The 62,120-nt window shown below is 43.1% G+C and overlaps 4 protein-coding genes across 5 annotated transcripts; 2 read left to right on the forward strand and 2 right to left on the reverse strand.

Annotated features, from left to right (window-relative positions):
- The first annotated feature begins 6,457 nt into the window (after window positions 1-6,457).
- Window positions 6,458-9,227, forward strand: b3galt4 (UDP-Gal:betaGlcNAc beta 1,3-galactosyltransferase, polypeptide 4). Of its 2 annotated transcripts, none has more exons than XM_036534119.1 (2): window positions 6,458-6,536; window positions 7,332-9,227. In XM_036534119.1, the coding sequence occupies exon 2, from the start codon at window positions 7,614-7,616 to the stop codon at window positions 8,712-8,714; it is 1,101 nt and encodes a 366-aa protein (XP_036390012.1). In that variant the 5' UTR covers window positions 6,458-6,536; window positions 7,332-7,613; the 3' UTR covers window positions 8,715-9,227. The 2 variants fall into 2 exon arrangements, with proteins under 2 accessions (XP_036390012.1, XP_036390013.1); XM_036534120.1 differs by having other exon boundaries at window positions 6,476-6,536; window positions 7,335-9,227.
- A 4,194-nt stretch (window positions 9,228-13,421) lies between these two features.
- wdr46 (WD repeat domain 46) lies at window positions 13,422-19,377 on the reverse strand. The gene is made up of 14 exons (XM_036534031.1): window positions 19,306-19,377; window positions 18,589-18,750; window positions 18,296-18,376; window positions 18,030-18,142; window positions 17,782-17,869; window positions 17,553-17,614; window positions 16,895-16,999; window positions 16,454-16,604; window positions 16,029-16,264; window positions 15,448-15,601; window positions 15,059-15,206; window positions 14,721-14,911; window positions 14,384-14,497; window positions 13,422-13,630 (listed from the first exon to the last, which is right to left on the reverse strand). Exons 1-14 carry the CDS (start codon window positions 19,360-19,362, stop codon window positions 13,517-13,519), a joined length of 1,776 nt encoding a protein of 591 aa, XP_036389924.1. The 5' UTR covers window positions 19,363-19,377; the 3' UTR covers window positions 13,422-13,516.
- A 1,592-nt stretch (window positions 19,378-20,969) lies between these two features.
- On the forward strand, window positions 20,970-30,431 carry LOC118780523 (cytosolic sulfotransferase 3-like). The gene is made up of 8 exons (XM_036533066.1): window positions 20,970-21,188; window positions 26,580-26,727; window positions 26,851-26,979; window positions 27,312-27,412; window positions 28,487-28,613; window positions 29,131-29,228; window positions 29,427-29,601; window positions 29,892-30,431. Exons 2-8 carry the CDS (start codon window positions 26,589-26,591, stop codon window positions 30,002-30,004), a joined length of 882 nt encoding a protein of 293 aa, XP_036388959.1. The 5' UTR covers window positions 20,970-21,188; window positions 26,580-26,588; the 3' UTR covers window positions 30,005-30,431.
- Window positions 30,432-32,655: 2,224 nt separating this feature from the next.
- LOC118781346 (proline-rich transmembrane protein 3) lies at window positions 32,656-51,074 on the reverse strand. Its single transcript, XM_036534340.1, has 4 exons — window positions 50,807-51,074; window positions 41,384-42,499; window positions 41,140-41,259; window positions 32,656-35,642 (listed from the first exon to the last, which is right to left on the reverse strand). Exons 2-4 carry the CDS (start codon window positions 42,402-42,404, stop codon window positions 33,589-33,591), a joined length of 3,195 nt encoding a protein of 1,064 aa, XP_036390233.1. The 5' UTR covers window positions 42,405-42,499; window positions 50,807-51,074; the 3' UTR covers window positions 32,656-33,588.
- Window positions 51,075-62,120: the final 11,046 nt, after the last annotated feature.

A 62,120-nucleotide genomic window follows, 5' to 3' on the forward strand; every position in this document is an offset into this window, starting at 1 on the left:
CAGCTAGCTGTGACTCAGGAACCAATGGCTTGTTTAAACACCAAATCACAACAATTAGACAAAAGCTGTTTGAAAATGCAATTGATGGAATACAAACCTCTTAGGTAACTTTCAGTTAGTGTTTTAGACACAGGAAACCCCCATTAAACATTACAAAACAGCGGAAAATTAAATAAACAAGAATTTTGTATGACAGGTAAATGCCTTTTTTTCAGATGAGAAGCCACCAAATGTAGGGTGACCATACGTCCTCTTTTTGGGACACATTTTTTAGGTTCCAAAAAGAGGACATGTCTGGGAAAAAGAGGACGTATGGTCACCCTACCAAATGCCATTCCAATGTTTTCTGACACTGCTGTGCCTTTAAGAGTACTTCAGATGCAAGGAGCAGTAACTAAATATTAATATTAATAAATAATACCAATAAAGTAAATACTAGTTTTCCACTGAACTTTCCATTGCAGTCCAGGAAAGGATATTTTTTGGTGCCTGTAGATGCAAATCAGCAGAGACACTGAAACCACTTAATGTGCTGCATATAACTCAGAAGTGCCTCAATGGCATAAATACATAATCCCTTATATTACACCTGAATTATAATGAATGTAGTCTATGTTATTTATTGAACTTATTTTTAACACCACTATAAATTGATTTGATTAGCTACAACTTACCTAGACCATGTCTAAGGTGTCTGTTGGCACAAACTGTCTCTGAGCTAGCTGGCCAGACACCACAGAGTCACAAAGAATATTAATATTATTTCTGACTGTTCTTAGTGCCAGATCCTCTGCCTTACCCTGTACCTGAAGCCATTCCAGACTCCACAAAGCTTACCTTGGTTGCGTTATGTATGTGAGAATTGCAGTATTGCCAGCATCTCTTGTTTTCTTGAGTCATTCTTGATCACAGGGGGTATCCCATTCATATAGTTTTTTATTTGAATGGCAACTGGAAGCATGTCTTAATCTCAGGTCATGCCTACTATAATGTATGGTAGTAGCGCTATTGTGCTTTGTTTTTTTGTTGTTTTTTTTTGCATCTATGGATTGTGGAGTTCTTCAAATAGAGGGAGTCACGAATCCCAGCATGTTTTAGGACATTTTAGCCAAAAACCTAGATCCCTCTGGCAGAATGCTCAAGCTTGGCTTAAAATAGACATTCCAGCAAGACAGTAGTCCAGCGTATTCAGCAAAATCTACAATGATATGGTTAACTGTGAATAAATGCCTCATGTTATCTGGAATAAAATTATTTATTAACAACATGACTCTGTAATGCTGTTAAGATTAAAGCATACAATTTTAAAACAGAAAAATATCCAATATGTACTTTTTTGTTATATCAATCATAGGTATAGGTAAGCATTGGAAGGCACTGTAGGGTATGCATAATATATGTAAGGCAATGAGTGATAAAATGAGATGTTTTTACTTGTTTGTGCATTTCAAAAAAATAAAGTCATGCAAAAGAACAAATAACTATCTTTGTCAGGATCATTCATTTTCCTTTTCTCTTAATGCCTGTGCAGCTGTTTTGGGCAAAAAGCCATTCAAAGTCCTCCACGTATGAATTACTTTTTAAAATGACATGCGCCTTGCAGCTGACATCTTGAATCTGAGATAATGCACAACACATCTCCAAGGCAACAAGAGATGCATCAGAATAGTGACAGCACTGTTTATTAAGTGCTGTGACATTGCTGGCCAATAAACCACACATAAAAACGCAGAAGGAGAATTCTTTACCCAAAACAACAGTTTATTTTAAAAATCAAGAAATACAGACCAGCATGGCCCCAAGCTACCAACAAAACCAAATGTTCCAGCTACACACACCTCTGTGTAATCACAGGCTAATTTGGTCTGAAAAGGTGAGGCCTATTAGCTCATGGCAGGCCTCTCACACACAATTGCAGTTACAAATATCTCGCTTGCAATGAAGGTGATGGTAAAAGTATATGTACTACTATTGCACATTGTGGAAAAGTGGACAATGGAGGCTCTTCATTTAAACAGTTACACATACATGAATACAAAAATAAAACATGTAGCTGACTATTAAACATTTTATCAAGGTCAACACAGTTTTTGTAGAGATAGGTAACAGCTATTTTTTACAGTCCAAAGCTACACGAGACTCAGGCAATATTTGCAAATGTATGTTACATATACACTACATCTTGATTTTGCTCCAAATCTCATGTCTCATTTGCAGAGTGTGCCAACAATACTGTCATTTGTTGTGTTCCTCCAAGTATCTAGACTGAGCACTGATGTTACAATGTTAGTAAATCAAGGTATCGTTCACAGTTATTGATTCTGTTTCTGGAAAACATTACTTAAGAAATCCAGCAGTTCTTTCAAACTCCAGCAAACCCAGAAGGCTGGTATGATGGTCAGTATCTGTATTGTGTGCAAAGACCACAGCTGACTTAATATAATCCCCAATTTGAGGTTAATAAGTGTTATTTTTTTCACGAGTCACCCCCTTTGTGCAACATAAGGCAAGGTTTTAATGGCAGAATTTCTTTTCTGTCTCATGTTCATGAATATCACTCTTTACGTCATCAGCTTCCTGTTTTCAATCTGAGCTGAAGATTTCTTAATTCCATGTGCATTAGACACTGTCAGACCCCAGCATAGCACTTGTATAATATAAAAATGAATGAATTTGTAAATCAACAGCATTTACATTTACATTTATTCATTTGGAAGACGCTTTTATCCAAAGCGGCTTACAAGTGAGGTACAATGCAACACAAGCGAAAAAGGATACAGAGTCAACAGTATTAGAAGTACTGCATGACAAAGTCCCAAAGCTTGGCCAGGCGAAGTACCAACTAGTAGGTAAAGCTAGCGAGTGCATTGAGACATTGCAACCAAACCATTATGTTTAAACTATTACAGCCAAACCATAACATTTTTTATAATATAGTTTAATAGGAGACAGGTGCTCAGCTGAGAGCGGAAGAGATGTGTCTTCAGATGTTTCTTGAAGACAGAGAGAGACTCAGCAGAACGGATGAGGTGTGGAAGTTCATTCCACCACCAGGGGACAATGGTGGAGAAAGTCCGGGATAGTGATTTAACGCCACGATGTGACAGGACCACCAGGCTCTGGTCAGTGGCAGAGTGTAGCAGTCGGGAGGGAACATAGGGTTGCAGCAGTGAGTTCAGGTACTTAGGTGCAGTTTTGTTGGTCACCCTGTACACAAGCATCAGGGCCTTGAACATGATGCGGGCAGCTACAGGGAGCCAGTGGAGTCATACTAAGAAGGGTGTAACATGAGCCCTTTTTGGTTGATTGAAAACCAGACGTGCAGCTGCATTCTGTATCAACTGTAGAGGTTTAATAGTGCATGCAGGTAGGCCGGCCAAAAAAGCATTGCAGTAGTCCAATCTTGAGATGACCAGTGCCTGGACAAGGAGCTGTGCAGCATGCTCGGATAGGTAGGGCCTGATTTTCCTGATATTGAAGAATCCTGATAACAGCATTCTTCATGTTACTGTGTGTGAGTATATGTGTGTTCATGTGTATATAAACACTTATGTTGAGATGGAAAAGAACATTAGACAAGTAAGTCAAGGGAACATTGTAATAAAAATCTAGCAAATATGGCCAGAAAATAGGTTTCAGGGGTTTTTCCATGCACTTCACTTCATGGAGGGTTCATTTTAAAGTAGCCACAGGGTTGTGTTTCACATGAGAATTCTACAACAAAAACATCAACTTTGAGCTAGTCTCAGGTAGCCCACTGCTGCTTAAACAATCTCAAAGTAAACTGGGCTCCTTGTTGCCAAGTTTGATTGATGCCTCAGTTTTCCACTGCAGGTTGGAAGTGTATGTTGCCATGGGTGTTATCAGAGTGAAGCTGTGCTATCTAGTGTTATCGAGTTGATCCCAAAAGTTTCTGGGTCTGGGAACTCCTGTTTTACCAGTGAGATATTTAAGGTACTTAACCCAGATTTGTGTTAAGCATGGTAAGTGCATAGAAGCAGTGTGAGTGGCATCAAATTGAGAACGTGTGCTGAACATGACCTGGCCATCATGAATGCCCTGTTCCAAAAGAAAAATAAATTTAAAATATCTTGGATGCCACTAGCTTCCAAGATTTGGTAGCTGATCGATTACATCACAATCAGACAGACTGACATTAAGGACATCTTACTTACACATACAATGAGAGGAAGGGAATACTGGCAAGATCATTGCACGTTTATGAGTAAACTCCAGATGCAAACATTCCCACTTACACAATAACAGAAACCCAAACAATAAAAAGCTGCATTGCGCCCTGATACAGAAAGATGATTCTTGCAATGACTTTAGTCACTCTGAGAAACTTACTGAAACAGAGTGTCTTAAGTATTGAGAACATCACTAATAAAAGGTGTGCCTCTTTAAGGTCAAAGCTACAGTGTATGAGGCAGCAGGCCATGCCATTGGCTACAGAGGTATGAAGCACCTAGTTAGGACTAGTTTGATAAAAACCTCTGACCAAATTTACTTATTATTATATGACATATATAAGGCTCACCACGCCACCTTCAATAACCCATCACCTGAAGCCCTAAAAAACAATGGGAAACATTACAAAAGGGGTTCAGTCCACTGTAGGAGTGCAAAAAAACAAATGGTGGATTACCACAGCACAAGAAATCCAGATGTATGCAGACAATAATAATATGCATAAGCATATTCTGTGACGCCATTTATAGGCTCAGGAACTGCTGTCTGACACCACTCAAATCTGCAGATGACAGAACTTTCCTGAATGACTAGAAGTTGGTGTAAAAAGATAGGCTGACCACTGTGAGGCCCTACTTAACCAGCCAAACCCAGCACTGGTTCAACAGCACTGGTTGACCCTCACAGTCTTCCCACTGCACCAAAGCTCAGCCTCCCACCAACCTCTTACAAGAATGCCCAAGTGATCAAAATCCTGAAAGTCCTCTCATCCTAAAATCATCACAGGCTGATCTCTGCATCAGAACACTGCAGCTCTTCATTTTGAAAAAAAGGGCATCCTTAATGAAAATCTTGTTTCCACACGTGTTATCAGGTTTTATCTTTTGTTTGGTTCCTAAAGGCTTCTTCTTCTTGGCGAGTCCACGTTTCGCAGTAGAAATCCCTTCAACATTGGCAGAGATGACTGTGAGTGCAGTTCTTTGAAAAGGTCTGTGCTTATGTCTGCTTGCATTTTTGGCCTACAATGTTCATGTAGCTGCTGCTATTGTACGTGGTGGTAAAAGGATTTGTAGATTATCCAGGGCCGCCTGAACAGATACTCAGACGCTCCTATCATGGACCCAAAGTTCCTAAAGTAATGGATAGTGATTGAGGTCCACATTTTGTTAGGAGCACCATTAAATACATGGGTTAAATCTTAAAGATCAACAACAGAGCAGTGGGTGGCAGTGTAGCATAGTGGTTAAGGAACAGGACTCGTGACTGAAAGGTTGCGGGGCTGGGGCATTGCTGTTGTACACTTGGGCAAGGTACAATTGCCCCAGTCAATATCTAGCTGTATAAATGGGTAATATTGTTTAAAAAAAAGTATAGCCTATGTAAGTTGCTCTGTAAGAGTAAGAGTGTCTGCTAAATGATGTAATGTATACAGTCAAATGCTTTTGTATTGTACCTCACTTGTAAGTCGCTTTGGATAAAAGCATCTGCCAAATGAATAAATGTAGACCACCAATGTCGTATTGCACACCATCCACAGTGCCTGCTGTTTATGAAGTTAAAACACAAGAGAAAGAGGGAAAATCTGTTAAAATGTGTATTGTCTTAATCAAGCTTTTGCTATGTAGTGCTGTGTAAGTGGGTGAAGATACCCTAAACTAAGTATCCAAATAAATGATCACAAGAAAATTTAGTTTAACACAAATCCACATTTTAGGAGAATGGTATGGCATCACAACACAATAGTATTGATGTAATGTTTGTTTTTGTAATCTGTTTATGGTCCTTCAGAGACCATTATTTCCCTTTGGGTTTGTTTATTATACCGAATCTTTGAGGAGGACTGCTGGAAAGTGTATGTTGTTGTTCATTGAAACGAATAGATGTTTATCAATTACGTAATTATGTAATTTTTTTGGTCATATTCCAATACATTCCATATACAGGATGCAGTGGCAGATGTTACATTTGTCTCAGGTTGGTAAATTGAAGTCTTACTTGTGGCACATTTACACTTGATGTAAATTATAATGAATGTATTCACATATGGGAGAATTAGAAACAATACACAACGTAACTACCAAACTACTTTTCTCGGCAAACAAACTTCCGGTCACGTTAAATCATTTTTCATAAAATCGCAAGTGAGCATGGAAAAACAATCCATCCAAAAACAAAATCTGGACATGGAGTCAGTATGGATGAATCCAGTGGAGGGCGCCAACGTTAAACTGGAATGAGATGCTGCGAGGAATTCGTGCTTTTTCTTGGGCTTATTGCGAAACGCGATTCTTCCACGACGATGCAGCAGCTGTGGATGCACAACAGCCAGATTTGCTGGAAACAGGGTAAGAGAAAAACAGATTCATGTTGCGAATGTAGGATATTTTGTACATGGTATTTTCATCCTAATGTTTCAAATTTCGTGTTATAACTATCTAGTTAATATCCAGAATATAATATATAATATACAATATATTATGCTTATATTACATGCACAGTACATTTTATGGCATGCACAGTCAGGTAAAAACAGGCTACAGTGGCCAGTGCGCTGCTGAGGGAGCGTGGCGCAGCGTTTTTGCTTAAGGCATATTAAATTGAAGGAATTTGCAGAAAAAAACCACAACAAAATAAATAAAATGTGGTCATGTAAAGCTCATATGGCCATAACGGATAAGAATCTGTTTGGTTTTAAAATAAATGCATATTGTGGACTGGCGATAGCGGTTCCCAGTCTTTTGCTGAAATGTAAAGCTTGAAGGGGACTTTGTGTCTAACAGATACTAGTAACTTAATAGTGACTGTTTGGCATCCAGTGCCAGAAACCGTTGTCTCCGCCAGTGAATATTTCTTGGCAGCGTCACCCTCCTTTGACTACACCAGGCTTAAGCTGTATGAAATGTGTAAAATAAATGGCAGTGCGGTCGAAACACGTACAAATCGTGCACATTCGACGCCGTGACAAGGCCAAAATTAATTTTTCATGGTTAAACGACAGTTACGTATGTTTTGCCGCAAGAGATCGGAACAGAAATCTGGCTTTGGTTTATTTACTGTTATTTCAATAGAATGGTATGCGGATCATTTCTATGTCGCAAGAGATGCATGCCGTATTTCAGCTGTGTTCTGCCCCATTCCAGCAGGCTCCCAGGGGGACATGTAATGAAGCACATGATGAGGAGAAACTGAGAGCTGGACACAGAAAGGGACTCCTGGGGTGGAGCCAGTCCTGCAGGCCACATAGACAAACGAGGCCTCCTGCTGCCCAGAGCAGGAGGAGAACAGGCAGGACACATGGAGCGCATTGGAGAGATATGATGGAGGATCAGATTACAAAAAGCTGGAGGGACTGAGAGTGGAAGACAGAGGGTGCAGAGGGGGAAGAGTGAAGATCTACAGGAGGATACTCAGTGCCAGTGAAGATGTTGGGGAGGGGCCTGTGGTTGTGGAAGGGCAGGTTTGGGAAACGCAGGTGCACTGCTGTGTCTGTGCTCTGTGCTGCAGTGCCGTGTGCATGTCTGCTGGCCCTGTTGTTTGTGGATGCCATAGAGTCCTGGACCATGTCTCTTGCCATGAATAAAGCTGGGGCAGAGCAGGGGGGCGGGGGAACTCACAGCAGCCCCCAAGGCAAACTTGAGGAGTACCCTCTGATGCCCAGTCCCCTTGTCTGCCAGCGTGCGAACCCCTACCTTCTCACCATAGTGACCACCGCTCCCGCCAACCTCAAGGCACGTGAGGCTATCCGGAACACCTGGGGTGGGGAGACTGAGGTCAGGGGTCGAAGGGTCATGACACTGTTCATGGTTGGCTTGACTGTTGATCCTGTACTGTCCAAACAGCTGGTGCAGGAGGCTCAAGATCATAGAGACTTGATCCAGGGCCGCTTCGTGGACACCTACGCGAACCTCACCCTGAAAACCCTGTCTATGCTGGGCTGGACCCGTCGCTTCTGCCTGCAGACACGCTTCATTGCCAAAGTGGACGATGATGTGCTGTTTAACCCTGGCATGCTCCTGCGTTACCTGAACAGGAGCCACAGCACAGTGGGTGACCTGTACCTAGGCCGAGTCCATCTTAAAGTGTTGCCCAACCGCAACCCGGCCAGCAAGCACTACCTCCCAGCTACCGCCTATGCCCCCGAGGTTTTCCCAGACTACTGCAGTGGAACGGCGTACGTCCTGTCCCTCTCTGCCGCCCTCAAGATCTCCCAGGCTGCACCCTCCCTGTCCGCACCTGTGCCCCTGCCCCCTGAGGACGTGTTTGTTGGGTTGACCGCTCGGGCCGCCGGTGTCCTTCCGTCCCACTGCCCTCTGTTCTCAGGGGGCCCAGGCATGCCATACAGCCGCTGCTGCTACCAGGCCATGGTATCCGTGCACCACATCTCCCCCAGAGAGATGATACGCATTTGGGGAGAGGTGCACAGCCCACCCCCTTGCTCATGGTTCAGTATGCGGGTGTCCCTGGGTCTTTGCAAGGTTCGGGCACTGCTGGGTACCATGCTTGGGGTGGACGAAGGGGTGTAGAGACCATTGTGGTGGTTATGAGATTCATTGTGCCTCTGTTGAGTATTAGAAGATGTACACTATCCTACCAAAAGTCAGGGTCAGGGACAGGGACAGGGTTAGTTATGAATGAAACATTTCTTTAGTCCAAGAATGACTTTGATGACTACTTCAGTACACCGTGGAAGACTGTCTACTAATTTCTGGTAGAAATCTGGTGATATTTTGCTATACTTCTCCTTTAAAATATTAGTAAGTGCCACTACTGAAAAGGGCCATCTTGACCTTGTCTTAATATTGCACTTCAGTTCATCCCAAAGGTGTTTAGGCAGGTGGAGGTCAGTATGTCTGTGCTGTCCACTACAATATTCCAGGGTTTTTTCTCAGGAAAATGAGAATGCAGTCAGATGTTGTGTCCCCTGACTTGTGGTAAGATAATATAGTTTACTGAACGAGAGAGGAGAATCCATGGCCATCCCAGCCACAGGACAATATGAGCTGAAAAATCACAAGCACAATACAAAAAATTTGAATCACTGCACTTTTTATTTTCATAATATGAAGTTTATAATCTATTGTTTTATGTTTGGTACTTTTGGGTTTGTTTCCTTTTTTACAATTATTTAAATTTTTAAATTGTACCTGTATACTGTTTATGTTTAGGATTACTTGTGGTGGTACTGACATTAATCATTTGCTTTTGGGGCTTGGAAACATTTGAGGTAGCTTGTGAACTCTAGTTGTTGTTGTTGCCTGTTGTTGTACTTTAATATGACGCCGTTGGTGTGCGAATGAGTACGTACTTCCGCTTACACAGAGGATGTCAGTTGAGTAGGCTGTCCTTCAGTGTGGCCCAGGACACATTCACATACACACTGCTAAAAGAATGTGGCCATACGTGGCCCAGACCACCTCCGAATGTGGTCCGGAGCGTTTGGATCTCAATGCATCTTGGGTCCATTCGCACCTGTACTGCGCTTGTCCACCTGAGCTTGTCCACTTGTGATCGGATCACCCAAGATGCATGTTAATGCCAGGTGTGAACAGGGCCATATATTTTGAGGTGGTTTTAGCTGACATGTGACTAGATACTTTCTGTCACAGTCAGAGTTTTTCCATGATGCAAGTATGTTACTAGTTTACAGAAGTGTAAATTCATTTTATTTTTACATTTACAGCAAAAACAAATTTCAACCTCTCAAGGCAAATTATAATTTGGGAAAAAAGTATGCAGTGAACAATGTGTTATTGCAATCAGCGACATCTCTGATACTGATACTACTGATTTCAGAAAACTAAGTGTGTATCTCCTCTTCAAATGTGAACACAGGATAAGGGGTGCCAGAGAGCAGACTGATGCTGTGATGGAGATTGACTTGTTCGTATGTCAGTACAGTTGAACTGATACAACCATTATGTTTACCAAGTGGAGTGTAAATGATCAAGGCCAGATCAATGATATTGCAGAGCTGAAATTTACCTATACTCCATTGGAGGCATACACAACATGCATTCTGGATTAAATCAAACTATTTACTACTCCATTCTAATTTACATTGGTGGGTATGTAGAAGGTATATGTGGAGCTTTTATAAATCCCAAGTTTCTGAAAATCATAGGGAAAATTCTCCAGAATGACATCGTATGGTCATGTATCATGCACTACAAGACACGATCTGCCAGAAATCACACCTGAATTGTTTGTGAGATTAACTGATAATATGCTTGCAGTTAAATAATGATTAGCGATCACACAGACCTATACTAATCGATGCTTCCTACTTGAGCTGCACTATTGTTTTATTATATTAATGTAGACAAAAACGGAATTTATTCACACTTCTGACAGCATGAAGGCATGTTTTGTAGGGGATTGAAATGGGGGTATAAGTTTGTTAGCACAGTTCCCTGACTTGAAGCAAAACAAACCCATTTTCAACTACTTTGTAGTATTGTGAACACATACACTGAACAGACAGAACTGCAGTGGAGCGGAAAGGATTTGTAGCCAGCACTTTGTGGCCATCCGAATTTGTATATAAGTCCTCAGTGATCAGTGATCCAAGTGTCCTGGAATATTGCTCCATAGACAAGCGGTGATTTCTTACTACATTTGCTTGTGCATGTAATTATTGTAATACAGCTCTAGCTCACAAAATGTTTTTGAGCAGTTTTCCAAGCTTTAAATCCAAGTCTAACACCTGAGGAAACTTATGAATTGAGTTGTCAGTTTTCAACCTTCACATCAGTCCTGTTGTTGACCAGACAGTGGCAGTACACAAAAGCACTGAGTGGATACTGTGGTATTAAAAGCCAGTTATCTTGAGGTGGGAGTCTTTATATGACCACAATTCATACCTCTCATTTCAAGCCACGTGGAAAATGTGTTTTTTATGCTTTAGGTCCCCCTGAGACCCTTCAGGGCTTTGGTACGACCAAGGTACACAGAGAGCAAGCTTGTACAAGCTGTATACTGCTCTAACACTACATGGGATGAGCTACTGCAGGAACATGTTTGCCAGGCCATGTTCTACAGCAAGCCACAGAGTTGTGAAGCCATCATTAAGCTGAAAGGGATGTAAATGATATAAAGCTGATGAATTGTATGGTAACAAAATAAAGTTTTCTATAAGCAAATAATAATGATTCGAGCAATTTATTATAAAACAGACTCTTTTGTTGGAATTTTGAATATATGGTCAAGTTCAGAAATGCATATACAGCTATGACATTCACATGTCATAGCTGTATATGCATTTCTGAAAGTTTTGTTGCTGGGTTGCGCTTTAAAGAGTGTGGTGAAGGGATTGCAGTCAATTCTCACCTCACACACCACTAAAAGTATATGAAGTGTTCTTCATTGGGATAACAGGTATGCCACAAGACAGGTTTGTGGGGCATACTCCATGCCTGTGGTGGACCACAAGTGCTATGTTTAAACTTAATGCTTTAATGCTCAATTCCAAATCGCTGCACAGATACAATTTTTTTTCCGACTGTTCGTGTTCAGTGGCCCATATCCAATATCAGCGTGAACAGACCTCCATTCTGAAATGTCTCACATGAACACAACAACAAAAGACGTCATGTCTTTCTAGTCATGCAGAATTATTACAATGAGGGTAACCTGTCCCATGCAGAGCAATGTAGAAATCTCTTGGGGTAGATTAAACGCGCTCCATTCTATTTTGAGCGTCCAGATACAGGTTGCATGGCTAAATGCCCGATTTATTTCCATATGATCATGTGGCCAAAATCAGAACTGAAAAGCAACTTCATTTTATTTCTGTTCACACTGTTCAAAAACATCCCAGCTGTGTCACATACAAAGAAGAAAATTGGAATTAAGCCACTTTTAGCTTCAGTCTGAACATTGCCAAAGTTTTTGGTGTGGCCCTTTTTGGTGTGTCTCACAGAAATAGCCATATCAACCCCAAGCACTGACTCCTTATAAACAATCATCTCTGAGCTATGTGACAGAATTAGTCAGATGTAACTTCAAATGGCCACACAATAAAGTCCCAAACATACACCATTTTGCACTGTGTTCCTCTACTGATGCTTCACTTTATATGTCCTAAATCCTCCAGTACTTCTAATAATACTTTTCATCTTCGGTCTGTCCTGTATGGACAGCCTATTTCATCACATTCAACCTGTAATTACAGGAGTAAATAGTAGTATGTTGCAAAGCATCGTGGGTAAGACTTTTTATAGGGGCTGCCACACTGCAGATGGGATAATAAAGCCAAATTATTCCATCAGAGGTTTTGGCCTATAACCACAGCAAAATGAAGCTTCTTTCTTAGAGGATGTGTAAATCGCTAACTCTTGCAACCAACTGCTTTTACAATCTATATTTCCAGCATACCTGGTGCCTCTCAAGACCCAGGGAAAACCTCACATGACTAAGCAAGTTCATCCTATCACAGGTAAGCATTGCCCAAGAAGTAGACATGAAGATATGCAGAATGTATGCAAATGCAGAATGTATGCAAATGTGCATCAACTCAGTTCTCTTGGTAAGCAGCATTTAGAATGTGTCTTCTATTGAGCTGAGTATTGGATCTCCCATGATCCTCCCATGAAACAATAGCCATTGTCAGGACTGCAAATCAATCCATGGCAAGTGGACATACCATTGTATATGGTCAGATGGCTTTTCCCCAGATTCCTTACAGATGGATGCACACACAGACACACGCACAAAATTATTAGGTTTGAAATTAGGCTGCAGGATAGAGATCTGCTATTGAGGAGTTTAATGAATACTGAGTGTTAAAGCAACACTGCTAACCATTCACTCAGATGGAAATACAACTAAAACATGATTAAATTTCATAGCATTTAGGTGTATCCTTCACATGAGTTTGTAACTATTCCAAAATGCCAAAAACGGGAAGACAGATCGTTAAATATTTCCTCAATGTCGATAAGCTTTATTTACATAAACACTATTTAGCTCCACATTAACAGTTATCTTCAGATAAAATCCCAATTAAGTCTGATATACACTATCCTGCCTGTCCTAAGTAATGGGACACCCCGTATAGTTGCAAGTAACGGGTGTGATCACACACAGACTGAAGAGAGTAGCTTTCTACCATAAATTAGCAGACAGCCTTCCATGATGCATTGAAGGCTCCTCCTCAGACAGGCCCTGTCCAACATATTTTCTGACAGGATATGAGGTCACTAATGCATGCTCACAGGCTGAATAAAGGACGGGTCAGGAGTCTGTGAATAAGCTCTTTATTAAAATGTACAAAAGGTCAGCCCCACTGGGGCCTTAGGCTGGGGGGTTGGGACAGAGGCTCACTGTCCTACTTCCTAAACCGATCCAGAGCTGACCTCTGACCGCGGTCGGTTTTACTCTCCTCTCTCTTCTTCTCCTTTTCCTTCTCCACTTTCTCCTCCACGGTCTGTCTGATCAGCTCCTGTGACAGCAGCATGCAGAAGGAGAGGAAGTAAACAGGAAAAGGTCCAGTTAATTGTACGCATTTATGTATACAAGTGGTTCAATTTTATTCAAACACATTCATGATGCAAACTGAGTATCTGAGAGTGTTTGTGTGTCAGTCTATAAAGAGGTGTCTGCGTAAATTGTAGTTTTGTATATTTATCCAATCCAGACAAGTCTAGAACCTAAGCTTTCTATCACAGCAGCTGGGGTAATTCAATGCAAACTATTTCAATTTGGATGTGCACTTATAGCATACAGCCACATGACTTGACATGCCAGAAGCTCCCCCTCCTGTAACAGCAGTATTTTGGACACTGGCCTGTTGGTTTATCTCAGTTTAAACTGTTGAATTTAACAGAAAATTTGTGGAATGTGTTTAAGTGGTGAATATCTAAAAAGGGAAATCTGAGATATGAAAAAAACTGATTTGTTGGTAGTAATAACACATGTATTTTTTAGCATTTGTAGGCTACAGTGTAAAATTAACAAAAAAAACCTCTGAATTACCACAGCAGAAAAACTGGGAATTATTCTCTGTGACATACTGGCTGTGCTACTTTAGCTTGTATCACTTTCATATGCTTTTGTATGTTTTCATACTTGTGCCACATTTTGAATATAATAGGTTAAATTGCACTGTTTGATACATTTTGGTGCAGAATTTAGCCTTTCCCTCCAGTAAATAAATTTAAATTGGGCAAAGTGTTCCCTTGCACAAAGAGCTTACCCTTTGATCCTGATGGGCCACTTGCTTCTTGCGCTTCTCAACTTTTCCTGATGAACTCCGACCTTTGGTCTTTAACCTTGGTGTAAACTTCTCCTTTGCAAGTGGATCAAATCCCTGTACAGAACAGTACATGTGAACTGATTGCTTTTTACTGCAATTTAAGGCTTATGAACAGTGCTTTTAACTGCACTGGTACTGCATTGCAAGTACACATTTGCGCTGAACAAAATAATGACCTTTTAGTTATGCCTCCAGGAACTTATAATATTTTGAAGACTCAATATATATCAAAGACAGTCATATATATATCTGGCAACAGAGACTCAGAGGTTCTCACCAGCGCCTGGACTTTGTCTTGGTGCCGCTGTTCCCAGCTGGCATGGTCCACCTCCCCTAGCTGGCCTGGGTCCAGTCCTATAAGCTCAGGCTGAATCTTCTCCAGCAAGGCCTTCACCTCCCATTCCTGCCGTTGTTTAACACTACGGTAAGGGTTTGCATCCAGTCCATCGAAATTAGGCTCCCCAGCACCTGAAACAGAGAATCAGAGTCAGCTATGTATGACTGAAATTTTGTGTTTATGTACGCTTTGTCAATAGTTCCTGTGCTATGCTTTGATAAGCACAGTGTTTAACTGGCTCTGTACATGTGCACATGCTCGTAGTCAGAAATGCTGACCTGGGACAATCATGCTGGTAAAGCCCTCAGCATGCCCCACACCCAGAACATCCTCAAATGGGCAGAACTGGGCTCCCCACACTGACCCCCTCACACGGTGGGCCATGTAAGGCTTTTTAACCGGAGTACCCCAAACATCCTGGTAGACCTGCAGAGAGACACGCAGCCACGTCAGAGAACTTAGACACAAACAGAGAAGTACACATACACCAACAGACGAACAGTCAGCACAATCAATAATAGGCTACACTTGTACGTAATGTGTGCACAACACACAAGTTTTAACACTGCAGACGTGTGACACTGTAAACCTGAGCGGCCAGACTACCAGGGAGTGTCCTGACCACCTGCAGGAGTGACCTGATTGTCAGTGGCAGTGGCAGACTTACCTGCACAATGTTGCCAGTGGAGGCACCCAGCAGACCCCTCTGACTCAGGGAGAGGCAAGATGCCCCCGCAGGAAGGAAGTAGGACTGTAGGGGTTGGAACGCTCGGATGTCAAACACTTTCAGCTTCCTGTCCAGCCCCGAGGTCACCATGTACCTATAAAGCAATACAACAACAAACTGATATGGCACTCCCTGTAACTGAATGAACAGCAGACCAAACTGAATTTCACAAAATGGCAAACCATCCAGCATGACAATAAGAGTAGAAGACAGCAAAAACCAATTGGTGGATGACTGCTCAATTGGTGGATGACTGCTCAGTATTTCCCCTGAAAACCAATTGGTGGATGACTGCTCAATTGGTGCATGACTGCTCAGTATTTCCCCTGAACAACTTTTTCTTGGTCCGGTTAGCTTATTTCAAATAGTACGATGGCAGACTTTACTGAAATATAGAAGACCCAATCTCCATATGTGGAAACGACTGTGACTTTTAAATGTGACACACACACGCAGTTTTTAAATGACCATCGCAACTACTGGGTTTCAATATATTTCTTTTTGTGGTGACAGTGACTTACGTTCCAGTCTTATCCACAGCAATGGACCGCACACCTCCTCGATGACACAGCATCTTCACCAGCGGCTCTCTCTGATTGGGCGACCAAAGTGTCACTGTGCCAGTGGGGTGCCCCAGGTGGATGACGGCATTCTGGGGGTTCTGAGCCATCACGTCCAGACGCCCAGCCTTGGTGCAGATGGCAGCCACTTCCTTCCCTACAGAAACATCCAGGTACTGCAGGAACCCTGTGGTACTCTGGGAAACACAGAGACTGACCCTAAAAACACTGCATCACAAACACACAGGAATCCTAACACACCCTGATTTTGCATGCAAACATACAAAGATATGAGCACACACAGAGACACACACGTTACAATGATGAACAACTTTCTCAGGGGAACCTTTTGCTTTTACATGAAAGCCATGGTTAAAATTACGCACCGCAGTAGCAAGCAGGAAATGGTAGGGGAGGAACTGCAGTCGCAGAACATCGTTGAATTTCCTAATACAGTGGAGCTCAATCCCGTTGGAATCATAGATGTAGAGCCACTTCTTCTGTGCTACTGCAAACATGGCTTCAGTGTGAAGCCACCTGAGGGAGAGATGAGGCAATGCACTTTAGCGGAAGGAGCCAAAGAGCAAAATCTCTCCTCTTTAAACCATGATGTAAACCATAAAGGTGCTACACTGAAACCCTTAAACAATAGTTAGCAACTAAAAGGAGCATGTAAAAGCAGGAAAACTACAATTAGTTCACAACGTGTGTATTTGTATGTTAAGTTTTAATGGAAGCCTCATATACGTGTGCGTGAGCAACCATTTAGAAACAAGCCCACAGTATATGCACATATTTCTGTGCATGTTCAGTGCCCCACAACTTACTTCACATCATTCACAGTTTCCATGACGTTCATCTCACACATCAGCTGTTTAGACTGCCAGTCCATACAGGCCACATGGCCCCTCCGGCCACCCAGCAGGAGATGCCTGGAACACACACACACACACACACACACACACAAACAGACAGTTGTAAGGTTTTCCAACTCACTGCTCTCGTTAACTGTCGCACCACGTATTCACTTATGCTTACCATGCAGATGCAGTCACCACACAATATATTCCGTTGTTAAACTGATTTTCAGACCACCCATGGAGTTAAGGCAAAGCTGTTAATGACTGGGTCATATCAAGGCACATCAAAAGCTGGTACTGTACTTTCTATTATTGTTTTGTACTCAGTACAGAGTAGGACAAACAGCTTCAATACCTCCAAGGGAGGAATAACTCAGGTCTGAACCTCTTCTCATTGAACAAATGCATGAAATTGAATGTAATAATCAAGCAGGTGTTTTTTCAGATGTTTCAAATCAAAGTAAATGACTAGCTAGTACCTTACTGCTGTAAGACTGTAGAATGTAAGAGAAACATTTTTTGCACAGGGAAACATTTAGTGGATCACAGTACATTCAGCCACTGATCCATTACTAGTAAGGCGTAGTGTGAGTCAGACTGATTCCACAATGCAAATGAAACTGACCGGCCAGTCCTAGTGTAGTCCAGTCGGTAGGGCCCAAACTGGGAGAGAACCAGGTTGAAATACTAAGGAGGGAGAAGAGATTTTGTCAGATGCACATTCAATGTATTAATGAAAGACTTAAATTATGGACATAAACTGACTGTCTAGCCATTTTGGCTGAGACAAGCATCTTTTAACACAGAATACAAATCCAAAGTTTTCTATATAGACACAGGAAAGAAAATCTGACCTTTGCTCCAGAAGTGATGTCTACAGCATCTGCAATGTCTTCCTGTGCAATAGTGCATGTGTCCTCACCCTCATCCCCTTCCAAAAAGCTGGAAAGAGACTCAGGTTGAGTAAGGAGGTAAAAATGAAATGTCAGGCAGGCATTAAAGCCCTTCGCAAGGACACACAGGACACATCAACTCTCGTTTCTGCTTTGTGAAGACAGGTAATAAATAGTTTAATAAGACAGACAGTAAAGGTTGTTATTACCCAGCATCCTCTGTTAGCAGCAGGTCATATCGTGCTGCCTGGTTCCGAGCCAGATCAGAGGCTTTCTCTGAGCGTGAAAGTGTTTCCTTTAGTCTACCACTGGTTTCTAAGGACTGCAAAGAGAGGGGAAATTTCACATAGCTTCACTGTAGATTATTCTGATATGCTTGCCCATGCAAGCTGTTATTACCACAGAATTATTCACAGGTTATGGACAGGTAATAAGACAATGCAACATGATATCGCTGAGCAGTGTTATCACTGACCAGCTTTGTCTTCACCCCCCGTTGGAATTTCTTCAGCTTCTCTTTTGGAATGGGGGCAGGGCCTGGGAAAGGGTCCTCTTTCTGTAAATACATAAATGAGGTTATTAGACATTTAGCTACAGACTATAAGAGTACAGATGTGGCTATTAACATGTGAGAGAAAAGATTAATTTTGTACCAAATAAAGTACTATACAGTTGATGAACAACAAACCTCTTGAAGTCTTATTACATGAAAGGAAATTATTTCCGCATAAGTACACCTCTGCTTATTTCATAGCTGCTGCCTCTTACCCCAGATATAACCTTCTTTTCTCCAGCTTCTTTCATTTTCCTCTTCTTTTCCAGACCTGGCATTCCTCCTTCAGGGTGCTTCTTTCTTTCTTCTTCTTTTTGTTCTTTGTCTCCATCCCCTTTTTCCTCTTTCTCAGCGCTGTCCCAGTATCGTTTTGTAGCCTGGAGTGGGACCATATAAACGCTGAAACTAGCCGTAAAAATAAAACGACTCCAGAGAACGTCTGTCACCAACTCTGAATGTTTTGAATGTTTGTTGGAGGTGAGGGCTTGTATTTCTGATCTCTTCGGTGTGTTTCATATATCATTTTAACTTCTTATCCTGAGTGATATCAGTCATTATCAATAAACCACAAATCCAAGCGTTTCCTGCTGACATGAATATTGGCAGCTAGGCATCTAACGTTAAACCACATCGGCTCGAGCACCCATTATTGCTTAAGTGACAAACATTAACTACTTCATAAATAATAATAACAAGTTACTCAACAGGGCTTGCCACATGCTGCACATTCCTTTCAATTAAACTACACCAACAAATGGAAAACGAGAACAGTACAAGAACCGAATGAGCCAGCCAGCGTTAGTAGTGGTGGGCAAAAGATGCATAACGACAAGCCAGTGGCTAATATGAGATAATATTCCCAGTCCTACACCAGGAACACATGTTATAAGGTAGTAAGTCATTGACTAAAGCTAGCAGAGTACAGTACTCACTGTTTTCTTTTTCCCCACGTGTGCACGTTTCACTCCGACATCCTCCGGCGCCGCCATTTTGTTTGTTTTCCACCCCCCTACTAACTCTTCCTCTTCAGATTTACATGCGGGGCAATACCCAATTTGCCTCACATACTGCCACCTACCGTGGTGGAGTACAGAGTAGGCGAAGGCTACTTCAAACACACGATCATAACTTATTTTCGTAAATATAGGCTGTTACTTCTTCGTTACTAGATGCAGTAGATTTGTCTTTTGAGTCTCTTTAACAAATAGTAATACAGACAAGTATTCAGTTTTTGAATCATTATTCAGTTGTTCAGTGGGGCTAAAAGAAACTAATGTAACATCTGATTAATTTATACAACTGCACCATGTTTGTTCAAGGCTTATTTCTTTGAATATAAACAAAAAATGAGCAGCTGCATGTTAGCACAATCAGACAATTTAATTTATTTATTTGAACATTGGGGCTGTTGATTTTTCATTTAAAGAAAATGTATCATATGTACATTTATTTTACAAATAATGTATAACAGATTATATGTAAGCAACAAATACCAATTCTCAAAAAAATCAAACAAATCAAAAACGAAATAAATTGAGTACTCAGTTGGAATGAAAATCAGCACACACAGTGGGACCTACAGAGTTCAGATTCTTCTCTGTTCAGATTCAAGGAGGCTTGTAGATCTCGTTAACAGTATTACAGAACGTTAACGTTACGTTAACTCATTACAGTATTACAGAAGGTAATACAGAATACAGTAGAGAAGGTAATACAGTACAGAAGGTATTATGTGTACTTCTTCAACTCTTTCTTAGCTGGACATATTTTTTACCACATAACTGTATAACACTTTCTTTCTTTTTCCCTTTCTCTCTCTCTGTCACACACACACACACACACACACGCATACACGCACACACACACGCACACACACATTTCTGTGTCATGCTTATTTTCTGTATGAATTCACCCCTTCATCTGTGTGTCTGTTTTTCTAAGTGTGGCTGTGTACAGTTATTCTTGCGGAACAAATGGACTTTGAAGAATTGCCAAGAATGTCTCCTCATAGTAGAGGGAATGGCAGAGTGGGATGAAACCAGAAGAAGGACATGGTGATCACAATGAGCAAATAACTTGATTGGTGCCGTTGATGCAGATATTCAGCGGATCTACTGTATGAAAATGGAACTCTGTTTTAAAAGTAAATGTGCATGGAAGGACTTCTCATAACTTATGAAGTTTTATGTTGCATAATTCTCCCTCATTATCCCGTGAATGTCAGCCCCCTGTCTTTGCTTTCAGAGGTATTAGGGATGTCACTGACCAACAGACTCTGACAGTCTTAATACAGCGCCAACACAGAACTCTGGGCAAATTCTAAGAAATTGACCAGCAAAATAAATGCTACATTGCATAGGCATTCTATGTGCAAACACACTATACCCCCAAAAGTATAAGCATATACACACAAATTAATAGAAGATTATAGAGAGGGAGATACAGGGGCGACCACAGGGGAAATGGGAGAGAGGTAACATTCTGTAAAGGGGAGGGGGCTCTAGAACAGTTCTGAGATTATGATGATAGGAGAGAGGAAGAGGGAGGGTGCATTGCACTTGTGTAACCTAATACCAGACACAGAGAGGAAGATGTGGGTTGCTAAGAAGAGACAAAAAGTTTGTCATGTGAAGAGAGGGGCTGGAAGGAGAGAAGACGTGTTGAAAAAGGAGAAAGACACCTACAGATTCACAAAAGAGAAACCTTTCACTGAAGGAGTGTCAGAGAGGTAGATAGATAGCGAGAGAGAGCGAGAGAGAGAGAGAGAGAGCGAGAGTGACTGAGAAACCTCCACAACATATTGACTGGAAGAGCGGTGAGTCAGCAATGTTTTGTACTTTGATTACTATAGCTGTGGGAATTGTTGTTTTTTATAACTTAATATATAATATATATATAACTTAACTATAATGTTAGGTCAGGTTTTAGAAATCTGTCAGGGGTATGGTATTAATAAATGAAAACTGTATGAAATAGGTGTGTGTTAAACAGGTGGCCAGCAACATTTTCCCTTTCTGACTTTGCTGGTGTCTGGGAAATGTTAGAGTGATCAGTCTGAGGAGTTGCCAAAGATTCTTGTAATGGGTGGATAACAATGGAATGAAACAACAAAGGTAGAAGTGCAAGCAGAGGTGATAATGGTGGACTTGCTTCTGTGTTTCTGAAAACATGGAAAGTAGTGCACAGTGGTGCTCTTTCTGATGTTTTAAGTTCACTGCCTGCATGGCTGATGGAACACAGGTCTCACTGCTCAGAGCTTGGGCAATCAAAAAAAAGGGGAAGGTGGAAATTAAACTGGGTTACATTAGTTCAGTAATGATTTTGCCCAGGGGTGTGGCGTTGTTTTATTTAAGATATGCCTTGGAAGCAAACACAGCCATGCGGAACTACACATTTAAAAGCACATCTGACAGACTATGTCTGTAAGCTTACCTTGCTTGCTGGTGGTGACAAGAGTGTCTAGTCTGCCATAAGACACGTAAAAGAAAAGAAAAATATGCCAATTTTCACACTCAGCATAAAGGTGAATATCTAGGTATATACATGTAATAGAAATGTTCATTAGGTTTTTCTGGCTCAGAACCTGTAGTGGGTACACTTCAGGACAGTGTTAACACCCCTGTTCACTATGGAATACTTAAACTGGATTTGTTCTGCAGCATACCTAAACTGCAGTATGCACATAAACTTTACTTTTTATAGAACTGCTCAGTACTCTGGATGTTAAACCAAGGTCATGAATAAATGTCATTCAAAATCTCATGGCAGTTATTGAAAAGAGTACAGGTACTCTCTACCAGTGTGCACATTTATATACATCTGGTGTTGGCAAATGTACTTGTGGGCATTCAGTTAGTTTTATGTTGGCTCTGTGTGGTCTGAGGATCCTGGAGTCTGGTTGGGCAGGGTACATACTCTGCTAAGAGGAACTGGCTCTAGGTCCTCACAGTACAATGTGCCATATTGCTGAACTGTCCATTGTTACTTGGTTTTAACTGTGTGGTCCTGCAACTGATAGGGTCCATGCCTCTGTAGCTTTCATGTCAACTACAACACGCATAGACATGCTTGTGTGTGTTGTGGCCATGAACATTGCGTGCACAGAATGCAGTCTTTCAAGAATTATGCAAGGAGTCATGACTTTTCCCTTAATTTACGACATTGGACTGCTGTCTCTCATTGTAAAGCATTGCCTTGCTCAATGGTGAATGTAATGTGTGAAAACTGTTGTCACTCTAAAATTCATTGCTCAATTGACTGTAGCTTTATTGCCTCTTTCTGGGTTGATGTGTTTGTGGCCCTACAGGTGAAGCTTTCATCTTGAAGAGAGCAAAAGGCAATAAGTCTCGCTCCTATTTCATCCCTCACAACCCACATGGTGGTAATGGGGGTGCTTCAATTAAATGCATCCATTTCTTCTGTTGATTCCCTTTGGAGTAATTGATTCATCAGTAATACAGTTGTGTAGTCCTCTTGTCTAAATGTTTCATCATGTAGTTCACATGTGTTAGTCTTGTGGTGTAATAACATCCCCACGGGGCAATTTACATCAGTTAGTCCCAAGCATATGTCTCTTCTTGCTGTGCTGCATTTTACACTACAATGTATATGGTTTGTGTGTTGAATGTGCCCTAACTCAGCAGTAGACTTCTTGTGGCCACTGACATGAGGCAGTCATGATGATGCACTCTTTTATTGCTGACACCTGCTTTATCAGTTGTGTGTTTCATTGTGGTAGGGCATAATGTTATTATGGGGGTTTTCCCAGGAATGTTCTCATTTGTAGAATTGGTAAACCTGTCAAGCAAGTTGGTTAACAAGAAATAATATACAGCAGAATGCTATCAAACTATTTAAGTTTAAGTTAAACTATTTTAAATTAGACTTTGCTGTTACATGCTCCACACAAAAATATTAAGTTATCAATTGAAAGAGAGACACTGGTTGAACAGCAGACCATGCCAAGAGTTGTATTATGGGGTGCAGAGGCAGTGATATTGAAAGAAATGGACCTAGAGCTTGAGATGAAACTTTTATAGTTACAAAAGTATAGAAGTAAAAATGTGAGAAAGCATAATCGGAAAAGGGAGTAGATGGTGGGAAATGTAAACTGGAATTTGAAAAACAAAAACTGGAACTTTAAGCAAAGATGTTCTTGAAGCTCATGAAACCATTAGTATGAGGAGTCAGAGGCACAAAAGGCTGACAGCATATTATTACCCGCTGACTTTTAGTCATGAACCCAATTATGAGCCCAATTAAAAAAAAAAATCTTTTTAAAGGTTAAGGATTTCAAGCGAACTCTGACAGAGAAAAATCTTTAACTGTGTCAGGAAGAAAAGAGATGTCAAAAAGAAAGGACGCAATATAACGGATTGATGGATCTTTCAGAAATTTTAAACAAATCCCAAATGCGTTGTGTTTCTGAATGTGGTGCCATTTATATGGTTGGTCACATCAAAGAGATGTTGCTCAGAAAGAACTAGACCATAGAGTTAGAATTATTCCTTAGGATTCATATCTTTTTGTCAATCCCTTGTGTTGAAAATGATATCCAGCAGCTAGTAAAAAGGGATACCTATGCATTGAAGTCTTAAATTGTGGTGTGTGTTTTGCCATTGTCTGAAAAGGACTTTACAGGCCTTGGGGTATTTCAGTTTATGGATTTGGCACAGGTTATTTGAATGTGTTTCTGCAGACCTGACCTGAGATTGTGTCAGGATGTGATACAATAGGGCTTTTTCTGAGCCTTTCCATGAAAGGTGTGTTCTTTCATGTAATTATTCCTTGTATTGTCACTTATGCTATTTCTGAGAGACTTGCAGAGAATGCATATACTGAATAGAAGTATTTGAAGGACTACAACAACTTTTAATTTGAACTCTTTTTTTTACTGAAAATCCTGAACTGTGTGGTCTTGTTACTTCCGTGAGTTATTCCTGGAAGAATGAGTGTGTTTGATTATATAAATGATCAACTTTAAAACTGGTGCTTGGCTGGTGGATGAGTAGGATAAAGGTTTCTTATCTCTTCAGAAATCACTGTCAGAAAAAGAGATTGGAAAGATGCCAGTTTGCCATTTTGAAGGACAGTGGGTTACTGAAAACTAGAAACCACTAGTGTTTATGTGCATTGGCAGGGGAATGTGTCATTTCAAATTGTGGTCCTTTGTTATATTGTTATAATATGGTATGAGTGTGAACTAATCATATGATTGCACTTTGAAACAATTTTTTCTAACCAGGCTTGAAACGTGATGTGCCACAGTATTTTATATCCCGTCATATTTGTCAGATTACCAGTGAACACAACCAGACGGTTTTGTTAGCCCCTTTGTAACGTATTCCTTTCATTGATAAGCCTTTCAATAGTGTTAATGTGGATTACATTAATCCTTTGCCTCAGAAAAAGACTGTAAATCAGTATTTGTAAACAGTCTGCAACGTGTGCTTCTACCCAGTGTCCAGAGGCCGTTCTACTGAGGAAGATATCTGCTCCTCTAGTGGTAAAAGGCTTGATTACACTCTATTCGGTAGCTATTCAGTAGCTGGATGTTGACAGCCTAAGTAAATTCACTTGGACCAGTGCTCGACTTTTATACCTGGAATTTTCATACAGAAGTCCATGAGGTAACTGGAATGATTCCACCAGGCTTTGGAGCCGATGCTGAGAGCTTTCTGTTGTGAATTTGTGCAGGATTAGCACGGTATATGCTTGTTGCTGTATGCAGTGGTAGAGGTTGTGAAGTTGTCTCCTCATCAGGTTGTGTTCTCGTCTATCATATTTCTGTGGTCCACTTGCTGTGGAGTCCAAAGGGAATGATGGAGACTACCTTACTACCACCCCAGACCAAAATGAAAGGAGAGATGGAAGGATGACAAGGAGGTTATAATGCAAAATCAGTTGCGCAGGCTTAAGCAGTAGCCAGTGCTGAAGTAGCAGGTGTTGAGAGTCCCATTGGTGAATTCTTGCATTGTGTTAGAGGTTATACTGAAAACGTTGGAGCTGCTGAACAATATAGAAACATAAGATCATCTGAAAGAAGCTGAGAAGTTTTCTCCTAATGTGATGCTCTGAATGTGTAATCTGTCATGTTATTTATGTTGCCGTTGTTTCACCTGGGAATCAGCATCCTTATCATTGGGTCCTGAGAAGCAGGAGCAACTCACTAAGCAGGTGTCATACATATGACATGGAAGAACTAGAGGAATGTTACAGTGGCCTCACTTTGCTTGTTGGTGCCTAAGCCTGAATGCAATAATCGGTTTTGCAATGATTACAGGAAAGTGGATACTGTGGCAAAAACTGTATTCACAGTAATGCTGTTTTCACGAAGTTGAAAATGAAGTTCATGCATGCATCTAGCACATGGTCTTTTAAATGTGTTCACCCCACTCATTAGGCACTTGCATGAATGTCATGGTGACAGGTGATTAGCCAGGAATCTAACAAGCTCATGAAGGAAATGTGTAAGGGAGATTGTTGGAGAGAGAATATCATAATGTAAAAGTTATGCTTCTGCTCAGCTGTTTGTTTATATAGAGTACCAGTGTTCCTTACAAGTTACCTTTTGAAGGCTGGTACTTGACCTGCTCCTGGATACACAACACAGATCCCTACATTTTTAATGGATGACTGAATAGACCAAGCTGGACCAGCTAAATTAATCTGATGTACTTAGGTTACTGACAAGTTATGCTTGCTGCTAGACCTAAAAAAAATATCAGCTTTATGATCTTTGAAGGCGTAAACTATTAGACTCATTTCCAGGAACATTTTTGCAATCAATAAATTGGATAGTCTGATATCTGGATCACAGGGATATAAGGCTGTATTCAGGGCTTCACAGGCTTACCACATAGAGGAAACCAGAGTTTTTATTGATAGGTTCTAGCAGAATTAACTGATTGCCAGCTTAGCCATGGTAAGTCTGGCAAAGCTACAGTGACTTGCCCAGCTTCAGATTCAGTGCAATATAGGTGTGGTTTTTGTAGTGTTTAATTTACTTCCCTGAAAAGAGAGGCCTTAGGATTTTTATTGTATTGTATGAAATAGAAGAAATGATAAAGGAAAGTAAGTTGATAACTTCTTTTTATTCAGACATTTAGTTTTTTATATTTTTATACCTATTTTAAGCAATTTTATTGTCAAACTACACTCCAATGCTAATAACATGACATTTTTACTTGATCTTCTGAATTTCCAGATCACTCAGATGGAACTGCCCCCACGCCCAGAGTTGTTTGATTTCCATGGCGTGTCCATGATTCATTACTTCACTGACAACTGGGACAATGTGCAGAACTTCCAGGCAAGACCTGATGACATTCTCATTGCAACATATCCCAAAGCAGGTCGGTTTCTGTCTGTCTGACTTACATGTCTCTGTATAAGAATGTCATCTGTCCACCTTTCTATCCACACTCTATTTTGACACTGTTGGGATTTGTGTTTATTGGTTCCCCTCTCTGTCTCAGGTACCACCTGGGTGTCTCACATGTTGGATCTAATGTACTTTGGGAAGTCGTCCCCCGAGCGTGCGGCCTCTGTGCCTATCTATGAGAGAGTCCCGTTTCTGGAGGTCTGCATCCAGGGAATGCCCACAGGTCAGAGGAACATTAAACTCAGCATCACAATGTATCAGCTGCACAAGTTGTAATATCCAAAACATATTGTTCCAAAAGCTTCTGTGGGCCATTTTTAAGCTACTGAAGATTTCAGCGCAAAGCAATGCTATGAAATTACATTCCTACCATAACTTTCTGTAGTTAACAGGACCTTACTCTGTCTCTTCACCAGATGTAAGGCTCAGTCAGGTTGCTCTTTAGCACAGGTCTGGGGTGCTGAATGAAAGAACCTACTTACATTTGCACTATATATATGCTAAGCAGAATCTGAATCTCTGTTTACATAGCTGTGCTCTCTCTCACACACACAGGCGTGGAATTGGCAGACAAGACGACCTTGTCTCCCCGCCTTATTAAAACCCACTTTCCAGTTCAATTTGTGCCCAAGTCCTTTTGGGAACAAAATTGCAGGGTATGTTTGGGTTCCTTTTTCTTCAGTTTTCTTCATTCTTTTACAGTCAGATAAAATGGAATTTGTTGTTTTTTTTATATATTGACATATTTTTTACCTGTTGCTAATACAAAGACTTTGGATCTGTTTCTCTTGATCTATTCATCATTAGCCTACCAGATGTGCAGTGGTGTCAGAGCCTGAAAGTCATACTGCTTAATAATGTTGTAGCTTAGCACTGGGTGGTAATAAGAAGGGCAAACACAGATAGCCACATCTTTGCTCTACCTGCTCACTGCAGATTGTCCCACTAGACTAGCGTGTGTGGCAATCTCGATTGTAAAAATATGCTATAACAAGTAAAACTTGATTGATTTGTCTCCAGGTTTTCTGGCAGTTTGTAACTCTTCCTCTCTTAGAAGATATACTATATGGACAAAAGTATTTGGCCGCACCTGTTTTTCAGGGTTTGGGCTAGGTCCCTTATCTCCAGTGAAGGGCAATCTTAATGCTTCAGCATACCAAGACATTTTGGACAATGTTATGCTTCCAACTTTGTGGCAACAGTTTGGGGGAGGCCCTTTTCTATTCCAACATGACTGTGCCCCAGTGCACAAAGCAAGGACTATAAAGACATGGTTTGATGAGTTCGGTGTGGAAGAACTTGACTGGCCCGCACAGAGCCCTGACCTCAACCCCATGGAGCACCTTTAGGATGAACTGGAACGGAGATTGCGAGCCAGGCCTTCTCGTCCAACATCAGTGCCTGACCTCATAAATGCTCTACAGAATGAATGGGCACAAATTCCCACAGAAACACTCCAAAATCTTGTGGAAAGCCTTCCAAGAAGAGTGGAAGCTGTTATAGCTGCAAAAGGGGGGCCAACTCCATATTAAAGTATATGTATTTGAATACAATGTCATTACAGTCTCTGTTGGTGTAATGGTCAGGTGTCCGAATACTTTTGTCCACATAGCGTTGTTATATGTTATACGGCCTATAGTCTTCTCTCTCAGCGGATAAAACATAATGCATGACTGTAACTTGCATTCTCTGCAGGACGTACAAATGTTTGTAATCCACATTTTTTTCAGATCATCTATGTGGCCCGTAATGCCAAGGACAATGTTGTGTCCTATTTTCACTTTGACCGCATGAACAAGGTAGAGCCAGAGCCTGGAGACTGGCCCAGTTTTCTGCAAAGGTTCCAGGAGGGAAAGAGTGAGTGTGGGACTGTGTAAGGGTGTAAAGTGTGTGTGTAAGGGTGTAAGGTGTGTGTGTAAGGGTGGGGTGGGGGGGTTGGGGGGACAGGCATCATTTAAAGTTCTGTAGAAATCAAAATTAACTGTTGGACGTAGCCTACTGTCCTAAACATCCTAAACACTAAACAAGCAAACATACATTTCTAAGGCCACTTTATAAATGATTGGGATGCTGAATCAAACAAATAAGAGCGCTTTATTGTCATTGTTCAGGAGAACATAATTACTGGGTTTAACAAAGAACAACCTCTCAATTTCATATGGCTTTTTAAACTTGATTAAGAGATGTAACTCCAAAAAATAAAAAATCAATAAAAAGTGAAAAATAGTAAAAATCTACAGGTTTAATTTAAACCTATAATTACATGTGTGTGTGTGTATGTGTGTGTGTGTGTGTGTGTGCATGTGTGTAACTCTGAGGTGGTGGTGCAATGGGACACTGAATAAAGCACAAACTCCTCTCCTTTGTCCCGCAGTGGTTTTTGGCTCTTGGTATGACCATGTGAAAGGCTGGTGGGAAAAAAAGAAATCTAACCCCAAAATCCTCTATCTATTCTACGAAGATCTAGCAGAGGTAGGAATAAGAGATATCGTGAAGTCATAGCAATGTTAGCATGGAAAGGCATTCATTAGCCCAATAACTGTGAAACAACAATCAAGTAAACAATTTACCATCAACATTAGTATTAACACCAAAACAGTGAGTAGCACTGACAAGTCATACATAGTGTGGGATAGGTTAGGATTTAGTGCTATTATTTTTATCCTGCAGGACATGGGCCGTGAGTTGGACCGTGTATGCAATTTCCTGGGTGTTTCCTTGAATGAGGAGGAGAGAGGTTGGGTGAAACAAGGTGTGGGCTTTGATGCCATGAAGAACAACAGCATGGCTAACTACTCTACCATCGGTGTCATGGACTTCAAAATCTCTCCATTCATGCGGAAAGGTTGGTTCATGCAGAGACAGAGATGGAGGCAGGGTAGCTACCAGGTCTATTCTTGCCTCCTTACGCAAAGTTAAAACCCAAAGTGCTTTAGGTGATGGAGGTAGGGACTGAGACACATTACCACGTGTCACATTCTCACTCTGAAGTTAAACTGAAATTTAGAATGAAAATGACTCAACATAACAGGCTTTCTGATAGAAAGCATACATTGACTTGACACAGTAACCAACATACCCACTTTCTCTCTCCTTCTCCCTTTCTTGCTCTCTCTCACTCTCCCCTGCCCTCAGGGAAGGTTGGTGACTGGAAGAACCACTTCACGGTGTCTCAGAATGAACAGTTTGATGAACAGTACAAACTGAAGATGGCAGATACTACTCTCTGCTTCCACACAGAGATCTAAGCTGTAGTCCATCTGCTTTGAACAGGCTCCAGCTCTGGTTCCACTCCTGTTTAACCTGAAAATGAGGGTTAACTGCAGATGGAAGCATAGAGCCCTGTGAAACAATGTAGTGACAGAAATGCTGAAGGTTTTTCTTAAGATTGAGATATTGGTGCTTTTTTGTAATCAACACTAACATAAATTCTATAGTATGTCAATACTGTACTAGAAATAGAGATAAGTCGCACATGTTTAACAGTCAATTATCTAGAGGGCCCATACTAGGCCTGGAGTAGCAACACTCGGCCAAAAGACAGAAACAAAACCTGGTGAACAGGATGGTGCAAATAGCCTGTTTTAGCCTGTTTATTTTTTTCATTTAATGTACCAGTGTATGTACATTTACAATTATTAAAACTTGTGATATTGCCATTGCCATAATTTATCACTGAATGTCTACATTCCAATAAATATTAAAGATTTTTTAAATGACAGAATATTTGCACATCTTTTACTTTTTACTGCATTTCAGCATGAACCCTCAAAAACTGCTTTAGGTATCTGCACTGAGGTGATTGAAAATTCACTCAGAGAAGTAAGGACAGAGGGCAGAGTTTGAGTTTCAGATTCCACATATTTATTTGAAATCGTGATATGCACAAAAATACAGCTGGAGAGAGAAAAGAAAGACCAAAGGTCCAGTGACATGGGGTAAGAGTCTTCCAGTCTGAATATTCACAGAGCAACCAGGAGGAGAGGGTTTACAGTACCGAGAGCACACGCCGCAGGCACGTCACAGCAATGCACGCACAGCCATCTGGACAGAAGGGACAACACTGTTACGATCTCTAACGGCTAAAGAACTACTGATGGAAAAGACCAACCCTGACCATGGTGACGGAGCGACAGCAATGACTCTGACCAAACCATATCGACCACCAAAGGACAGATGTCTATAGCTCGTGTTCACAACACTACAAGTTCCTGGCACTTCACATCACGGAGACTGGGCACACAAGCCCCCTTTGCTACATAAATGGCTGACCTTTGCAATGACTCTAAATGGTACTCCCGGGGTTAGTTCTTGCAGTGTAGCTGTGGCTTGTGTGCACTAATACATGCAGGTTGGGGTCTGACACAGAATGCAGGCAATGAGCTGGGATATCACATTACAGACCTCCAAGGTATCTCACCTGATGTCCTCCCCACTTCACTGACAACAAGTACAGATACCATGCACTGGTTTTTTGAAATACTGGGGCATGACGGCTCCCTTCATCAGTACTCCCAGACTCCTCTCATACAGAAACACTGAAACTAGAAAAGACTGGGAGCACAAGCTGCTCAAGATTGTCATTCACAGTACACAAAGTACTTTTTTTTCTTTTAGAGTATATTTATACTTTGAGATTTGTCAAAAATAACAGTATATTACATATACATATCTTATATTTATTGCCTTTTTTCTTTAATTATTAAAAATATTTTTGCTTTTGGCTATAGCGTATCATAAAGAATGTTCACTTATAAGTGTTTTATAGAGTCCTTCACCCGCACAAGAGGTGCTTTTAGAAATGTGCAAACGGTTGAGAAGCGGTTGAGATTCATCTCAATGCTGATATTCTCAGTGGACCTCTATAACACCCATTCATGGAATTTACTGGCAGCATTGAATGCAGGGACAGATATAATTACATAGCTTCTCAATACTTCCAGTTTTGACTGCATTATTTCCTTTTTTCCCCACATTAGAAAAGAGGGAGTAAAGTATACTCCTCCTTCTGTAGCTGTAAATGTCTATAAACCATGCCCCCTAGATACTGTACATGACAATTAGACGATTAGCGATGTACTGTTGAAGATACATAATCTCCCTTCTGATATTTTCTACTGAATGTTTATTTTCCATAGTGTTAAAACGTCATTGTAAATGTCTTATGATAGTATTATTTTCTGGAAAAAAAGATGCTTCAGGCAATATGTGACTGCACCTTGACAGTGATGGGGTTGTAACTGATTAGGAGGCACATTTTCAGCTGTTCACTTCAGTTTTTGACTTGTTACTGGTTTAGGACGCAGCAGAAGCAACGCTGAAGCCGTGATGTTATGGTGCCTGAGTTGTCGTACCACTGTGAAGTGTGCATAGAGGACAGATAAAAGGGTGCTGAGGACAGACTGGTGGTGCTTCTGCCTCAGAGTTTAACTGGTCCCTGCTTTTCCCCTCCCTGTGCTTCACAGAGAACTATGAGGCATTTCAGGCACTCATACACTGAAAGGCAATGCAGTCCTCATGTTTAGTGGGAGGTGGGGGGTGTCCTGAACCCCTGAGACTATTGGTATTGAAGCCCCATGGCTCTGAAAGCCAATCACAGTTGATACTGTTATCGCCAACCCCTTACTATCAGCACATCAAAGCAAAAGTTGCATTGTAAATGCCACAAAGTGGCTATCACATATGGCACATATACTTGAAATGTATGAATATCATGTTGCAAGGAAGAGGCTATCATTTAAATACTGTCAAGCCATAAGGAAGATCAAATAATGCATAGGATAAATAAAAGGACATCAAGATCATATATTCAAACAAAGATTACAAAGTCCCTCATACAGTATACATACATGTATATATGATATGTATATATACTGTACATATACACTGTATCATATATTGTTCCTCTGTTCGAGTACTTCACTTTCTGAAGAAAATTTCCCTCAAGCTTTAGGATGAAATGAAGGGAGGAATACTTTATTTTTCACTTGGAGACTAAGTGTGGTATACGCTAAAATGTGTGTAAATGTGCCACGTGTGGCAAAGCTGGCACAGATGTACAGAGCTGGGAAACCCACCGGTCCGGGTCCGTGTGGGAGCACAGGAATCGCCCACCGCAGAGTGTGGATGGATGCATCCACCCATGCTCAGATTCAGTTCAAGAATACAGTGTGCGCACTCCACTGTAACTTCACGCTCTCAATGATACAGACTGCAGGTGAGACACAGTATGACCGCCCTTCCTTTGCGTTGAGCTTCCCAAGTGGTCTCGGCTGTAGTGGTGGGGCACATATACATTTCAGTTCATTCGCTTTCATTTTTTCATTAACAAATGAAATCTGCCTGAAGTCCATTCCTAGCTCCTGGGAGGGCTCCAGAGACTGGGGTGGTCTGAAATCAGTCCGTGAGTTAAGTGACCCTTGGTGCAAGTAAGGTGTGGCTGAAGCTATCACAAAGGACAGTCCTGTGCACACAGAGCACTGGAGACCTGTACGCTCATAGTCTGCAAATCAGGGAGCCCAAAGCATTCGACCACCCACAGGATGTCTAAGGGGCAGTTAGTGTCAATAAAAACAAATGGATGAATGATCCAATTCCAGAGTGATGCAAAAGCCCAAGAAATATATTGATCTGTACAGTGTATGTGCCTTTATCTTACCAACAGAATTACTTATTTATTCTCTCTTCCAGTCCATCGGTTTTCTTCTTTTTGAGTTCAAGTCTGCCTGAAATCAGATATGTCTCTTTGAGTTCAGGCTTGTCTGCCAAATCTCCCCCCCAGGCCCCTGACTGAGTGTTGGGAGTCAAAGACAATGACATCACTGTTGAGAGTTCAGAGGTCAATGATGTCACTGCTCACGCTAGCTGAATCCTCCTGTCTGCTGACCTCCAGGAAACTGGATCCAGCCCCCTTTTCCACATCTGGTGCCGCTGCTTCTGTCTCTGAGTCTGGCGTCAAGAAGGGCCTGGTGTCTTCCCCTGTGGGGGTGCGCAGCTGGACTGGGGTCCTGGAAGGGCGGATGGATATGGGGCAGGAGACAGATGAGGGAATGCTGCTGCTGCTAGCTTTATCCTGGTCATCGGGGAACCTGCAGCCCAGGTGCGTGGGTGTGGCGGGCGCAGTTGCTTGTTTTCCGGTCACGCTGCCCCCTGGTGGAGCTGCTGTCTCTGTCCTCCCTGCGTGCTGCTGGGGGAGGCCGCCAGGGCCGTCCGACAGGTTGATCTGGGGGTCGCTGCTTCGGCGGGGCCAAGAAGACAGAGGCTGTCGCCGTGGACCCGGGGACGGCGGGGAAGGGGGGCACAGGGGTCTGAAGAGGCTGCCCCCGCCCAGCAAGTGCTCCCGGTGCAGGGCTTCGTCGATGCTGCGGCTCAGGTCGATGGGGGAGGGCGGCCGCAGGTCGAAGTCGTTGAGGGACAGGATGGACTCCTTCTCGCGGGCCCACTCCTTCTCGCGGTCCAGGCTGCTGCTGAGCGAGCGCTGGGGGGGCCGGCCCAGCGAGTGGAGCCGCAGCAGCGAGCCCACCGAGCCGCTGGCGCCGCCCTTCTGGTTGCGCCCGCGGTTGCTGTCCTTCACGCTGCGCGACAAGGCCGGCGGGTCCCGGTTGCGGATCAGGCTCTTGCTGATGTCGGCCCCCGGCCGCTCCTGGCCGGCCCAGTTGTTGGGGAGCTCCCCCGCCCCGCCTCCCCCGATGCCGTTGCTCTCCGACTTCCTGCACGGACGGCCCCGGAGGCTCTGGACGATCTTGGCCCAGCAGGTGTGTCTCTGCATGGAGGCGGAGGACGATGAGGAGGACGGCAGGTCGGCTCCCGCTCTCCCCTCAGCCGCGCCCTGCGCTCCCCTGCGGTCCCTGGGCCTCCAGAAGACCCAGGAGGCCAGCAGCAGCAGCGAGAAGGCCCAGGCCAGCTCCAGCAGCCTCGCCCAGAAATGCACCAGCCACCACACCCAGCTGAAGCGGCGCCAGTCCCCCAGCAGCCCGTACAGCCAGAGCGTGGCGTGGACGTGCAGACCGCAGCACAGCGCCCCCAGGCACGCGCACACCGCCAGCACCCGCCCCAGTATCCGCCCCACCCGCTGCCCCCCCTGCCAGTCCTCCCCGCGGGGCAGGGGCTCCTCTGGAACGGGGGGCGCAGGGTGGCGCCGCAGACGCGGGAAGGCGTAGAAGAGGAAGCCCAAGCAGACGGCGAGGCCCCAGGAGAGGGAGAGCGTCTGCAGCACCACGGGCACGGCGGGGGACAGCGCCGGGGACAGCAGGTCGGCCGCCAGCAGCAGCGTGCAGTGTAGCACGGCCAGCACGGCGGCCAGGGGGAGGCGCTGCAGGCCGGGGGGCAGCAGAGTCAGACCCGCCCCTTTCAGGGCCAGCAGCCCCAGGGCCACCTGCGCCCACAGTAGCAGGGCCAGCGGCAGGTTGTAGAGCGCGGTGACGCCGGGCTGCGGCAGGATCTCCCTGGAGCCGTAGGGGTCGAGGAAGAAGTGGGTGGCCCGCAGCGCGCCGGCCAGCAGCAGCAGGGCGTTGGCCAGGGCCAGGCAGCCGCGGTGGGGGCAGTGCAGGCCGGGGGAGAGGAGCAGCCCCAGCAGCGCCCCGCCCGCCAGCAGCAGGAAGAGCCCCGCGGTGCCGTACACGTGCAGCTCCCAGGCGAAGGCCAGCGTGCGCCGCAGGTCCCCCCACAGCAGCGCGGTGCCGTTGGAGGCAGAGGGGACCACGCAGGGGCCCGATCCCGGCGCACACGGTCCCACTGGGCTGGGGGCCGGGGAGGCACCCGGGCTGAAGGACGGCGGGCGCCCTAACGACACAGAGCGATTCTTCTCTACAGCTACTTCCTCCCTCAATCCAAAGCCCCGTCCACTCTTCTTCTGCGGGATAGTAGGGATTGGGCTAGTGGTCTTCTCTGTGGAGAGAGAGAGAGAGAGAGAGAGAGAGAGAGAGAGAGAGATAAGAGAATGTCATGAATTTTCAAAAGGTTTTTTGTCCTATATGGGGATTTTTCTACAAAATTACTAGGAAAGTACAATGAGTAAAGCATACAATGTCACTTAATCAAAATACACAGAAAATATGCACTGAATTAAATCTGGCTACAAAAGAACTTCATTGTTCATGCAGGAATGTGTGTGAGAGAAGGCTATGTTTTGAGTCAATATATAAATAAACTTATTAGGCTCATTGCTGAACCAGTCCACAGCTCTGGATCTCACAATTTAGGACAGAGTTGAACATTCCTTTCCTACACAGACATCCTGTTTCTGCTGTCGCCCACTGAATACAAGTATTCTAGACAAATACTGTCAGACCTGGGCAATGATGCAAACATGTCAATACCAAAATAATGATTTTGTAGATATAAGGAGAATAGATCCATTTTCACATTTGGTGCAAACAAATTTGAATACTGCATGCAATATACATCTTTAGGTCTGAAATTCAGTTCAACAGGAAAGTTCAACCTGGCATTGAGAGAACTGAAAGAAAAATCACACAGGTATTTTTATGCCAAAAAGAGAAATATTAGCACTGAAATGCCAAATTGCCAAAATTCAGCTAAAACTATTAAAATCCATTACTGATGCTATTGGCCAATATAAGGGAAATATCAACCTATAAGGGAAATATCAATCAGTAATCAAAATAAAAAGACAACAACTAAATAAGAAGGCAACATTTCAAAACATTAATACCCCAACTCCTATCATCACTAGATCCTTATGAAAAAAGGCTGAGAAAATATTCACAACATACAGACTCAGTGAGATGAAGTGAGTAAGCTGAAAATGACCAGCACAGGTAGGCTGTGCTCACTGAGTCTGTATCTCACTGGGCTCTTTAGCAAAAACACACTATAATCAAACAGGTTGAGACAGAGTTGCACAGCTGTATAAAATGCAACTAAAATAAAGAGAGAAAGGAAATGCATTACAATAAAAGCAATCAAACATATCCAGAGCCCCTTACACTGTGAGACATTCAAAAGTTGCCCATCCTTCCCATTCTCCCTGGGGAAGAAAAATGTGTGCCCTACTGGCAACAAAATATATGATATCACAACCAGAGGGACAGTGGGTGACACATACACCCCTTCAAACTTTATTTATATTGGGGCTTTAATAAACTGATATTTTTAATTCTTTTATTATTCCTTATCTTCTCATAGATGTTACCTTTCTTTATGTTTTTCTCCTTTATTTACCGAATCTGGAACCACCAGTCGCACTATTGTAGGCTCTAAAGCAGGAGTGCTGAAGCTAGATAAATGCAATCCAGACTTTAACTGCTTTGCTAATTGTCAACACAAAAATGCAGTGTATGCTTTGCACCAGAAGAGGGCGTTTCACACCAACAAAGAGTCTTAAGAAGCGGGGCTCAGTCTACCCCCAATTCAAACCAATTTTAAAAACATTTTCAATATTAGAACAAATACCCCAAATGCAACTTATTATGTACTTAATTCATGGCAAAACCATGGAGTGAAACTTTTCAGAGAAAGTAAAATGCAGGTGAAAAAGTAATTGGGTCATGTTCTGGCCTTAATTACGCGGTATTATTAGCTGGAGTTTTGGGGAGGGTGGTCCATGAATTTTAGGCTGGGCTCCTGGAACACTGTGGTCCCACTAGCCCCAAGGAGAATCCAATGAGATTGTACGTGCATGTGTGTTTATGAGTGTGTCTCTGTATGACAAAACAAACGCTTGCTGAGAGAAAGAATGTGCTTGCCTGCCAGACAGTCAAAAACACTTATTGGCAGAGAAGTGAAGGAGTGCATTTGGACATGTCACCTCAGTGGTGTGGATATGCACAGTCCAGAGCAGAGTGATTTCTGTCATCTCTGTGCCAAGTGAAGTACCCTCTCTATCCCCCAACAGGATCTCTACCATCTTACTATCTATGGTAAGTGTCCACATGTACATGCATGCACACACACACACACACACACACACACACAGACAAACACACACAAAGACCATGACTACACATGCACACCTCAAAAACAGCCATACTGGAGTAATACAGGTGCCTTAGTGTTGGCAAAATCAAATAATTTCAATGGGAGAATGCAGCTAATGATAAAATGTTACATATGGATTAAACGGTTAACTAAAGAACCATCAGAAGAACATTAATAATACCACCCCTAAGAGAAGGAGTTTTTTTCTTTCCTTCACATGGTCTATATTTTGCATGGTTTCGCTCTCTCTCTTTCTCTCCTTTTTCTGTGTCTCAATATCAGTCTAATCCACGACAGAAAGTCATGCGCAAGACACCTATTCTCCCAGCATGGGGTCTCCAGACTTAACCTGGAGACTGAGTGCTGCTACCCATGCTGCACAACCAACAGATTATTCAGCACGCACACCGGCGACCACGTGTAGACTGCAGCGATCACATTACATTTTTACACCGCTCTTAAAAGCTTGTCATCAATGAAGTCATTTCCTTGACAAAACATGTCTGAATGGTTCTGCACAGAGCATGCACATTATTAGATGTTGCAGACATTCATGTCTTTTTCTGATGCACATTGAAGTAATTAAACTCAATTTAAGTTTTAGTATAAACTCATGCTCTGCATGTTTCAGTACAGAAAAAATGCATGTCATCAAATGCGTGACATTTCAGTCCCCTTTTGGTTTAAAAAGGCCCTTTATTTCCTGATGAACATGTTTCTTCATTTTTTTCAGTGAAATGGTGACTGATCGTATCAGTATTATTCCAGGAAATAACACCCATTCCCCACAATTCATTCTTTACCCTTATCATTTTACAAAAGAAGAGCAGGAGGGGTGGTGGGGGGGAGAAAAGGAGGAGAAAAGTAATGAGTGAGAACCAGTGGCGCTAAGTCTCACCCCACGTGAATCAGATTCTTAAAGCTTTCCTGAAACTCTTTTCAAATGAAAACCTCGGACCACTGTGAGTCAGAGCCTGGGGAGTAAGACGAAAGTAAGGAGGAGAGGGGAAAAAAAGGGGGTGGGGGAGAGGAGCAGGGGGCCAGCGGGGCAGTTTGAGGGGTGGGTAGCGGGGTCCTGACAGCAGGGTCTGGATCAACATGCCTGCGAACAATAGCCCACAATGGACTGCTTCTTATCCTGCCTGATTACAGACCCCAGGAAACACCAACAATACTGAAAACATCAACACATTCTCCTCATTAAAATAAGCCTGTGGACCACCCCTGGCTCCGTGCCCAGTGTGGAGGGGGATTATACAAATGCTAGACTTTAAAAACGTTTTCCTTACCTAAAGTTCACAGATTAGTGATGCTTGGTGCTGTGAAAACAGTCACCCTATATGGCAGTTGACAAAGTGAAATTAAGATTTTAATATATATTCATACCTTTCATAATACTAGATCTCTTTGGCGGATCTTTTCATAGTTTACACACCTGGGACACTCGCTCACTTCCTTTCAGCGAAGGGAAAGTTATATATATGCTGTACTACTCTGTTCATTTTTAGTTTGCCAGAAAGAAGGGGGAGGAGAGAGAGAGGATAAGGTTGGAGAAAGGGAGAGGGAGACCTCGAAAAATGAGCTGCAGGAGAGCAAGAGATGAGAAAAACAAGGCCCTTTCTCTCTCCTACTCGCTCCCCCTCTCTCTCTATTTCTGCCTGTTTCTATGATGTTGAGCGTGCTCCAGAGAGACTGAATAAATCTCGCTGTTATTACAGCAGGATCAGACAGCGGCACCCGCCAAGCCACTTTCCTTCGGGGGAAATTTAACGGGACGTAGACTTTGGTGCATCCACTTGACCCCTCCGCGCTCCGAGCAGCATGCTGCAAAGGCCCTGCCTGATATAGCAGCAGAGGCACGGGAACCACATGCCGAGGAGCAATGAAATTCGGGCCACATGCGGACAAAGTACAGACGCCGGCGCAGCGTTCAGCAATACAAACACGGGAACAAACACACATGCGAGCCTGGTGAGGCACACCCACGTGGATCACACACAGGCACGCGCACATACCCATTCACACACTCATGCGTGACATACACATACACACATACACACACGAACACGTACCCCAACACCGGTACACTCGAAAACACACTTACAGAGGAGTTTATTATTTCGGCTTTAAGGTTTTGAAGTACTAAAGATGAAAACAGTGGAGAAGAAAAACGGCCACGGGTGACAGATGTAATATAATATACATAAGAAGAAACAAACGGTGACAGCTGGTAACAGTCAGTTCTCCCCACTTTCCATCTCCTCAACTCATTGGACCCCATAGACTTCTCCTGAGGAATTCACCCTGAAAAAGGTGCAATAAATCTGACTGAATGAGTGATGGGGCGGTCTGTAATGACATTTGTTTAACTTCCTGACTCACTTCAGCTCTGTAAAAGATTTTCCACTCCCTGTACGGAGGAAGTCCTGGGGGGGGGGGGGGGGGGGGGGGCGACATTTGGAGGGGGGCAGACACAACCCAGATGTGCTGCTCAGGTTTTACAGCTGGAGTCATTTTGATCCCGTTAACCCACCCACACACACACACACACACACACACACACGCTTCCACCCATTCACACACACACGCACAAACATATGCACACGCACACATGCACACACATGTACACACACACGCACACACACAGACACAAGCATACACACACACACACATATAAAACCATGCATATGCATACATACCCGAAATATACACACACCCAAACCATGGCCACACACACATGCACACTTGCTTCCCAACCTCCAACCACACACACACAGTCATATTGATATCCACAGTCATATTCCAATTATCTACACAGGCTGACCTCTCACTGAACTGGGTGGGACAGTTAAATTGTTGATACTCTTGTAAAATGGAGCTGTTGACTGAGCGACTGTGGTGCACAAATAACTAGGGCCATGTCCTTAGATAAAGTAATTTACCAAAAATGTTAAAAATAAAATGGGTTCACACTCTAGTTTTTACAGAAAATATAAATAATTTGACTTCATCTGACAAATAAAGCAGTAACAGTACAGAGATCAAAATCAAGAACATCAAGTTTAATAACTATCCGGATTACAGGTTACCCCCAAGCATGGCACATCACGGCACTCCTCTCTCTGTTCACTTCACATTTATTTTTCCATTTGTTCATCCTTCTCTCTGTTCTTTTCCTCGGCCTCTACCCGTCCTCCCTCCTTCCTCTCTTGGCTCATCTGGATTTTGTTAGCCTGGGTACTCCTTGTTCTTCCTCTTTCCCCTCTCTCCCCATTTTTTCTCCCTTTCTCTCCCTCTCCTCCACATTCCAGCCCCCTCTGTCCCCCACTTTTCACCATTTCGGGGAACAGAAATACGAGCTTGACTCAATCATCATTTTCATAAGGATCAAAAAAAAGGAACAAAGCAAAAAAAAAACCCCATACTCCCATTTTCCCTTTCCTACCTGTCTCCGTCTTCTGATTGGTTGTGCTTAACACGGTCGTCAAGGGTGTCATTGAGGTCACAGTTGTGGTCTGACGGCCTGTCAGCTTGCGGTCAGAGGCCCTATGATTTGTTGTCTCACCTGCGGCCCGGGAGGAGGAGAGATACATGGCTGTCAGACAACTCTGCCAACAGCCGACAAATGCATTCTCTTGAAGTGGAAAACATGCATCAGTAATCAGTAACATTAGCACCCAGTTCCTCACCTTTCCCAGTCCTGTCTCCACTGACTGTCGATTGCTTCATTGTGGTGTTTGCTGTCATCATATAAACAGTGCTCTGGAGCTCAGGAGACCGTTTTGAGGGCATCGTGTTGGCTGGTGAGAGGGTGGAGGGGAGGGACTGCAGCTCCTGGGTCAGTGCTACAGTACTTGTCGGCGGTTTCAACACGTTGGTAAATCCAGTGGTGTATCTGGTCTCTGACTGTGGCTGGTGATATGCCTGTGCATCCCCATGTGTTGTCACGGTGACAGCTGAACTCACAGTCTCGCTCACAGTTGGCACGGGCCAATCACCCGACCCCATCAACTGCCAGTCATCATCTTCTGCCTTCTTGTTTGGTCCTTCTGTGGCCTTGCTCAGTGTCACCACCTCTTCCCTAACTGCGGCAGCCGCTGTGAAGCTATGAGAGCGGATGTGGTGTGAACTGTCATTGGTGGATGCAGCTCCTGTGGGCCCAATCACAGGCTGCCCAGCATTTCCGTCAGAGTGAGCTTGAGTCAAACCTGTTCCACTAGTGGAGCTTGCAGGGGGTGGCAGGGAATAGGCAGCAGTAGTAAGACCTACACTCTGCTTGAGTGTAGTCTCTGTTTGAGATGAAGCAGGGGATATGAAGGCCTGTACATTATCATCCTGGGTGCTGGTGTTGTCCTGGGGGAGGGATGACAGGTCCTCAGAGTCTTTCCTCTCCTCTCCCCCGTCCTCAGTGTCCGTCAGATCAGTGTCATTCCCTCCGTGGCTCTCCAGGTGGCCATCGGCTACAGGTGATCCTTCAGCATGCTCTGTGACAGGTGCAGCTTTCCTGCCATTCAGAGGAGGAGAAGGAGGACTTTGTAGCGTGCGACCAGACGGCTCGGGGCTCACGACTGTCGGGGAGGAGCGGACGGGTCCTGAGGGCTTCTCGACGCTGGACTCATTTGAAGCAGAAGAGGATATGAACACCTGGCCAGGTGACTGCTGGATCAAACCAACTAGCAGCAAGAGCACGAGGAACTGTTCCATCATCATGGGCAACCTTACGGACGACGCAGTGACAGTCGCTCTCTGGCTCTTTCCCCCTGTTATCTCTCACACCATTCTCTTCATACTGGCTCCTGGAGCTCCTGAAAAAAAGCAAACAGAAAAGAGGATGTGTCATTGTCTTAGGACTGCACTGTCGGTAAGACGTAATGCATGTCATGGTTACCATAAGGCAGAAGTGCCATGGTTAATGTGAGGCAGTGCAGGTTGTGGTTATGATTTGGCAGCAGGCCCTACTCTAACAAAGAGACGTAAGTTTCACAGTTACATTAAGGCAGTGGGGTTGCGATGGTGGACGTGGATGTTAACTTTCCCACATTGAGGGACAGGAGCTCCAAACCCAGGCTTTGTCACTGCCACTGTGCACATGAGAACAGTGGGGCTTGGTCGCCTCTATCCTGCCTATGAAAACAGTGCTGCAAATTGTCTAGACTACTGGCCAGCGTAATGTAGTCTGGGGCCAAGAGCATAACCTCGGCCTAAAAACAAAACTGTGGCCAAAACCTTTTCAGTACAAGAACAATATCGGTGCCCTGCTGTGTTGCCTAGATCAGTGTGTCTGATCTAGTATGGTTCAGGAGCAGGGCACACCACACCACTGTGAAATGAAGAATATTACATTACATTCCTGTCATTTAGCACATGCTCTTATCCAGAGCAACTTAGAAACAGCATCTAATAAAGTGGCATGAAAAGGAATATCCTGGCACTTGAGGACAATGTCCCTTCATAAATGCAATTCAAACGCACTGCTACCCTGGGAGCGCAGCTTCAGAAAAATGTCTCCTGACAATATGAAATGACATTCAGAATCAGGGAAATTTTCAGCATAATTTGGGAGTGATTACGCAATACCCTATAAGCGGACTTTCCGCAGCTCCCTGCAGAGCTGGAACACAGAGGTCCACAGAGGGAGGCAGTGGAGAGGGAAGGAGCGTGCGCTGCAGGTCTAAATGTAGGCCTGTTTATGGCCGCGCTGAGTCAGGCTGCTTCGAGGGCGAGCCTGCAGTCTCCCAGAGGGCCATGTGGCAAGGCACTGGGGTGGAGAGGTGTGGTGTTCGGTTACAGTGAGTCATTTTCCACACACACACACAGTCACGCACAGACACACACATGCACATACTCTCTCCCTCTCTCTCTCTCACACACACACACACACACACACACACAGTGCCCACATACACACAGTACACACAGAGTACATGCAAACACACACACACACACACACACACACACAAACACACGGTGCCCACATACACACAGTACACACAGAGTACATGCAAACACACACACACACACACACACACACACACACACACACACAGATGAACATTTACACATACATATACACATACACACACACGATGTGCCATATACAGACACTCCATAGAGAACGACACAGGCAGCGTGCACTGAAAGCAAATGCACAAGACATCCATACTAAACGCATGGTAAGAAACACAAATGTAAATTTTGTTAAGATCTTAGACAAGAATCTCAGACAAGAATACTCTGTAGTGTATAGCACAATACAGTACTGTACAGTATTACAGTATTTATGCATAGCAGCTCAAAGATCAGAGTGGAGCATACAGACCTGCCCGCTCTGCCAGCTGTATCACAGGAGGGGAGGCTGGGAGGTAGGGTGAAAAATAAGATACAGCATAGACCAAAAATGTCATAAAAAAAACAGAGAAATAAAAAATGTACAGATAGAGACAATAACCAGAACCAAGGAGAACTGCCTCATATTTCACCTTGTAGTGAAAAGACCTAGCATAACACCATAACACCACCACATGCTGTCTCATCTCTCCTTTCAGACACAGAGAGAGACCAGAGCAATCGAGCACAGAGGCCCGGATCTGTGTCTGTGCTTGGCTGTTTTGCTGACTGAGTCTCTCCAACAGGGAACAAATTATCAATGCATGATGAAGAATACGAGAAGCATTTACAATTAGCTAAATGACCATGACGCCCGACAGCTATTAGGCCTTTGGGTAACGAAAGGAGAGCATTTATCATACAGCCAGCCCCTTTGTCCTTGCCCAGTCTAGAAATTTTAAGCATGTCTCCCTTAATCCCTGACTGAACATCTCAGAACACAGTGGGCAGGCGCTGACCCCCCTCCCCCAGGTCAGTCAGATGCTCCATCAATAACTGTGACTGAGCATGTGTGCGTCTCAGTAATTCAGAGGCCGTGTATGCCTCAGCCGCGTGTGCACATGCACTAACGAGTGTGTCAGCGAGCGTGTGCGTCCATCGCGTTAGCGGGCATGTGTTTGCGAGTGAGGGCCTGAAGTGGCTCTGTTTTGGCTCCCGCGTGCACAATGTGATATCTGTTTCGTTCCGCAGAAATCTCGACGCGCCGTGCGACTGCTGGCTGGTCCCGCTCTCTCATTTGCACAGAAGCGTCAGGGACGAGGGAAGGAGGAAAAAGGAGAGCCGGGCCTGTGATAGAGGGTGGCAGCTGCCACAGCTCTGTGCTCTGAGTGTGTGTCGGGCGATGCGCATCTAAATCTGTACATTTATGTCTGTCTGCCCCTCCATCCCTTGCTCTAATGTGGTAGCAGCAGCAGTGTAACATAGTGGGAAGGACTGAAAGGTTGCTGGTCTGATTCTTCACTGGGGAACTGCTTGGGCAAGGTACTTGACCCAGAAGTGCCTCAGTAAACATCCAGCTGTGTAAATGGATAACATGTAAAAAATGTAACCTCTGTAAGTTGCTCTGGATAAGAGCATCTGCTAAATGACAATAATGTAATTTAATGTACTGACTCCTGCTCAAGCTACCAAACACTCACTCTTTTTCATGTGTCCTCCTGTTGACTTAGCTGATTTAAGTTCATCGCCCTCTGTCTTCCTTCTAATCTTTTTGTTTCACTTTCTTCTGCCAATTCTCTCGTCCTGTTCCTGCGGTATGCCACAAGCTCTCACTTCAAATCCAAAATTTTAGGCACGACAGCGAAGGCTGGAAACTGAGATAAAGAGAGGGGAGAGATATATGGATAGGGAGTTATGGAATGGTGAAAGTTATATAGATGTAAAGATTGGGGAGAGTGCCAAGGAGACAGGCTTAACGAGCTGACAGAGACAGCGAGTCTGTTAAAGAGAGCAAGCATCCACTTGTCTGTATGTTTTGTTTTTGTACGTGTGTGTGTGTGTGTGTGTGTGTGTGTGTGTGTGTGTGTATTTGTCAGAGAGGGGGCAGATTTTACCATCAATGGGGTTCTGAATGCCACAGAAGCCTGACAGCAGGGACTACGACACCAGACAAGTATGGCAAGATGGCCAACAGCCAACCGCGCTTTGAATAAAAGGACTGAGTCATGGCAATTCTGATTTAATCAGACTCATGAACAGTATTTCAAGGTATAATGGATGCACCAGTCCACGGATCAGTGCACAAGTACAAGTTTCATATGCGTGTGTCTTTCTGCGTGTCTTTATGTGTGCGAGAGTTTCAGCGTCTGTGCGTGCAATTATTTGTGAATGTGAGAGTTATGCGCCGTAAGTGCTTCAGAGGGCAGTTAGGGAGACTATTTTTAACCGAAATCTGGCCCCGGGGACACAAGAAGATACAGGCAGTGCGGATGGGTGAGCTGGCGTGCTGCTGCCCTGCCGCCGTCACTCTCTCACAATCACCCTTTTATTCCACAGCCGGGGAGGAATTTGGGGCTACTCACCCAACTGCTACCATTACAACGAGGTCTGCACAACCCCTGTTCCACTGGAGAGCTGGAGCTGGGCTAGCTCACTCAGCTCTGGTCCACAACGGTTTCCCATGTCTTTTTTATTTGCGCAAACCCTTGTTAGCTCAGCCCGCTAGTCTTACTGGTTGCTGGCCTACTTACCAGCCAGCTGTGGGCAGGGTTGGCAAACTGTGTAGCCACACCGTTGCGGCTGGCATCGGGGCTAAGAAGTGAGAAGATAAATGGGGAAGGAGGAATGAAGCTCACTGCCCTCACCGTTCACAGCAAACAACTAGATGTAGGCACACGTAATATGGATTCCCATTCTCTTATCTGCGAAGCCAGAATTCAGTGCGATGTGAAGTGCTACAGCTCTGATGGGAAAGAGTGCTATGGAAAGGCAATCATACTGTAACAGATGAGCCAGCTTTGGCTGCGGCTCACGCCAGCCTGTTTCCCACTCTGCAGAAAAAAAAAAACAACGTACATATGTACTAGTTCTGCAACTAATACAGCCAAACTGAGACTGAAGAACAGAAATCCCTTTTCTTCTGCTTCTGTGTTATTGAGTTATAATTATTGTTTGATCATTTGTTTAAACATCTTCATAAAGTCATTTTCAGTGTCAGTGCACTTTACCCCATCTGACAGCTGAGTTGTATTCACCAGCTGGATGCTGCCACAGAACACAATTTTGACTTTGAACATAATTAGAGAGCAGTAGACACACACACACACACACACACACACACACACACACACACACACACACACACACACACACACACGCACGCACGCACAGCCTTTCCAAAATTCCAGAGAACAAAAATACTCAAATGTTTCCTGTAAGTTCCATGAATGTTTCCAAGAAATGACAAGCTGCTTTGTATACCAGAACGAACTGTGTCTCCTCTATCCTGCTCTGTGCGTGAAATCACAATATAACACATCATAAAGCGTCTGCGTGTGACAGCTTGCTGTGTGCAACATCACTGTAATATTATTAACATTAAAAAAACTGAAAGCTGTTATATATCACATCCTACTACATGCTTTGCTGTGTGTGAATGCTAGTGTGAGTGGGTACGCGTGTGTTGTGTGTACTGTCTAACACGGTGAGCTGACATATGTGCTGTACATGTCGTCCACGCTTCTGTATGCTGGCGTGTGTTACAGGTGAGTTGAGGCAAATTAGTTGGCCCAGGTAGGTTTTACCTCTCGTGTGCATGTGACGAATGTACAGGAATGCCCATGCTACGTCAAAATGAACAACTGATCACCAGAATTACAGTGATGTCCTGTCCTTCTGTGTCTGTGAATTATTACAGACAGAGAACAAAAGAGGGGTAGAAGGGGAAATAAGAAACGAGAGAAAAGAGACTGAGAAAGGAAAGAGGAAAAGCAAGGAAAATTAAAGGGAGAAATGGCACGACCGAGACAGACAAGGACAAAACAATTTTGGAGAGAGAATGAGAGTGGGAGAGCTAGCAGAGACTTGGACAGACGGAGAGAGTGGGAGTAAGAGCAGATATTCAGAGGGAAAAAAGAGAGAAGGAGAAAGCTTGATGGGGCAGTGAGGAGAGAGAGCTGTCGTGGAGAGAAAAACAAAGGGGAAAAGATGTTGAGTGTGACAGTGACAGAGAACTGGAAAGACAGTTCAAAACCAGTGCCTAATCGTCAGCCCCCCCAGAGTTCCTTAATGCATCTCAATCACACCTCAATCAATGCTATTGGCAGGCGGCTGGCAAGAGAGCTGTGAGAACTATTCCGCCTGGCTGCTTCACATACAAGGTTAATCAGGGCCCCAATCCCATAAGAGCCTTATTAGTCCTGACAACTGTAAATCGCTGTGTTGCTCTTGTCCAATCTACACTAGCACAGTATAAATATACACTTTGTCTGTCTGCCTACTGCATCCACACAGCACGGTTTAAATCTGCCATGTCTATGTGTCTATTCCGTAAGAGCAGATTGTAAATCTTTGCGCTCCGCCAGCTCGCTGGAGAGACACATGCAGCTGTGGAACAGATAAGAGGAGGTGAAGCACTGCAGCAGGGCTTAGAGGTGCAGCACAGATGTGTTTGGCGCCTGTCGGAGATGTAGGGGAGAGGTAAGGCAGCCAGCGCTGGTTGTTCTGACCATGAAGATTCCACTGCGCAAGAATGTAAACACCAGGCTCTCTGCTCACTATCAGGGTTCACTCTCCTTTACACTCACAAAGGGCTGAGACATAAGTAGACTTAAGCAACACCTTGTTACCTGACATCTTAATGTAACCGCTTCTCTGTCTTGAGGTCTGAAATGCCCATTCTCACTGTCTACAATCTGCATTACAGACAGACAAAGGACATTCCCACAATCTATTATACAGGGGCCAGAATTAAATTTATTATTTATTAATTGAATGTTTTGATCAGATGACAGACTGACTGAACTTGAAAACAGGTACAGACCAAAAAGACCCCTGTTGCTCAGACCCCTGATTCACATTGCAAATCTGCTTGACAAGCAATTGCAGCCAGACAGAAGAGCCATTCAGTCGATGCCTGCCGCAGATGCTTGTATTTCGAAATGTTCCTGATGTTCTTTCAAGAACAGCTCCGGTTCCACGACCAAACATCAGAAATCTGTTTTGTTTTTCATTTTGATACATATGCCTTTGAATTCAGCTGCAGACTTTTCCCATTTGCAAAAACACGTTCCACATGTTTTGAGTGGAGTTAGGGGACAGCCCTGCCTGCCAATGCAATCAGTCCAACTGCGACTGGTGTATTTCCAGTGTTGAAATAAGTGATGACCTGCAGCACTGTATTAATCAGGATGCAAGGACTGTACAACTTTAGGGAACTGAAGGAAACACAGTGGAACACTAACAGCATGCCAGATACACTGATGGACTGATGACAGACACATACATGCAGAAACAGGCCTCTCCATGATGGACCACTAGAGACAGCTGATACTCACTGACTGACTGAATGACTCGGGCTGACTCAGTGTCTGAGTAAACTCCTCCATGACTTCCAGCGACAGGAATGGGAACCATGCCCGAGCAGTGTTTTCTGACATGATCATTCACAGTCTCACTTAATGAGACAACAAAAAGAAGTAGTTTTTATACCAAGAGAAGCATGGTTGAAATATGAATGAGACATAATCACTGTGAGGAAAAAAAAAACAAATTGGTAGGGACGAGCTTTCCAGTTGAAATCAAGCAGCTCACTAATGGGCACATAAAGAGGAAAAACCTGATATGACACATGTCCAAACACAGCAGCATTGGTTATGAGTAACAGAAAGTTGGCAACATCATCACTATTAATGCATTATAAGTCTGTACAAGGTGTTGTGGTGAGCCTATTGGCTCTACTATGCATTTCAAAGCTGCCAGTAAAAAAAGATACTAGAAACTAAAGAGGAATTTCAGCACCTTGCAGGCTGCCTTGATAATGCTTTGAACTTCCCATTAAGGAAAGCATAACTCACAATTACACTACTCACACTTTGCTTAGCAGGCTCTGTTACCCAGAGTGACTAACATAACTTACATATCACCTGTTTTACAGAGCTGGACATTAACTGAGGCACTCTGGGTTAAGTGCCTTGCTCAAGTGTGCAACAGATTCAATTCCCACCAAGGAGCTGAAGGTATGAGCTATGTGCCACACTCCCACGGTCACACTGCTGACCCATAATAAGCAGGTACCAGATTCTCAATATTCCAATTTGTCTGTTATATTTTTTCAGAGGTAGGTTTTTGTGCGTCTTGTGTTTTTGTTTCTTTGTAACCTGAGCTTCGGCAGCGCAGTAAACCTCGCACTGAAATAAACGCTATTCAGCTCCAGTAGCGCGTTCATCCAAGCCTCACTGCTGGAGGCTGTAGCGGCTCTGCTACTGCGGTTTGAGAGGCTGATGAAAAACAGGTGGATCCAGATTCTCCAGCGGCCCTGACCCTAGGTCGCACTTGAGCGAAAGGCTGGCAAGCGCACACACGTGCCAGCGCTCCGGCACACACCAGGCACAACCTCACGCAGTCCGTCTGGTGCTCACGAGCTTTTACACTTGATCACTACGTCTCACTCACTCCTATACTCCCCCTTCAGACAACTTGTTGCTCCAGGCTCAATTTCCTCAGGTCTGACTACAACAATAATAAAAAAAAAAAAAATCAAGTGCGCCTTGATGACTGTGGCCACGCGAGTGTACGGTTTCTGAGGGACTCCTGCGGAGAAATTGCATCGGTAGGGAAGACCTGGGGATCACCGCAAATAGTCAATTTTGCCTCTGAGTCTGCTTTACTCTTTCAGATTGAGCAATATACATGTAGACTGAGTTAGCATATTTTTCCTCGTCTGCTGCTTCAGTACTGGGGTGAAAATGTCTCCGTGACACTTGATACCTTTCTATGTTCAATTCTACCCGAGAAAGGGGATCTCATTCGGTACAAGCGGTACAATGATTTATATTATAAGAGGTCAGCAACCAGATCGTATCCGCACACGCGGGTATTTTACCTAAATTTGCATTTGGGGTTTTAATAAACACAGCTACGTGATACTGTATGTGCGAAGAAATGCAGAAAAGAAATACAGAGAGAAACGCACACGGTTTTCTGCATGTTCCTTCTATTTTAACGACGCATATTCCCATCACGGGTGTACAGTGACGTTAACCAGTTTCAGACAATTCGACCCCTACCTGAGGTTCTCCTTCGCTCTTCGTCAATGTGAGACGCTACTTCCGTCACACCTTTGTTAGGGCATTCATCACTGTGATGGCGCTTATCTCTCCTCAGGTTGCGGTTCTCTTGATGCGCTGCTTAACGAAGACTGATGCTTGGTGAGTCCGTTCTGTCAGCACTGTTGTAGCAGAACATGAAGGCTACTGCCTCGTATTTTCTTGTTGCCAGACGAACGAATAGCTAACTCACGCCCCCTTATTGCTGCTCGCTCTCTCTCTCTCTCTCTCTCTCTCTCTCTCTCTCTACCTCCCTGCCTCCCTTCTCCCTCCTCCCTTCCTCTCACTCACATGCGGATCAACATGATTGCCGCTAACCGCGCAGTATGACGGTTAGAGTTACACAACGGCCCAGGGTACCGCGGGCTACACACAACACTTCACAATGACACACAACGAGAATACATCCAAAGCGAAATTATGTGCGTGCGTCTCTATAATTACGTCCAGAGCGCATGTCGATCCTCTCTAGGGAGTCCACCAGTCCAAGAGCTCTTACCTCCTCACCACAGTGGACACGGACAGCTCTGAATGCCGCTGCAGGCTGGACTGTGTCACATGTATTATATTAAAGCTTACTATTTGCTTAGATCTTACGCAGGGCATCTTATGTGTTTATATATTATCCATTCACACATCTGGAGCAGGTAAACTACCTTGCTCAAAGGTATGACTGCAATTCGCTATGTGAGACTCAGACCTGCAACCTTTGAGTTGCAAACCCTGTCCCTTCACCCTTACAAAACTCAGTTGTCAGTTGAGTGGATTAATTAACAACATATTTGTACAACTCAGCAAGCACACAATATTTCTAATGTTTGTTTGTGTGTGTGTGTGTGTGTGTGTGTGTGTGTGTGTGTGTGTGTGTTGCTTTAGCAGTATCTGGCAATTGCCGGATGTCCTTGATGGTATCAAAATCTAGGGAAGGTCCGAAATTAATTGTCCTCAGGTTTGTGTGCATGGAATTACAGATTATGTAAAACCACAGATTTTCACATGTAGTTTTTCAGAATTTTGTCAGACAGCTGCTTTTCAGGAGTCCTGACTGCCCACTTCCCTAAAAGCAGAATTGTCTGGTCTTACCTCGAGACAGAATAAGCTTTCTATAGGAGGTTTGAATGGCAATGGAACAATGGGATTAGCAGAGTAGCCAGTGTACTTTTGGGTGAAATTCTACACTCTTGCTTCTGAAAACAGAGCAGTTAAGGTTGACTGTTGTGCCCTGCCAAGTCCTGCTCTTGCTCTGAACCATCATCCTCCCTCATTCACCCCTCCCCATCAGCCCCCCCCCCCCCCCCCCCATGAATCAGATAGGTGTGTCAAGGTGAATTGCACTGAAACAGCATCCTGTTTTAAAGGGACAGCGCATCTTTCACATGTGCCCTGTTCCAACATGCCCAGTATCCTGCTTCTTTGTGTACAACTGCGGGGACCTAGCGTCTGTGTTTTGCACTTCAACAAAAGCTGATTCGAAGTTTTTGAAACTGGTTGATGGTGTCAAATGATACTCACGCACGTACGCGCGCACACACACACACACACACACACACACACACACATACACACACACATATGTGGTCAACTTAAATTAAAGCCCGGCTGAGAGAAAAGTGTTTGCCCCTCATCTCTACCCTTGGAGTGTCCACTAAAAATGTGAGGGCCTCCACTGACACATCTGAGAAAGTTTTGGACAGGATCCTGAGTATGATGATAATGGTCCTCTCTGGTTCTCAGCCTTCTGAAACAGCTCCTTTGGGTGGAGTGAAATAATTGAGATTGTGTATTTTGAGTCAACACTGGTGGCATGAACTAACTCACTCCCCACTGAGAGTGAAATGGGAAGCTCAGGATCAAAGTTCAAAGATCTTGCCCCCTCCCTCCTCCCTCCCTCCCGTGTTGTCTTTTTACGCAAACATGCGGACTGTTTACCCAGGCGACCCAGAGAGGCTGTGTCAACAGACTTTTATTCACTGTAGATTGGGTTGGAGTTTGTACAGTGATACCTGATCTCACCTACAGCATGCTTCTGGTGCCAACAATTTCCAGCCTCTTCCCTCTCCCAAAGTGTAGATGAGGCTGCCAGATCTGTTTCACACAGTGTTTATAGAACCTCCCCTCTGTTCAGCGTCCAATGGGACAGCTGCACTCTTTCATGTGATTTGTATCAATTGTCCTCTTGCTTCACTGTGTGTCTTGCTTAGACTGTTTATGTATTAGGACACTAGGCAGTTTTGGGTTTGTAAAAACAATGCCTTTTGTGGAGCAGTTGCATGCTATGAGGTGTCCTGATGGAAATGTAGGGCAGAGCAATTGCCTCTTACAAAAGTAGTGTGCACCCACTGCACATTCATGTCACCAGACATAGCCACAAGCACAGTTTTCCCCTCACTATCTCTCAGCAGGTTTGTCCATCTGCTTATTTGGCTATGCTGGAGAACCCCCGCCAATGCTAAATCACACACTCTGTACAGAGGCCAGTATTCCTCTTGATCAGAGTCACACACTCTACAAAGAGGCCAATGTCCTGTTGTGGTCAGTCATATTTCTAGTCCTTGATGACCACTTTGAGGAGTAAGTAGGCCACAGTGTGTTGGCTCAGGACAAAACTGCGGTTTGAATTTTTGCTGAATTTCAAGCTAAACCTAGCCTGTAACCATCTCAGTAGTGTTAAAGGTCAACTGTCCTGCACTCTGTTACTGCATGGTCACTGTTATAGAAGGTGACAGATAAGTGTTAGTAGATTTTGTGTGTGTGTGTGTGTGTGTGTGTGTGTGTATGCTATTTACAGTTGTCAGTGTGAAAACTAGCCTGAAAACTAAGGAAACATGGAAAATGAATTAGACTAAATAGACTCAAGTGGCTCACTGACACCATTCCATATGTGCTTCTGGATGGTGTTTTGACTGTATTGATCACTGCTGCCACATTCAGATTGCACATAATTCTTAGTGGAGTTGGCAGCAGTGAAATCACACATGCTGTAAACAGATGTTGTGTGTAGTTAAAATTGCAACTACATTTAAATCTGCTTGTTTGAGAAAATCACGAATATAAGAGGTAATTAACCACATGAATACACTAATGAACAATACCTCCCTGACCAATAGACAATGCACACTGTCCTAACACAGCATTCAACTGCACGTAATGTTTCTCACTCTGCTCTAAGTCTACAACCCCCAGAGCAACATACTGTATCTGTAAATTATGGCAGTTTAACTCAGCTCATCCACGCATCAGAATATAAAATAGTTCAGCAGTGCTGTGCATTCACAGAAATGGCATTCATTACAATACCAGTCTGAAAGATAAACCTTTCCCATACTTTGGTCATATTTCCTGTTGTAACAAAAGAAGAATCAAAAGCTTTTGTGCTTGTTTATTTATGTTAGGCACGTTCAAATGAAAACATGCTAATTCCTCACTTCGTAGCACAACAAATGCTTTCTGCTTGGCCCTTTTTCATTCTGGAAAATGAGCGAGTGGAGACCAATCTCAGCTCAGGCTGAGGTAGTGTAAACACAACAAAAATCCTGGTTGCACAGAGGTACAAATGAATAAAGGCTGGTGTAAATACCCTGTTACATACTATAAAAAGATCACACCTTTGTACTCTTCAGAGAGCTCACACTCTACCCAGAGTCCCATATTCTGTGATTTATTGTCAGCAGATGGGTCAAATGTCATATTTCTCTGGAACCATGAGTCAGCGTGCTTGAAATTTCTGTTTTTTCTTCCGTTCCTGCTATACTTCATAAGAATAAAGAATGTATGAAATAATATAAGAAGGTAAAAGATGATTAACAAACCACTTAGAACAGCTAGGCTTGTCATTTTGTAGTCTCATGTATGGCTTGTACTTCAAAAGCCTGGTCTTGAAAACTCTACGGGTCTCTGCTACCACTGAAAATCCTAGTAAGCGATTCCATACATTTATAACTGTCTGAGTGAAATATATTTCCTAATGGCAATATGATATCTCCTTTTATAGTGTGGTGCTCAGAATTGAACACAGTACTCTAAACATGGTCTGACAAAGGTATTATGTAACATTAATATAACCTCCTTTGATTTATAATGAAGACCTCTTGCTATGTATCCCAGCATCCAATTTGCCTTTTACAGCTTCAGCACAATGTCTATATCTAGACAGATTTGTATTAATCATTACATTTTAATATGCTCTAATTTTTTACTTCATATATAATAATCCGTTGTTATTGCCCACATGTAAAATTTAACGTTTGGCAATGTTAAGTACCATGTACTGCATGTCTGCAGACACTGGACTCTGTTTAAATCATCTTGAATCACATTAGAACCTTCCAGACTTTTTCTTTCACTTTAGAGTTTAGTGTCTTCTGCAAATTTAATGATTTTGCTTCTCGTGCCTTTGCCAAAGTCATTTATAAGGAAAAGCAGGTCCTTGCACTGATTAGCAAGGGACTACACTTCCCACAACTCCTTGCTCAAATGAAATCCTTGTTATCATTGCTCATTTCCATGTTTTAACAACAGACATTCTTATCGAGAGTGACAAACAAAGAATGGGAACAACGGGCATCTAATAAAGCTGCAACACTCTATATGTGATGCAACTGACCACATTTGAATAGGCATCAGCATATGCAAGCATGCTTTGATACACAAGTGCAAAGAGCTGTAGAGGTAACCTACACAAATAAGGAAAGATGAATTGCACTTTGGTGAGGGAGCTAATGTGAGGTCTGAAGAGGTGGGTCTTTGTATTACTTCTTCTACAGTATTCTGTGCCAAAGTCAGTTTTAAATCCACCTTAACACAACTCCATTAATTCCTACTGATTTCAGATTGATAGTGGGTCATTTGTGAGTTACTTTGTCAAAAGCTTTTTGAAAATCCAGATATGTAATGTCATAAGTTTTATTTGAGTCAATGCATTTAGTAGTTTTGGCCTGGAGGTTTCAAGCATGATATCCTTTTGTTAAAACTAAGCCGACTATCCCAGATTCCTGTTATCCAGGAATAATTCTGACCTATTCCCTATGGTAGATTCCAAAATCTTATCAGAGGTACAAGTTAAATGACCAAGCCTGCTTCCCGCTAGATCAGTGTGATCCCTTTCTTACAGATCAATATTACACAGCTTTCTATCCAATCATCACGAATGTTTCCAGTTCCAGGAGATTGTACTTAAAGATTTGTCACCCCTTTTTCATCCAAAAATCAGGTGAAAAACGGGGGCATATTAGGATCGCCTCATAATGGCAACCTCTGCACAGGAGTGAGAGGGCAAATGCAATCCTCCGATACACACACGCACACACACACACACACACACACACACACACACACACACAGCATGACTATTTTCCTCATTACATCCCACCACACAGTGCAGTGAGCATTAATTGTAGGGTAGTTGCTACTCCACTGACTTCATCCGAACGGCTCACAGGCACCCGATGAATTGCAGGGTGCCAATAGGAATGTGATTATGGTACCCTGAGTAACCTGTCGCTCCAACCCCTGGTGGAACACAGCCAATTTGTTCCTCCTACTGTGGGATCCTGGTCATTGTTGGCAGGTGAATTTTTGTTAGTAGCTTATAAACAATCTCTCCTAGGTTTTTAAGCACTCTTGGATATATACTACCAGGGCCTGCTGAAATGTTTATGTTTAGTTTTTAGAAATTTTCCAGTACTTCACAGTGCCTTATTTCAATATTTTATTATGGTTTTTTTTTTGAATATCACACCCACCTGTATGCATACATGTAGTCTGTGCCTGGTGAGGTTCTCAGCAAAGTGACGGTTCAGTACATCTACAGTATCTTTGTAGATTGTAATATCTTTGCAAAATAGTGCATCTACAATACCTCCCCTTAAACAATCCTTTTCCAGCATTCCTCTTTCTAATTGTCCTGCTCTTTCTATGCCTTTGACCCAGCCTATTCAGTTTCCTCCTTCACTCGAGGTTGTGAAACCCTAATGACCTGTTAGCTGAAAGGATTTTACTAAGGCAATTACAATGCCACTGAACCACCAAGAGAGAGATGTGGAGGTGTGGATGAGATACAGTCAGACAGAGGAGAGATAAAAACAGAGGAAAGAGAAAACAAGAGAGAAAGAGAAAGAGAGAGAGAGAGAGAGAGAGAGAGAGAGAGAGAGAGAGAGAATGAGAGAGAGAAAAGAAATGGTTGAGAAGAAGAGAGACAGATCCCTACGGTTTGGGTGAGATTTTGTTATGGGGTACTATTATACATATGATTGCAGTCCCTACAAACAAAATTGTAGATATTATGCTATATGACACGTATTATATTATGGTATAGAGATTATTATATAGTAGATGCCAATGCACATTCACATTCATGTGAAAGATTTATGAAATCCTCCTTGAAATCAAACACTTCAAAAGAGCCAGAGAAAATGAAAAGCACAAGACAATTTCCAATGGCATGATCAATATCACCTCAGGGTTGTAATTATTTTGATTTAATCACACCCCTTTCTCCACGGGAGACAGATTATAGTCAATGCATAGCTTGGTTTCATATCACAGGCGACTGCTCCTCTCATTTGCATGGAGATGGGTGTAATGATGGGTATTTACTGTACTGCCCCAAAATATATAATTGGATGTCAATGAGTGTGCATGAACATCCCAAGAACTGCAGATCAAAAGTCCAATAACTGTTACTTTGGACTTCAAACATTGAAATTTCCTGCAAAACTGGACTGGCCTGCTACCCTTGGGGAAACTTGCTAAATTTTATTTTGCAAATCACACGAGTTTCCCAGTAAGGTAAGTAAGTAAGGAAATTCTTTCCCTTACAGGTAAGGTACAATTACAGTTGCTGCTGATGAAATACAGCTTGGCTCTCTGGTATCTGGCTAACCATCAACTATACATCTCAAGGTAACCTTCTGGAAATCTGAAATCTGTTGCTCACATACAGTAGTTAATGTTTGTCCCAAATATAAAAGATTGAACACAGACAGACACAATCATATTGTTGACCTGGTTGCCAATGGAACTTCACAGATGTGTATGTCAAGAATTGTAATTCAAAAACATGATCATGTCAGGCTGAATTGGTTCACCAGTGATGGAAACAAAGTTGGTGTATTTCATGAGGTCTTTGTGAAAACACCTGTTATAGTCACTAGGAAAGAAAGCCAAAGGGAAGCGAATGAAATTAAGATCAGATGTTCATTTGATTTGTGTAAGGAACAAGAATTTGTAACAAAATTTGAAAAGTTTGGTAGACATAAGAGCTGAATTTGGATTTGAGTGTAAATTATTCATTTTAATTGTCATTAGTCTGTGCCATGTGGTGTAGCTTTGTAGACTTGTAGTGTGTGGACTGTGAATGGCAGATCTGCCCAAGAAATTCTTCAATGATTATTGGATGTCTGTCTATATGGAAGGGTCACTAAGAACAGGCCATTGTGATAGATCTTCACTCATGTCTTATGTGTCTGGTGACAATGGAAGGGAACACAACACAATATAACAAGGGAACACGGGATGCCATCTTGTAGATGTCACATTTTTTTGTAACTTGAATGTTTCAGCTTATGGTCAAAAAGGCATTAAAATGTGTATGTGAAACGTGTGGGAAATGAGTATGCGTGCCTGCATTTGTCTCATAATGCATCACAATGAGTGTGTGTGTATGTAGTGCACCCCCCCCCCCCCCACCCCCCTTTAACGAGTTAAAAAGATTACAGTAATCTGACAGCTCGGCAGGACGCAGCCCCAAGTATCTTGATCACCCAAATTGCCCATGTGTCTTGGGTGTGTCTCTGTGAGATCATACGTAGTCTTCTCTCTGGCTTCACAAACCAGGAGAGTGTGTGTCTGAGCGTCAGCATTTGTGTGAGATAACTCACTGTTCTGTACTGTGGACAGGCCTCTCTGAAAGTATTTAACTCATGCACCATGTCTCTCCCTCACAAGGGAAATAAAAACCCTCAGGTTTTCCAAGTAAACTTCAGGCATTGATAGAGTATGAATACTGCACAGAAGAATGCATCCTCTTGTTATGGCCATAATGAGATAATCCCAAAGAAGAGAAACATATTTTCCTACTGGTTCCCTCTCAACAAAACTGTTAATTTTTCATTCCTGGTCCTTCTGCTCTGGGTACTTAATAAATAATCTGTTTTTAAATATATCCCATAACCCTTGGTTTAGCTAACACAACGTGGAAAAACTATAAATTAGAATACTACATACACAAAAGATAAAGTGGAAGTCAACCCATATTGTTGCAGCTGTTATTTTAATGATACACCACAGACGGGTGAGGATCTGTAACCCCCTCCCCTTTCAGTGCTGTATTCTTCACCCTAAGTTCACCACAAATGACTCAAAGACCACAAATTAGACTTCTTGTTACATTAAGTCAGATACTCAGATACTAAAGTGACAAGCATAATCTGTAATACCACACAACACCGGAACATTCCACAGAATGAGTAGACACATGTAAAGTAGTTCTCTTCCAGTGCTCCTGTCCATGAGAGATCAGCACAGATTTTATGTGGTCTGTTGGCATGTCTGGCCAAATACAGATGTGACCTGCTAGCTAGCAACCTTGGACAATGCTAAAGTGACAGATTCATTATACTGTATGATGGCTTGTTTCCCAAGGTAGGGCCAACCTTGTGATTCTCCTTCAACTTCTCTACTCACTACACTAAATTGTTAGAAGCAATTTAAAATGCTCGTGTTTGCTCAGCAACAGGCTGTTGTTACTGGAGCTGCAAGTTGGCCACTGCAAAAAAAAAAAAAAAAAAAACACTACTCTCTGCTCCAAATCGTCTTCTCTCACCCCTTTAAAACTAGGTACTCCATGTTTCAGACATTCTCTGCTTTCTCTAGCATTTTTCCGATGCTTACTCTTAAATTATGCTCCAAAATTCCTTGCCTTTGGATGCATTATAATAATCTTCACCAAAGCTGTAAAAAAGAAAGTAGTAGAAGCTGGCTAGCAGCCTAGCTGTGACTGCCAGCATGGAGTAACCAAGTGAGAGAGATAAAATGGAAACTTTTCCATGATATTAAATTCTAATCCTCACACTTAAGACAAAGAGGGTCATGGAGCACAGCGGTTTAGTTACAGACTGCACAGACTGATATTAACTTCAAAACTTCAATTTTGCAGATGAACACAGATGATCTCACTGTTCGCGTTAAATCCAGATATTAATGTGGGCAGATGCAAGGCATATTACATTCCATAGTGCATAGCTACCTCAAAACATAAATAAAGTAGCTAAAGAGTATTCTAGATACTTGTAATGTTGTACTCTGACTATAAATATGTATAGGTGAGCTTCTCTCTGCTGCCTGTAGGAGGGTGTGTTGCTAGTAGAAACATACTTGGGGACTTGAAGAACTTTAGGGGAGAGAGGCTGCTGCTTTGGTGTCACAATTACAGAGAAATTCACACTGATACTGGCCAACTACTAGTGGACATATATATTTTGTTCAGTCCATAATGGTGAAAAACCATTAGAAATGTAAAAATACTGTTATTCACTGGCAAGTTTTCAATTCTTTTCCAGAGCATTCATTTTGTTTGTTTTTTTTTTTTTTTTGGTTCCACTAATTGGAAAATGTAATGTGTCTGTTTTTGTTTCCATTCCTGAGTCAATGCTATTCCTTGGTCTGTGCATGCATTAAGTGATAATCACCTGCACATACTATACAAAAACCCTTGTATGTTAATCATGCAGGCATGGTTGGAGTATTTCCTTAGAGGGGGTTTTACTGAAGTGGTCCATATACGGGGAGCAGTTTCATTTTAACTATATGTAAAACACTGTACATATAAAAACAGTACACAAAGCCTACATGTTCAATATCTGCCACAGGTGATTGATTTTAATGTTCAGTCAAGTATGGCATGTTTTCAATATGACTAGTATCAACGTAACCTGAATATTCACAGTGAATGAAGTCATTTCTCCTTTATACTGAATAAATAAAACATTGAAAACTTGAAGATACCACACACCCAAACAAATTTATCACTGTATTTATGGGTGCACATATTTCTGACCGGTCATTCACGACTGGCCTTGATGCATTCAAGTGACTGACTGTTGTATAAGCAATACATAACCTTACTAGTCAGAGAGGTGATTGGGTTCTACTGATCTGGTGACTTAACCTGTGGAATGTGAAGACTGATGAAAAAGAAACACAGGAAGAAGCCAATGTGCCCTCCTGCTGATGAAGAGAACAGCACATTATTCCCCTTTCTATGTTGAAGATTGGACAAAGTCAACACACTGTTGCACGCTATCCAGGGCATTCAGAGAACCTGGCAAGACGTTATAGGTAATCACAGTTTTTTAATGATAGGCCATGATCTGGGACACCACAAATCACAACACCTTGTCAAGACTGAGACATCATACTTTTGTCTTCAGCATTGTTTTCACACTACCAGTTCCAATGCATCAGGAATGCCAGGTTGCAACAACCCGCACTTCAGCAATTTAATCTTGAGGAGGCAGCTACACAATCAGACCAGGCAATCACACAGAATGACAGAATGAGACGATATCAGCATTACGTCAGGTAGACTCACCTCACAATGAGGCCAAGTCCTCTTTAGCGATGAATAAAGACTTTGCACAGACCACCACGGTGGCCATCAACACGTGTCCAGCTGACATGCAGGTAGATACACTAATCGTTGTATACAACAGATCTATTGATAGGGAGGTCTACACGTGATGTTCTCAACAGTATTTTCTAGTGCTTAATGTGTACCGAGACTACTACCTTGTATTTTTAAGTCTCTCATTGTGTTGAAACTGATTTTACAGCACCATGAGCCTGGTAAAAGCTGATAAATGAATTGTATTATTATTACTATTAAAACATTAATCAGTATGATGAACTCATCTCTTGTCTCTTCAAAAAAATGTAAGTGCCCCTACCACAAAAGAGGTTTTATAATCTTCCTAGTTAGATATTTTCAATTGTGTTGCAGTGAAAATTGAAAATTTTGGCTGTGAAAACCCCAGATGGCAAGTGACAGTGCATTGGCTTTGTCAAACCTCCAGCAGTAAGACCACAAACTATTGTTCCCTTGATAGCTGCAGTGTTTGTTCTTTTCTTATCTTTGTTTTTGTTTTTTCTTAGAACACAGCCTGCAATTCCACAGGTAGGAAAAAAATCTCCTAATCATTGGCAACCATCCATCTCTATGACTAATGAAGTGATGTAATGTGTGGGCATCGGTTGTTATGGTGAGTCAATAAAATTGCAA

Source organism: Megalops cyprinoides, chromosome 7, assembly GCF_013368585.1.
Source record: "Megalops cyprinoides isolate fMegCyp1 chromosome 7, fMegCyp1.pri, whole genome shotgun sequence".
NCBI classification, from domain to species: Eukaryota; Metazoa; Chordata; class Actinopteri; order Elopiformes; family Megalopidae; genus Megalops; species Megalops cyprinoides.

Coding starts and splice junctions, on each gene's coding strand:
- LOC118780523 (XM_036533066.1), top strand. CDS start 26,589: ATGGAACTGCCCCCACGCCCAGAGTTGTTTGATTTCCATGGCGTGTCC. Junction 26,980..27,311: donor CATCCAGGGAATGCCCACAG/GTCAGAGGAACA, acceptor TCACACACACAG/GCGTGGAATTGGCAGACAAG. Junction 29,229..29,426: donor TCTACGAAGATCTAGCAGAG/GTAGGAATAAGA, acceptor TTTATCCTGCAG/GACATGGGCCGTGAGTTGGA.
- LOC118781346 (XM_036534340.1), bottom strand. CDS start 42,404: ATGATGATGGAACAGTTCCTCGTGCTCTTGCTGCTAGTTGGTTTGATC. Junction 41,260..41,383: donor TGGAGACAGGACTGGGAAAG/GTGAGGAACTGG, acceptor CCCGGGCCGCAG/GTGAGACAACAAATCATAGG. Junction 35,643..41,139: donor CAATCAGAAGACGGAGACAG/GTAGGAAAGGGA, acceptor CTCTCTCCACAG/AGAAGACCACTAGCCCAATC.
- wdr46 (XM_036534031.1), bottom strand. CDS start 19,362: ATGGCGGCGCCGGAGGATGTCGGAGTGAAACGTGCACACGTGGGGAAA. Junction 16,265..16,453: donor ATTTCCTGCTTGCTACTGCG/GTGCGTAATTTT, acceptor TGTGTTTCCCAG/AGTACCACAGGGTTCCTGCA. Junction 15,602..16,028: donor GCTGTGGATAAGACTGGAAC/GTAAGTCACTGT, acceptor ATTGCTTTATAG/GTACATGGTGACCTCGGGGC.
- b3galt4 (XM_036534119.1), top strand. CDS start 7,614: ATGTTGGGGAGGGGCCTGTGGTTGTGGAAGGGCAGGTTTGGGAAACGC.